General features: G+C 40.0%; 2 protein-coding genes across 4 annotated transcripts; both read left to right on the top strand.

Moving 5' to 3' along the window:
• Nucleotides 1–32,539: 32,539 nt before the first annotated feature.
• LOC147005283 (PRAME family member 8-like) lies at nucleotides 32,540–35,645 on the top strand. 2 transcript variants are annotated; one of them, XM_085836286.1, is made up of 3 exons: nucleotides 32,540–32,826; nucleotides 33,455–34,045; nucleotides 35,078–35,645. In XM_085836286.1, exons 1-3 carry the CDS (start codon nucleotides 32,540–32,542, stop codon nucleotides 35,643–35,645), a joined length of 1,446 nt encoding a protein of 481 aa, XP_085692412.1. The 2 variants fall into 2 exon arrangements, with proteins under 2 accessions (XP_085692412.1, XP_085692413.1); XM_085836287.1 differs by lacking the exon at nucleotides 33,455–34,045.
• A 28,656-nt stretch (nucleotides 35,646–64,301) lies between these two features.
• Nucleotides 64,302–67,193, top strand: LOC147005282 (PRAME family member 8-like). 2 transcript variants are annotated; one of them, XM_085836284.1, is made up of 3 exons: nucleotides 64,302–64,588; nucleotides 65,035–65,625; nucleotides 66,626–67,193. In XM_085836284.1, exons 1-3 carry the CDS (start codon nucleotides 64,302–64,304, stop codon nucleotides 67,191–67,193), a joined length of 1,446 nt encoding a protein of 481 aa, XP_085692410.1. The 2 variants fall into 2 exon arrangements, with proteins under 2 accessions (XP_085692410.1, XP_085692411.1); XM_085836285.1 differs by lacking the exon at nucleotides 65,035–65,625.
• The last annotated feature ends 4,896 nt before the right edge of the window (nucleotides 67,194–72,089 follow it).

The following is a 72,089-nucleotide window of genomic DNA, read 5'->3' as shown; positions in this document are numbered from 1 at the left end:
ATTTTCACAGGAGCCTAAACTTGAGTGACTTTGAACTTTGAAAGGAGATTTTGTATTGTAAAATGGAATGGATATTTTGTTTAGAATATTCTTCTGTAATATATAACGCATCTAAAGCACAGTTTCCTCTTCCTCTACTCAGCTCAACTCCCTATCAACATATACCTCCCTCCCTAGAACCAATCCCCCTTTGTTTTCTCTTTAGGAAAAAAGCAGGTTTCCAAGGGATGAAAGCCAGAGACAACAAAACAAGGCAAGACAAAGGCCCCCATATCAAGTCTGTACAAGGGAACCCAATAGGAGGAAAGAGAGACTGGATGATTTCCATTAATATATTAATTTATTTATTTCACATCCAGAATGCAGCTTCCCCTCCATGTCTACAGAGTCCCTCCCTCTTACCTCCCTTCCCTCCACTCCCTTTCATTTGTCCCCAGAGAAGTGGAGGCTTCCTGTGGATTTGCCTTGGTATATCAAGTTGCAGTGGACTAGTTGCATCCTTTTCTATTGAAGCAAGAAAAGGCAGCCAAGTTAGGGGAAAGGGATCCAAAGGCAGTTAGCCCTGCTCCTGCTAGTAGGGATCCCATGGAAAGAACAAGGTGTGTATCTGTTACATCTGTGTAGGGAGCCTATTTCTATGATATGGATGCACTCTGGTTGGTAATTCAGTCTCAGGGAGCCCCTATGGGGCAAGGTTGTTTGAATCTGTAGGTTTTCTTGTATCCTTGGCTTTTCTGATTCTTCAATCTTACCCCCCTTCCACAGATTCTTCAAGCTCTGCCTAATGATTTGCAGTGGGTTTCTGCATCTGTTTCCATGAGTTGCTGGATGAAGTCTCTCAGATGACATGTATGCTAGGCTCCTATCTGTCAATATCCACAATATTGTTAATATAACATCAGGGGTGGTGTTTCTCTCATGGCATGGTCTCTCATTGGGCCAGTCATTCGTTAGGCATTCCCTTAATTTCTGTTCCTTCTTTATCCATGCATATTTATAAGCAGGAAAATTTGTGCATCAAAAGTTTGTGGGTGAGTTGTTGGCTCCATCAGAAGACTTGCCTAATTACAAGAGGTGACTGGTTCATATTCCATAGGTCTTATTGCAAGAAGTCATAGCTAGGGTCACTCTCATAGATTCCAGAGAGTTTCCATTGTCCTAGTTATCTAGCTCATCTCAGAGATTCTCGGAAGACACAGATTGATTCCACTTCTCTCTCACTTCTTCTTCACCACATGTGACGACTCTGGTTACTGTCCAGAATTTCTCTTACACATAGTTCCCTCCATACATCTACTTCTGAAGTGTACTTTATTTATGTTCTTAGTAAGATTCAAATATACTCTGCCAGACCTTCCTTCTTGGTTTCTTTGGGTCTCTGGATAACAAGGTTATCCTGTACTTTATGGTTAATATTCACTCATGAGTACATGTCACATTTGTCTTTCTGAGTGTGGGTTTAGCCTGCAAATTTAATGATGTCATTGTTTAGAACAGCTGAGTTGTATTCTGTTGTGTATATGTACATATATTCATTTTCCATTCTTCAGTTGAGGGACATTTGGGTTGTTTCAAGTTTCTGGCTATTTCCAATAAAACTGTGAACATAGTTAAAACACTATTCTTGAGGTATGATGGAGCATCTTTTGAGTATATGACCAGGAGTGGTATAATCATTTCTGAGAGAATTATTTCCAATTATTTGAGAAAGCACTGAATTTATTTTCAGACTATTTCAAAGCTATTACCCATTTTCAGACTGGTTGTACAAGTTTGCACTCTTACCAGCAAAGGAAGAGAGTGTTCCCCATGCTTCACACCCTAGCTAGCATGAACTGTTGCCCTTCTAAAGGGTGTAAAATGAAATCCCAGAGTTATTTTGATTTGGATTTCCCTGATGACTAAGGATGTTGAACATTTCTGTAAGTGCTTCTAGGTCATTAAATATTCCTCTGTTGAAAATTCTATTTAGCTATGTACCCCATTTTAAAAATTTGGGCTATTTGGTTTGTTAGTGTCTACTTTTTTTTAGTTCTTTAGGTATTTTGGATATCAGACCTCTTTCAGATGTAAGGTTGGTGGAGATCTTTGCCCAATCTCTAGGCTGTTTTGTCCTTTTGACTACTGTCCTTGACAAAATCTCCTTTCCCATACAGGAGATTTTTTAGTTTCATGAGGTCCCATTTATTACATTTTGATCTTAGTGACTGAGATGTAGGACCTTTCAGGAAGATGTCTCCTTTACTAATGGATTCAAAGCTATTAACCACTTTTTAATTATATTTAATGTATCTAGGTTTAGGTTGAGTTTTTTGGTCCACTTGGACTGGAGTGTTCTGTAGGGTGATAGATATGGACCTATTTGAATTCTTCTACATGCAGACATCCAGTTAGACCAGCACCATTGGTTTTCTTTTTTATTGTATGGTTTTGCCTTCTTTGTCAAAAACCAATGTCCATAATTGTAGTGGTTTATTTCTGGGTCCTCAATTTGATTCAACCTCTGTTTTGATACCAATGATTCAAGTTTTTTTTTAATATTTTTTATTATGTTTTTCCTCAATTACATTTCCAATGCTATCCCAAAAGTCCCCCATACCCTCCCCAGAGCTGAGAATTTTACATTTTTATATAAAGGCTGCTAGTGGAAGAATAGCTTTTAGGATGGTAGGATGAGGGTCTTTAATCCCACAATGATACACCTACTCCAATAAGGCCATACCTACTCCATCAGGGCCACACCTTCTAATAGTGCATATACAACCCATCACATTTTTATAGGACTAGATCATTTACGTGATCTTGATTTAATTTTGTAAGTTTTTGTCTGTCTAGAAAATCATCCATTTCATTTAGATTTTCCAGTTTTGTGGAATACAGGATTTGAAGTAAACCATAATGATTCTTTAGATTTCCTAAGTATTAATTGTTATGTCTCCCTTTTCAGTTCTGATTTTATTAATTTGAGTACTGTCTCTCTGCCTTTTAATTTGGCTAAAGGGTTGTCTATATTGTTGAATTTAGCAATGAACAAGCTCTTGGTTTCATTGATTGTTTGTATTCTCTTTGATTCTAATTGCTTGATTTCAGCCCTGAGTTTGATTATTTCCTGCTATCTACTCTTAGTTGTGTTTGATTGTTTTTTTAATAGAACTTCCAGATGTATTTTAAATTGACAGCATGAGAACTCTCCAATTTTTTTTATGAAGGCACTTAGTGGAACAAAATTTCCTCTTAGCACTGTTTAGTACTGCTTTCATTGGGTCCTATAAGTTTGGGTATATCCTGCCTTCATATTCATTGAATTATAAAAAATCTTTAATCTCATTATTTCTTCCCTGACCCAGTGACAATTTAATGGGGTGTTGTTCAGTTTCCATGAGTTTGTAGGCTTTCCATGAGTTTGTAAGCTTTGTTATTTCTATCATTGTCCAGCTTTAATCCATTGTGGTCTGGATTCAAGGTGTTATTTCACCCTTATCTGTTGAAGCTTGTTCTATAACCCAATTTATGATCAGTTTTGGAATAGGAATTATGAGATGCTGAGAAGATATATTCTTTTTCATTTGGATGAAATGTTCTTCAGGTCTGTTAGGTCTGTTTGATTCATAAGATCAATTACATTACTTCTGTTTAGTTTCTATGTGACCTGTCCATTGGTAAGAGTGGGGTATTGAAGTCTCCATGAGCTTTGATGTGTGATTTAATCTTTAGTAATGTATGATTTATGAATGTGGATCCTTTTGCATGTGGACAAATGTTGAAAATTGAAACATCATCTTGGTAGATTTTTCCTTGAAGAGTATCAAATATTCTTCCTCATCTCTTTTGATTAATGTTGGTTAAAAGTCTTATTAGATATTACAAAACTATTCCAGCTTCTTTCTTGGGTAGGTTTGCTCAAAAATCTTTTTCCAGGCCTTTACTCTGAGGTTATATGTATCATTGTTGCTGGACTGTATTTCTTGTATTCCACAGAATAATGAATCCAGTTTATTCATCCACTAGGCTAAGCCCCACCTTTTAAAAAGTAAATTGAGTCCATTGATGTTGAGAGATATTAATCTCCAGTGAATATTAATTTCTGATATTTTGATGGTGGTGATTTTGAGTGTGTGTGTGTGTGTGTGTGTGTGTGTGTGTGTGTGTGTGTGTGTGTTGGTTTTTTGACATAGAATTATTTCTTGGGTGTAATTATCCTCCTCCACTTTCAGTTATTCTTTTAGTATCCTCTGTAGAGCTGGATTAGTAGACAATATTGTTTAAATTGGGTTTTGTCATCGCATATCTTTTCTTCTCTGTCCATGATGATTGAAAGTTTTGCTGGGTATAATAGTCTGGGATGGTACCTGTGATCTCTTAGAGACTGTAAGACATCTCCCCAGTCCATTGTGGCATTTAAAGTCTCCTCTAAGCATTCTCCTGTACTTCTACTGGTCTACATTTTTATGTTACTTGGCCTTCATCCCTATCACCTTTTACTGTCCTTTTCTTTGTTCTATACGCTTAGTGATTGATTATTATGTGGCAGAAGGAGTTTGGTTTTTTTTGTTTTTTGTTTTTTGTTTTGTTTTTTGTTTGTTTGTTTGTTTGTTTGCCAATCTACTACTTGTTCTGTAAGCTTCTTTTATGTTTATAGGCATCCTTTCCTTTAGGGGAAATAAATTTTCTTCTATAATTTTATTAGAGATATATTCTCGGCCTCTGAGTTGGGGCTTGAGGCCTATGAATATAGCCTGGTTGTGCCAGGCCTCCAAGAATGCAGGAGGAGCTAGCTGTGGACCAAGAAATAGACAGCAGAGGGTTCCGTGTCAGAAATCCCTAACACTGAGTTTTCTCAGAGGGGCCAGCAGGCAGGGAATTCTGATAGTGTTCAGTAATATTTTATACATCAAAGCCACTAGCAAAAACATCTTAAGCTAACTTATTAACAATCACCATTTCCAACTCTTTCTAAGGGTGGTTGACATTAATAAAAATCTACAGCTCTAAGTCCTTTCTGAGGGTGGTGATTAAACCATTAATCTGCTGTGAAGCCATGCTTGGAAAAGATCATTCACTATTATTGGAAGTGCCAATAATACTGCCCAGCAAGGGGCTGGAAGCTTACTTAGAGATTTCATAGAACTCATAGATTAGGAGGGGCATGAGAGCAAGAAGCAGAGCAAAACTCCATAAGAGCATGAAGTCACAGGACACATAGCCTTCAGGGCTCTGCCTCTCCAAGGCACACCCATTGTGGTTTTGCCAAATGTGACATTCCATGAATTCTAAAGTTTTTTCTTCATCCTCTAATTCAGCTATAACATTCATTGTTGTCCATATTTTATTTTCTTGTCATAGAATTTGACATTGGTAAGTTAGGACAAGTAGGAGGACATTGATCTGAGTCTGTCGTCTCACATCCCAGAAAGTGCAGTGGCTGCAGAGTATCTAGTATGTTCTCTAAAAGCTTGAAGAAGCGTCATATGTAAAGGGAATTGGACACAAATCATGTCCAGATGTCTTAGTTGACTGAGGCTCTGACTCTGGGAGAATTGATATAGGTATGCCCTATAAATCTGGTTACAAATGATAGAGACCCTTTACAATAATGAATCTAATTCAGCCAAGCTTTCCACAATGTCCAGCTTGGTTGCAGTTGGCAGTGTTAGTATTATTTTTGACCTCTGTAAAATGTTCATGTCAGTCTATGAACTCAGCAACTTGTATATCTTGAGAGGTTTGTAGTCCAAAGGTAATTTGGGGTAATAGTTGTCTGTTTAGTGACAACCCTGGCTAGGTAGAACACAGCAGTCAACTGAAATTGTTCATTGTTTGTGGAGAATCTCCTGGCATAGAGGCATCAGTCAGTTTGACCCAGTAGTTATTATTACCACAGAGACCTCAGATGTTACTATTAGGAGTGATAGAAAACTTAAACTTTTTTTTAGATTTATTTATTTATAATGTGTACAGCATTCTGCCTGCATGTATCCTGCAGGGCAGAAGAGGGCACCAGATCTCATTTTAGATGGTTGTAAGCCACCATATGGTTGTGGGGAATTGAACACAGGACCTCTAGTAGAGCAGACAATGCTCTTAACCTCCAAGTCATCTCTGTAGCCCAAACTTAAACATTTTAAATGTCATTATCTTAGGGTTTCCATTGCTTTGAAGAGATAGCATGACCAAGGCAAGTCTTGCAAAGGTAAACAATTAGGGCTGGCTTACACTTTTAGAGGTTCAGTCCATTATCATGGCCAGAAACATGACAGCATGCAGACAGACATGCTGTTGGAGTACCCAAGAATTCTACATCTTGACCTGAAAGCAACCAGGAAGAGACTGTCTCCCCAGTAGCAAGGAGGAGGGTCTCAAAGCCGACTCCCAAAGTGATACCTTTCCACCAATAAATCCACACCTCCTAACAGTACCACTCCCTATGGCCAAGCATATCCAGGCCACAACTGTTAGGAGCAACCCTGTTTGAATGTTAACTACCTTCTTAGCCATAAGTGCTTACTTACAAATCTTAGCCTTATTGGAAAAGTACTAGCTTAGTTGAGATTTCTGTGGGAAAAGTTGAGGCCTCTGTGGGAAAGCACTACCCCCACTTAAGAACAAATAGCTATAGATCTTGTGGACAGGTACCTAGCAACCTTCTCTGTTCTGTTCCTTCTGCTGAACTTTTTACCTAGCCAATATTCTGATTTTGGGAACAGGTATGTTCCCCCAGAAACAAAGTGAATCTGTGTAATCCCCCTCCCCATATCTGCTTCTATTGGGTATAAAACATGCCTAGGAAAAATAAAATTTGTTAGCTTGAGCAATCAGACTTGCTGTCCATTCTTTGTGTTTCTTGTTCCCCATTCTATCCACAGATGGTTCCTCAGACCCTGTTCAACTGTCCCATGGGTCAGGACACACATCACACATATTTAGCAGATCTCTAGGGTTTGAGGACCACAATCTACTGAGTACATCTGAGGTATACAAATTGTTCCTTGTTACCTGCTTCAGACTGAAACTGGAAAACATGTATAAACAGTTAAGTGAAGATTATTTCTAGAGTTAGTATTAGTGATGACTACTAGTATTACTACAGAAAGCTTACATATACATAAACTTGCAAGTCTTTATTATTCAAGCTTTAAGCACAATAACTGAATTCCTTACTCTCTATGTTGTTTAAGCTATTTCTCAGACACACACACTGAGGAACTTACATTTATTCTTGCCTTGGCTCACTCTACTGTACCTATCTGTCCTTAAGCAGACTCTTGGCAAATCCTCATAATGCTTGACCTCATGGTGACCTTGCTCTTCTTTATCTGTCTGTGGCCCTCTTCTCCCTCCTGCTCTCCTTCCTTACCCCTCACTGATAAAGCAGAACACAGTCCAACTCTCCTATCCAACTCTCCCAAGTCATTAGCTGGTCAGCTTTTCATTAACCAACCAGGGATAATTGGGGAGCATTTTTACACCACAAAGATACAGGAGATGGTTAAATACTTATGAAAATGCCTGTGCCTAGACTGTACCCAGTTCTCAGGATACAGAAATCATCTGAGTACACAATGCACAAGATCCTCCTCCAACATCTCCCACCTTTAGTCCAAAAAAGGCTTTATCCATATAACAAACTATACAATAAGAACAATGATGAAAAAGTTATGAAAACTTATCAGGTAAGAATTAGTCATAATATCCAGTCCATTTGTATTATCCAACTTTGGAGAATGTACTGTACTATCTATCCTCTCTTGTTGAGTTCAGAGTCCTGTACTTAAGTCATTTTCCATCATAGCTTGCAGTTGTCAACCTGAAAAAATCTACTTAGACCTAAACTTATCTCTTTAAAGCATTTTTCTAAATCTAAAATATCTTCAGCTTAATTGTGAGATTAAAAGCATCTAGTGCTCCACCTCATTAGAGATTTGATAAGGAACATGACTAGTGTGCTTGCACAGTAAGCAACTTCTAAAATTATTGAAAAAACAGACAGCAGTCTACATGGAGAACTACCCAAATTTTCTTTATAAAATTGGACTATCCAAATTAAGTCTTCTGGTCCAGTATGATACATTTTTTTTTGTGAAGCAGGAATTATGAAGAACTTGCCCACCTTGGACCTGGTAAAGTTCAGCAGTCAACTTTCTCTCTCTCTCTCTCTCTCTCTCTCTCTCTCTCTCTCTCTCTCTCTCTCTCTCTCTCTCTCTCTCTCTCTCTCTCTCGTGTGTTAGGGGTTGTGGTAGTGTTGTGCTTCACTTATTTTGGTTCTACTGTAATGGAATTATTTTCTGTGTTTATTTTTTTAATCTAGATGAAATAGATGCTTTTATTTTATTATTTTTTTAATGTATCAGTGCTCTGCTGCATATGCACCACCATGCCAGAAGAGGGCATAAGAGCCCCTTATAGATCATTGTGAACCACGAATTGATTGATGGAAAATGAACTCAGAACTTCTGGAAGAGCAGCCAGTCCTCTTAACCGGCTGAACCATCTCTCCAGTCCTCCTATAGTTTTTTAAAGTTGTAGTTAATCTGTTGGGCTGAAGTTTTTCATCTAAAATTTTCTGTAGGTCTAGATTTGTTGAATAGATACTTTTAAAATTTGCTTTTGACATGGAATATCTTTTCCATCTATGGTGATTAAGAGTTCTGCTAGGAATAGTAGTCTATATTGACATCTGTGGTCTCATAAAGATGCAAGACATCTGTTCAGGCCCTTCTATTTTTTAGAGTCTCTGTTGAAAAGTCAAATGTAGAGCTCTGCCTGACCAGTGGCACGAGTTCCTTCCAGTCTGGGCCAATGTCCTGAGCAGAGCTTGGGTGTGAACTCTGAAGCCAATACCACAACACCCAGAGAAGATCCACTCCCAGGTGTTATAACACTCATGGGATCATAGAGGAGGACACAAAATCTGCCCCAACACCTGAAGTAACTGAGACCAATGGGACCCGAGAACCCAGGAACTCCATCTGACCAGTAGCATGGATTTCTTCCAGTCTGGGCTAGTGCCCTGAGCAGACCTTGGGTGCGAACTCAGAAGCCAGTCCCACAATACCCAGAAAAAAAATCCACTCCCAGATGGTCTAACATGCCCAGGTCCTCAGGGTCCCAGGAGCTTGGTCACACCATTATCGCATTGTTCCAGAGAGAGCTTGACTTCCAGGAGCTCTGACATACCCAGGATCTGAGGACTTCAGGATCCTAGGACTTCAGGATCCCAGAATCACAGGATCACAGAGAAAGCTGAACTCTGAGGAGTTCTGACACAACCAGGACCACAAGAAGGACAAGCTCCAGTAAATAACAAGGGCAGGTAGCTCTAGAGATAATCAGATAGCTGGAGGCTATAAAAACATAAGCAAAACAAACCAAGGTTATTTGGCATCATTAGAACCTAATTCTCCCACCATAGCACGTCCTGGATACACCATCATATCTGATAGAGCAAGTTTCTGATCTAAAATCACTTCTCAAGGTGATGATAGAGGACTTTAAGAAGAACATAAATAACTCCCTTAAAGAAATACAGGTAAACAGCCAGAAGCCCCTAAAGAGGAAACATACATCCCTTAAAGAAATACAGGAAAACACAATCAAATAGGTGAAGAAAATGAACAAAACCATCCCAGCTCTAAAAATGGATATAGAAACGAAAAAGAAATCACAAAGGGAGACAACCCTGGAGTTTAAAAACCTAGGAAAGAGATCAGGCATCACCAACAGAATACAAGAGATAGAAGAGAGAATCTCAGGTGCAGAAGATACCATAGAAAACATTGACACAACAGTCAAAGAAAGTACAAAAAGCAGGTTGACAGATTCCAAGTCAAGTTGACAGACTGGGAGACTGGGTATGAGTGGAGGAAGATAAAAGGAGCTGAGATACATAGAGATTGTTTTTATGATTTTTCTTTACCACAGGCTGCCACAGACCACCCCAGCTGGGTATGAAGGTCCCTGGGATGTGGGTTTTCAAAGTCAGGTGGGTAAGGATTTGGTGGTGACAAACAGAAACAAACACAGAGGCAGTTTGAATCTGAGTGTATTTTTCAGCTCTCAATCAATAGAGAAACAGGTGTTACAGTTCTGAAAAGCTGTATTCAGTGAACCAGCAAAATAGAACAGGCATAATCATTTACAATAATCATAATCATGTACAATAATCATTTTGTACATCAAAATACAAAATCATCTAAGGATAATGGCAAATTCCCAAGAACAAGCTAATGAGTTTTTATGATCAGTTACTATTTAACCTCTAGTTCCTGTTCTTCTGTAACTCTTCAAACCATAAACTGTTTTAATTTTATTTAAGGCTTTCTTAAACAAGATTCCATAATCTTCCTCTGATGATACACATGTAGACATATACAATATTATTATTGGGTAAGTTTATATTTATCAATACTATCTTATACGTGATTTATAAAGTGAAGTCCTGGTTTTCCCAGAGATGAGGTTATATTTAGTGATTCCATTTCAAGAGATGGTTTTGTAGCCATAATACACACTTAAGATCTTGGCCTGGGCTATTAGGAACATCTTGTATATAGGAAAAAGAATAGAAAACATAAAACAGATAAGTAGCCAAGAGAATTACGGCTCATTAATTTTTCTCCTGTGAGGAATTTCACAACTGGTTCCAGGAGGCCTCCCACTTTTGAGGTCAAATGCCTCAGCCTGTGGAAATTGTCACACATATTCTTACTGGAGGTGATGTGACAAAAGGCCAACCTAGATATACATATGTGAAAGACCTTAGCTGATAACTTTATCCACCTACCCAAGATTTTGAATCCTGACATGTCTGGCATCCATGTGTTCATTTTAATTCATCCCAGAGGGCATTTGTTGCAGAATCCTTCAATTTAGATACTTTATTCTACTTAAACAACAGTAATGTCATCTAAACAAGGGAACCATGTTCTTTCTTTCTTTCTTTCTTTCTTTCTTTCTTTCTTTCTTTCTTTCTTTCTTTCTTTCTTTCTTTCTTTTTTTTTTTGGATATTTTCTTTATTTACATTTCAAATGTTACCCCTTTCCGGGTTTCCCCCTTCCTGAAAACCCCCTCTCCCATAGCTCATGCACCTACTTCTATGAGGATATTCACACATACTCCAGCCTCCCTGCCATTGAATTCCCCCTATACTGGGGCATAGAGCCTTCAGAAAACCAAGAGTCTCTTTTCCCATTGATGCCCAACAAGGCCATCTTCGGCTATATATGCTGGAGAGCCATGGGTCCCTCCATGTGTACTCTTGGTAGTTTGGTCCCTTGGAACTCTGGGAGTTCTAGTTGGCTGATATTGCTGTTCTTCCTATGGGATTGTAAACCCCTTCAGCTCCTTCAGTCCTTTCCCTAACTCCTCCACTGGGGAGCCTATGCTTAGTCCAATGGTTGGATGTGAGCATCTGGCTCTGTATTTTTCGGATTCTGGCAGAGCCTCTCAGGAGAACTATATCAGGTTCCTGTCAGCACACACTTTTTTGCATCCACAATAGTGTCTGGGTTTGGTGACTGTATATGGCATGGATCCCCAGGTGGGGCAGTTTCTAGATAGACTTTCTTTTAGTTTCTGCTCCATACTTTGTCTCCATATTTTCTCCTGGGAATATTTTGATTCCCTATCTAAGAAGGGACAAAGCACCCACACTTTGTTTTTTCTTCTTCTTGACCTTCGTGTACTCTGTGAATTTTATCTTGGTTATTCCTAGGTTTGGGGCTAATATCAACAAATCAGTGATTGCATACCATGTGTGTGCTTTTCTGATTGGGTTACCTCAATCAAGATAATTTCTCATTCCATCCCTTTTCCCAAGAATTTCATGAGGTCATTCTTTTTAATAGCTGGGTAGTACTCCATTATGTAAATGTACCACCGTTTCTGTATCCATTCCTCTGTTCTCCCTTTCCAATTTGTATCCCATTGACCTCCTTTTGTTGTCAAATTGCTCTGGCTGGGACTTCAAATACTATATTGAATATGTAGGCAGAAATTGAGCAGCCTTTTCTAGTCCCTGATTTTAGTGGGATTGCTTCCAGGTTCTCTCCATTTAGTTTGATATTGGCTACTGGTTTGCTGTAGATTGCATTTATTATGTTTAGGTATGGGCCTTGAATTCCTGATTTTTCCAAGACTTTTATCATGAAGGGGTGTTGGATTTTGTTAAATGGTTTATCAACATCTAATGAAATGATCATGTGGTTTTTGTCTTTGAGTTTGTTTATATAGTGGATTACATTGATGGATTTCCATTTATTAAACCATCTCTGCATCCCTGGGATGAAGCCTACTTGGTCATGATGGATGATTGTTTTGATATGTCCTCAGATTCAGTTAGTGAGAATTTTATTGAGTATTTTTGCATCAATATTCATAAGGGAAACTGGTCTGAGTTCCCTATCTTTGTTGGGTCTTTATGTGATTTAGGAATCAGAGTAATTGTGGCTACGTAGAATGAATTGTGTAGAGTACTTTCTGTTTCTATTTTGTGGAATAGTTTGAGGAGAGTTGGAATTAGGTCTTCTTTGAAGGTTTGATAGAACACTAAACCCATCTAGTCCTGGGCTTTTTTTGGTTGGGAGACTATTAATGACTGCTTCTATGTCTTTAGGGGATATAGGACTGTTTAGGTCATTAATCTGATCCTGATTTAATTTTGGTACCTGGTATCTGTCTAGAAATTTGTCCATTTCATCCAGGTTTTCCAGTTTTGTTGAGTATAAGCTTTTATAAAAGGATCTGATGGTGTTTTGGCTTTCCTCAGGATCTGTTGTTATGTCTCCCTTTTCATTTCTGATTTTGTTAATTAGGATGCTGTCCCTGTGCCCTCAATAAGAGTTTATCTATCTTGTTGATTTTCTCAAAGAATCAGCTAGTGGTTTGTTTGATTCTTTGAATAGTTCTTTTTGGTTCGACTTGGTTGATTTCGCTACTGAGTTTCATTATTTCCTGCCTTCTCCTCCTCTTGGGAGAATTTGCTTCCTTTTGTTCTAGAGCTTTTAGGTGTGCTGTCAAGCTGCTAATATATGCTCTCTCTAGTTTCTTTTGGGGGGCACTCAGGGCTATGAGTTTTCTTCTTAGGAATGCTTTCATTGTGTCTGATAAGTTTGAGTATGTTGTGGCTTCATTTTCATTAAACTCTGAAAAGTCTTTAATTTCTTTATTTCTTCCTTGACCAAGGTATCATTGAGGAGAGTGTTGTTCATTTTCCACGTGAATGTTGGATTTCCATTATTTATGTTGTTATTGAACATCATCCTTAGTCCATGGTGATCTGATAGGATGCATGGGACAATTTCAATATTTTTGTATCTGTTGAGGCCTGTCTTTTGACCAATTATATGGTCAATTTTGGAGACGGTATCATGAGCTGCTGAGAAGAAGGTAAATCCTTTTGTTTTAGGATAAAATTTTCTGTAAATGTCTGTTAAATCCATTTGTTTCATAACTTCTGTTAATGTCCATGTGTCTATGTCTAGATTCTGTTTCCAGGATCTGTCAGTTGATAATAGTGGGGTGTTGAAATCTCCCACTATTATTGTGTGAAGTGCAATGTGTGCTTTGAGCTTTATTAAAATTTCTTTAATGAATGAGGCTGCTCTTGCATTTGGAGCATAGATATTTAGAATTGAGAGTTCATCTTGGCAGATTTTACCTTTGAGTGTGAAGTGCCCCTCCTTGTCTTTTTTGATAACTTTGGGTTGGAAGTCAATTCAGTTCAATATTAGAATGGCTACTCCAGCTTGTTTCTTCAGACTGTTTGCTTGGAAAATTGTTTTCCAACCTTTCACTCTGAGGTAGTGTCTGTCTTTTTCCCTGGGATGGGTTTCCTGTAAGCATCAAATTGTTGGGTCCTATTTGTGTAGCCAGTCTATGTCTTTTTATTGCGGAATTCATTGATATTAAGAGATATTAAGGAAAAGTAATTGTTGCTTACAGTTATTTTCATTGTTAAGAGTTGGGGTTCTATTCTGTGGCTGTCTTCTTTTAGGCTTGTTGAAGGATTACTTTCTTGCTTTTTCTTGGGCATAGTTTCCGTCCTTGTATTGGTGTTTTCCATTATTATCCTTTGAAGGGCTGGATTCATGGAAAGATATTGTGTGAATTTGGTTTTATCATGGAATACTTGGGTTTCTCCATCTATGGTAATTAAGAGTTTTGCTGAATATAGTGGCCTGGGCTGCCATTTGTGTTCTCTTAGTGTCTGTATAACATCTGTCAAGGGGGGCTTGAGAGATGGCTTAGTGGTTAAGAGCACTGATTACTCTTCCAGAGGTCCTGAGTTCAATTCCCAGCAACCACATGGTGGCTCACAATCACCTGTAATGTGATCTGATACCCTCTTCTGGTGTGTCTGAATACAGCTACAGTGTACTCACATTAAATAAATAAATAAATAAATAAATAAATAAATAAATAAATAAATAAATAAACTTCTGTCCAGGATCTTCTGGCTTTCATAGTCTCTGGTGAGAAGTCTGGAGTAATTCTTTTAGGTGTGCCTTTATATGATACTTGACCTTTTTCCCTTACTGCTTTTAACATCTATCTTTATTTTGTGCATTTTTTATTCTGATTATCATGTGTCCGGAGGAATTTCATTTCTGGCCCAGTCTATTTGGAGTTCTGTAGGCTTCTTGTATGTTCATGGGCATCTCTTTCTTTAGGTATGACAAGTTTTCTTCTATAATTTTGTTGAAGATATTTCAGCTGAAAATCTACATTCTCATCTATGGCTATTATACATAGGTTTGGTCTTCTCATTGTGTCCTGGATTTCCCTGATGTTTTAAGTTAGGATATTTTTGCATTTTGCATTTTCTTTGTTTGTGTCCAACGATTCTGTGCCCAAGGTGACCTAGAGCTGGTGCCGACTGGAAGAGACTTTTCTAGCCTATGCCTTTTTATTGGGAAATTGAGTCCATTGATGTTAAGAGATACTAAAGAAGAGTGATTGTTTCTCCCTGTTATTTTTGGTGCTATTTTATTTTCCAAGACAGGGTTTCTCTGTATCACCTTGGCTGTCCTGGGAACTCACTTCGTAGACCAGGCTGGCCTCAAACTCAGAAATCTGCCTGCCTCTGCCTCCCAAATTCTGGAATTTAAGGCATGTGCCACCACCATCCGGCTTTAATGCTATTTTTATGTTTGTGTGGTTATCTTCTTTTGGATTTGTTGAAGGAAGAATACTTTCTTGTTTTTTCTCGGGTGGAGTTTCCCTCCTTGTGTTGGTGTTTTCCATGTATTATCCTTTGTATGGCTATATTTGTGGAAATATATTGTTTAAATTTAGTTTTGTCATGGAAAATCTTGGTTTATCCATCTATGGTGATTGAGAATTTTGTTGGATATAGTAGCTGGCATTTTTGTCCTTTTAGGGTCTGTATGAGATCTTCTTAGGATCTTCTAGCTTTTATAGTATCTGGTGAGATGTCTGGTGTAATTCTGACAGGTCTGCTTTATATGCTACATGACATTTTCCCCTTACTGCTTTTAATTATATCTTTATTTAGTGCATTTTTTGTTCTGATTATTATGTGTTGGGAGGAATTTCTTTTCTGGTCCAGTCTATTTGGAATTCTGTAGGCTTCATGTATGTTCATGGGCATCTCTTTTTTAGGTTAGGGAAGTTTTCTTCTATACTTTAGTTGAAAATACTGGCCTTTAAAGTTGGGAATCTTCAATCTCTTCTATACCTATTATACTTAGGTTTGGTCTTTCCATTGTATCCTGGGTTTGCTGGTTGTTCTGGGTTAGGAGCTTTTTGCATTTTGCTTTTTTTTTTTTTTGAGTGTTGTGTCAGTGTTTTCTATAGTACCTTCTGTTCCTAAGATTCTCTCTTCTCTCTCTTGTATTCTCTTGGTTACGCTTGCATGTATGACTCCTGATCTCTTTCCTAGGTTTCCTATTTCCAGTCTTGTCTCCTTCTGTGATTTCTTTATTGTTTCTACTTCCATATTTAGAATTTGGAGGGATTTGCTCAGTTCCTTCATTGTTTGGTTGTGTTTTCCTGTAACTCTTTAAGGAATTTTTGTGTTTCCTCTTTAAGATCTTCTACCTGTTTACATGTGTACTCTTGTATTTCTTTAAGGAAGTTATTTATGTCCTTCTTAAAGTCCTCTATCATCATCATGAGATGTGATTTTAAATAAAAGCTTGCTTTTCTCGTTTGTTAGGGTAACTAGGTCTTGCTGTGGTGGGAGAACTGAATTCTGATGATGCCAAGTAGCCTTAATTACTGTTGCTTATGTTCTTGCCCTTGCCTTTCACCATCTGGTTATCTCTGGTGTTAGATGCTCTATCTGTCTCTGACTGTGGCTTGTCCTTCCTATAAGCCACTGTGTGAGTACTTCTTGGAGACTAGTCCTCTCCAAGAGGAATTTAGGTATGGATTGCTGTGGTACAGGATCAGCTTTCAGGGGCAGACAGAGGTGAGAATAATGCTGTCCCCAGCTGATCATTTTTTCCTGTGTCCTGATGACTTTGTAGGGATCCCTCTTGAACCATAAATTTGAAGAGAAGTGATGGTCCTACCTGCACTCACAGGCCTCTTTGTGCTCCTGGGAGACTCATACTGTTCACCTCGCTATTTGGGTATGAATCCCTGTGGGCAGAGAATCTGAGATTTTAACTCTTAATATAAATAACAGAACTAACCTCTTGATCTCTGCCTAGGAACATGAATAATCCCTGTGAGACCTTATTCATCACTTCCACATTTATATAGCATAACTGGATCAATTGCCCAGTTTGAGGCTAAGGCAACTAAAATGACTGGACATGATTTGTGTCTGATTCCCTTTATATATTAAGTCTCTGCAATTGTCAATTGAGAATGTAGCAGACACTCTGCAGTCACTGGATTTTTCTGGGGTGTGAGAGGACAGATCAGTGTCTCCTCAGATCACTATCCTCCTACCTAACCTCAGACAATGCTCCCAACTCACTAAGGTCAATTTCTATGACAAGAAAATCTCCATGCATGTCCTGAGTGACATTACACACCACAGAGAGAACCTTAGTGAGAGATAATTTTGGAGCTGTACCCTGTTCTCCCTGTAGTGCTATGATTACAGGGACTATGTCTAGAGAGATTTATATAAATTTGTTCTGAGCTCATGGATGCACTCGCGCCTATATGGCAGACCAAAAGGATGGTCTTTGCTTAAACAAGCCTTTGAAATATGTAATAGATGCTGTGTATGACAAGAAGACCATACTTTGCTTCTGTTTGCAGAAAATTTGAACTTGTGTATCCTTCTTGTGTATCTTGTTCATGGGCTTATGCATACAGAATTATTCAGTGGTTTATGTGTACAGAAATGTTACACTGAAGTGAGCAAACTTATATGACAGAGTTTTAGGAATAACAAACTATTGATATCCAGGATATACAGGCCAAGAAGCACTGTGTATGTACCAAACATGGCCAAAGGAAAGTAGCAGAGAACAAAAAGAATGGGCTTGAAGCCATGAGATTCACTCTGCTTTATGTCCTTCTTTTTAAAATTGGCAGGTACCCCGGTGGTCTTGAACTGTTATGAAATTTTTCTTTTCATCGTTGAATTATGTGTGTATACATATTATTACAAGTTCTAGAAGCATAGGAGGCTAGAGGTATTGATTCTTTAGGTCTAGAGTTAGACAGTTGTGAGCTGTCTGGCATTGGGTGAGAAACAAAACTTGACTATTCTGAAGGAGGAGACAAGTGTTCTTCAGTGACACGCACCTGTCACCTGCTGGACTGGAAGTCTTGCTTCTATTACTGATTGTGTCTCAGCCTGCATGCCACATGGGTATGGGACCAAATTCTTCTGAGCTCCTAAATGCTGGGTTTCTAATGGTATATAAAGGTCTCCAACACAAAACAGAAGTCTTTAAAGTATCCTAAAACACTTAATGAATCAAACAATTGTATCTTAGCACTTGATTGTAGTCTGTATGTATTTTGTCTCTTTAACGGTCCTCAAATAATCAATAATACCCTGTTTTATGGAGTTACTGTTTTGATAATAAAAGATATGGCTCATACTTTATTTCTTTACTGTTTATTAAAATATAGACTGAAAATTTGGGATTTTATCATTGCATTTTTAAAGATTTATTTATTCAATTTATATAGGTACACTGGAGCTATCATCAGACACACCAGAAGAGAGAATTAGATCCCATTATTGATGGTTGTGAGCCACCATGTGTTTACTCAGGAATTTAAATCAGTACCTCTGGAAAAGCAGACAATGCTCTTAACCACTGAGCCATTTCTTCACCCTTATCATTGTTATTATCTAACATCTGAAACAATTATAAGATCTGGAAAGGATTAGAAACATGAACAGAAGTGATTTTCCAGAAAACAGAATTTGAGATGATTTGATATTCAGCTATTTTCAAAATGAGTGTCTCAGGCAGACATGCACAGAGAATACAAGACATTTCAGCCTCCATTGTTTTACATTTTACCTACAGTAGTCTTCACAGACCAACATTCTATCATGAAGGAGGTACTCAATCCATTCAATGAACATCTCCTGTTTTTCTGAGCTATTTCTATAGAAAGGAGAGGACACTGTAAGAAGGGTCTTCAGGCCAGGATGCCACATGGGACTCCCAATGTAAGGGAATGGAGTGACTTTCAACAGGGACAGTGTTAATTCTGCACAAACAGACCAGATCCTCCTGCATTTTCACTACATCCAGATTTGTGAGATGGCATGAACAGAGCATGGGGGCTCTAGGTCCCTAATTTACAGATGATGTGGCCAGATCTCCCTTCTATACATATTTCTTTATCTTTGAGTCAGTCTGCTGTAGACTAACCTAGCCTGCAGCCAGCTATATAGCTGAGGCAAACCTGAATCCTTATCCTGATTCTACCACCCAAGAATCCTGAGAGTGGAGGTATGGACCACCACAGCCAGCAGTGAAAAAAGTTCCTGTGGAACTGCATTCTTTTGTTCTCTGTTAAGGAGAAATTATAGAGTAAAAAGCATCTTTGGTACTGGAAGCTACTGATTGAAATGGGAGATATGATTTTAAAAGTCATTCAGTTCTAATGCTGGGCTTGTTGTATTACTCTTTCCTTCACAAGGAAAGAAGAGGCAGGAAGATTACAGCCAGTCTTACTACACAAGCAGTTCATACACAGCAGTCTGTGGAACAGCAACAAAAAGCCCCACAGGAGCCAGTATAAAGACTGACTCCATGGCTGAGGTCACCATCTGGCCTCTTGGACGCTGAGTGCTTTACTAAGCTGGTTCTGTGTGTCAACACAGTGACCAAATGGGCAAGCACCCTTCCCAGATGTTCGACCTGTCTCTAAGACTGGCATGTGACCAAGGGTAATGCAGAATATTCATGTTTACTCATATAAACACATTTGTGACATTGGCTTTAAACCATGTTTGCTGATATGAGAAGATGAGGCAGGAGATTTACAAATTGAAGAAACCTGATATGAAAACTAAGTGGCCACCTTAAAAAACAAAAGTGTTTGCCTGTACCTACCTCATAGGTAGATAAAATTAATTATCAGTTAGGGTAGGCTACAAAGTAAAACCCTCTGGAAATATACCAGCTTACACAAATGAAGAACTGAATGACTTGATTAAAGTAAACTGAAGATGTATGTCAGTGGTTGGATGCTTGCTTGGTATGTATGATGACCTGGAGCTCCATCCCCAGCCTCACTCATTGTGAAAGGACAGTGGAGTTTTCAATCCTGATTCAGGTCAGTAGCTGAGTACCAGCATGGCTTGATTCTGGCTCCTGGACTTTCTTTTACACCATGGGTAAATTAAGGATATGGGGAATTTCTATAGGTAAAGTACTTATATGTATAGGATCCCAACAAATGAGGTGTTTATTTCACATAATCAAAACATTTGGATCACCTTTTTTTTTTTTTTTAGAGAGAGAGATTGATTGATTGATTGTATATGAGTACACTGTCTCTATCTTCAGACACACCAGAAGAGGGCATCAGATCCCATTAAAGATGGTTGTGAGCCACCATGTAGTTGCTGGGAATTGAACTCGGGACCTCTGGAAGAGCAGTCAGTACTCTTAGCCACTGAGCCTCTCTCCAGCCCTGAAATTACCTTTAAAGTTTAATTCTCAAGTTTTTGTTTTGTTTTAATTGGTTTGGTGTGTGTGTGTGTGTGTGTGTGTGTGTGTGTGTGTGTGTGTTTTCCAGTTTCTTGAGAGAGAATCTCACTATATAGAAATATTAAGCAATACCCAGGGCCTCAACCTCCAGTATGAGGAGGACAGACAGAGATATACAGACAGACAGACAGATAGGACAGACATTGTACTAGGAAAAACACTACTGTTCTTTCATTTTTCCATGGTGCAAGACTCAATAATAGGACCCACAGAAAAATGAGAGAAACCTATCAGGTTCCAGTCCTCCCACCTCTACATGCATGCTCCCTTTCTGACACACCAATACACAAATGAACTAAGACAGTCATCACATACAGAACAGGACAAGAACCATCCAGTGTGGTGGTGCAAGCTTCAGGGGACTGATGAAGGATGGCTCCAAACTGAGTCTAGCCTAGATTACATAATGAAATTCCATCTCACCCAAACAAATATCAACAATGGGAACTGGTGTTAGCCAGTTAGCTCAGCCACCTTTTCTGAATTTTCATGAGTGAAAATAGCTGCAGTAAAGACTCCAAAGTCCTTGGGTCAAGAGAAAAAGGGTTTCTACAAAAAGTTATAGATGTCTTCTAGGAAAAGGGAAGACAAATCAGTAGTGGTAAGAAAGATTTTCAGGGTAAAATGTGATCCAGTCAAAGTAGACTTTGAGCTGGGTGGGGCTCATGGGCAGGAAATTAGGGAGGCTAGGGGCTAGCATTGACCTAGACAAGTTAATAGGCACCACAAATACCTCTGGCCAGATAAAGATGACTCACCTTTTAGCATGCATGAAAAATGTCAAGCCTCATAGGGCATGGAGGCTTTTGTCTACATACCCACTGGTTCCCACCTGAAGGACTTCCTTCAGGTTCAGGCTTTGTGCTCAGTGGGAGGGGATCCCTCCCTGATCTGGTTATATTTCTGCAAGCTGTTTTCAAGAGCTTTTCTGTGATTGAACTGTGTTCCTCTGAGGCACTTGTCCAGGGTGTCCTTAGGAAATTCCATGCAAAGGATGGAACACAGTAGATTCTGTAGTTTGGGGAGGAATGGTTTCAGCATGAAACTAGGAGCACTGCCCATGTGCCTTTCATCTTCTGTTCTATGCTCTTCATAATAGAAGGATGGAGAGCCTGGCAGGTTGTGTTGGGTTTTGTTTGTTTTTGTGACTCCTGTCTTTGGTTGAGGGTTTCCTCTGGACTTGGCTGAGGCTGAGATCCTGCTGCTAAGCCCTGTTCTCTGTCTGGCCTTGAAAATTCCAGCCCCCTTGCTAGTCTGTTTCTCAGAGCCTTTTTTTCTTTTTTTCTTTTGCTAAGAGATCCATTTCAGCTTTAACTGATTGCAAACGTTTTGCTTTTTGCATCCTGTGAGCTATGTGGCAAATACCAGGAATTATGGTGGTAAAGAACCATGAGATTATAAGCTCCATAGACTTAGACATAGTCCATAGACTGAAGACTTGGAATCCAAAGGAACTTCTGAGCTTGGCTTTTCCATTTTATTTTCTCCAGAACTGGGCTTTCATAGGACACTGGCCACCTCTAGGGTGGGTCCTCAACCATTGCAAATCTAGAAACACTCTGCCAGAAGTGCCTAGAGAGTAAAATCAGGGGTCACTTCAGTATCAATTCTTCCAGGGAGAAAGCATCAACCACACTGGATCCCTGTGACAGTACAGAACACAGATCAGTTGCCTTCCAGTTCAGGGCACATCATAGAAAGGCTTGTCAGCTACAAGTTTGGGAACAACTTGTACTTAAGACTGGAGCTCACCATAAGGAGCCACTGGCCTTCTCCATATTGCTTCCTCTCTCTTGCTCTAAGGTGCTACAACTCCCAACATCAGAGATTCTACAATTGTACTATCTCACTTATTATGTCAGGATATTGAGGTCCTTTCCTATATTGAACCCAGCACCAATTCTTCAAGGCTGGCTAGGTGAAACAGTTTCCATCTATAACCCAGGTTATACACAAACTAAAGAAGACCCTGTCTCTGCCTCCTTGTGTAGTATGAGTCTTTGCCATGTCTAGCTACTATCTTGGTGGCATCATCTGTAGACAATGTGCTAAGCTGACCCTTCTTTACATTTCCCAAATACAGGTTGAACAGATGGTTCCACAGTTAAGAGTACTGGGGGTACAGTACATAGGAGCTGCCAGGAGAATGTTGGGAAATGAACCTGAGTGGTCTCTTAACTGCTCACTCATTACCTCTAGCCCCTTTTCTTTGCTTTTCCTTTACTGAAAATATTTTTTTTTCATGCAGTGTTTTATGATTGTGGCTTCTCCTCCCCTAACTCCTCTGAGATCCCCCAACTTCTCTTCCATCTCAATCCACACCCTCTCTGTCTCTCCTAAGAAAAGAAACAGCCACATAATTGTCCTGAGAGTCGGGTGTGGTGGTGCATGCCTTTAATCCCAGCACTCAGGAGGCAGAGGCAGGCAGATTTCTGAGTTCAAGGCCAGCCCAGTCTACAGAGTAAGTTCCAGGATAGCCAGGGCTATACAGAGAAACCCTGCCTCAAAAAACAAAACAACAACAACAAAAAAAGAGTCCTGAGACAGAGCCAGGTGTGGTGCTACACAAGTGTAATCCCAGCACAGGAGAGGAAGAGGCAGGAAGACCTTTAGCCTGGTCTATCAAGTGAATTAGAGAACAGCCTGAGTTACAACGATACCTTGTCTTAAAAAGCAAACAACAAATTAAACAAATAAAAAAGCAAGCAAAAAGAAATCAAAAGAAAAGTAAAACACGCAAATTGTAACAGGAAAAAATAAACATAAATGAGCCACTCCCTCCCACCAAAAAAATTAAATTAAAAACTACAACAACAAAACCCAAAGAGAGACAGAAGACATTGAAAGACACAGGAATCCAATAAAAACCAGGAAATTCATAGCTGTAATATACAACCAAAGGACCTATAATCTAAAAGCAAAACAACATAAAAGCACCTGACATAACCTTCTGACACACAGAGCTGCCAGAATGCCTTTGAGTTTGTTCTGTGTTGGCACCTACTGATGGACATTCAGCATCCCTTTAAGAATGGTATTTGCATCCACAAGGAGACTCCATTTAACAGGCATACTATTCCATTCACAAGTCTTTATGGATTTCAGATAGCTTCTGGGTTTGGAATGGAAACGTGTCTACTTTTCTCATCACTGTCATGTGGTACAAACTATGCAGGCCCTTTGCACTCTGCTTTAGTCTCTCAGAGGTCATCTGATTCATTTCTGCTGTGTTCGACAAGTCTTCAGTTGAGGGACAGCTGCTATGAACATAGATGAGCAAGTGTCTGTGGTATTGTGGGTCCTCTTTGGGTATATGTCTAGGAGTGGTAAAGCTGGGTCTAGAAAGTAGAATGAGTCTCAAGTTTCTGAGAAACTTCCAGATTGATTTTTTTCTAAGTGGTCATCCAAATTTGCATTCTCACCAGCAATGGAGAAGTGTTCCCCTTGGTCCATCACCTCCCCAACATGATCTGCCACTTGAGGTTGTGATCTTAGACATTCTCATGTATGTAAGATGGAATCTCACAGTCACTGGGATTTGCATTTGTCAGATGATTTGCAATGTTGAACATTTAGGTGCTTCTCAGCATGTAGAGAATCCTTGGTTGAAATACGGTATGTAATTCAGTACCCCATTTTTAAATTTTATTATTTGGTTTGTGTATTGCTAATAGTTTGTTGTATTTATAGTGTTATAATCATTTACAGTGATGACATCCCTCTGACAGATGGAGGGTTAGTACGGATGTTCTTCAAATCTTTTTTTTTTTTTTTTTTTTTTTGAGACAGGGTTTCTCTGTGTTGCCTGAGCTGTCCTGGAACTTACTCTGTAGACCAGGCTGGCCTTGAACTTAGAAATCCCCCTGCCTCTGCCTCCCTCATGCTGGGATTAAAGGCGAGCACCACCACACCCAGCAGTTCTTCCAAACGTTAGGCCTGCTGATACACTCCTTTAATCTATAGAAGGTTTTCAGTTTCATCAAGTGCCATTAATTGTTGATCTTATTGCCTGAGCTATGGTTTCTGTTCAGAAAGTTATCTCCTCTACCAATGTGTTCAAGGCTAATCCCCCACTGTAGTGGATATTCCTGGTTTTCAACTTGACTAAAACTGGAATGAACTGCAATCCAGAATTGGAAGGCTCAGCTGTGATCCTGATCTTGAGGCTGGGAGATACAAGATTCTGCCCAGGATCTTGGAATGGAGATCTTGAGGCATAGTGGCTATGAATCTCAGGAGACTAAAGCAAGGAGATCTATAAATTCCAGGTCATCTGGGGCAATGTAAGTTCCAGATTTAGGTGTGGTGGTACACACCTTTAATCTGGGCCACACCTTCTACTGGAGACTTACACAAAAGTGGTAGAAGAAAGACTCTCTCTTCTGTCTGCCTGTGGGACTGAGCAACTGCTAGATCCTTGCTTGGACTTCCATTCTCATCTGCTGCTGACCATTGTTGGGGAGTTGGACTACAGACAGTGAGTCGTCATCAGTTCCCTTACTATACAGTGATCACCAGTAAGTTCTCTAACTCTAGAAAACCTGGACAAGTACACCCACTTTTTCTTGTATTAGATGTTGTGAATCCATTTTTACGTTGAGGTTTTGATCAGTAGGACTTGAGTGTATTGGAGGATGATAAATACAGAGCAGCTTGCTCTCTTATCCATGCAGATATCCAGTTAGACAGGCACAATTGAATAGGGATGATTTCTTTTTTACAATGTCTCTTTAGCATTCTCTGTTAAAAGCCTAGTGTCCATGCTTGATAGCTGTGTGGGTTTATTTCTGGGTCTTCAGTTATATTCCATTGATCAATATATCTGTTTTACTGCCAATACCAACAGTTTTCATTATATTTGGGTATGTAATACAACTTCAGATCAGAGATGGTGATACTTTTAGGAATTCATGTGTTGTAGAGGATTGTGGTCCTTGGTCTCAGTCCAATGGTTGCCAGTGAGTTGTCTTAGGTGCTAGTAGAACCTCTCAGAGGACAGCCACACCAGGCTCCTTTATGTAAGTACATCTTGTCATCAATAATACTGTAGGTTTTGGATGTCTGCTGATGGGATGGATTTAAAGATCCCTGTCTTAGATGGCCCTTTCTTCAGTCTCTACTCCAGGTTTTGTCCCTGTTCTTCCATTAGACAGGAACAATTCTAGGTTAAAAATTTTGAGATGGGTGAGTGGCACCTTCCCCCAACTAGAAGCCATGCCTAGGCACTGGAGGTGGACTCTTCAGGTTCTTTCTCCCCTGTGTGGCATATTTCATCTTGAATTTTATTCTTTGATTGCTTGGTTATTTATTGTTTGATTGATTTATTCTCCTCTTTGCTCTTGACCTTCTTGGTTAGGATCGTATTCTGAGTCAGCATGGTTGTTCTATTGCTGGAATGATTTAGAATTGCAACTCAAGAGGGATCCTCTTGCCTTATCCTTCCTGATGGAAGGATTATTATGTGAGCCAAGTCACCTGGTTGTGTTTTCCTCATTTGTGACCAGCATGGTTCAGAGGGAAATTCACCTGGGAGCCATAGTCTGTCCTTGAAAATACATGCATGAAACCATAAAATACCATTGTAAGAGGACCTGACAAATACCTTTGTGCAGAACTTTTGGAGCATCCTTGTAGGAGTTTGGCAGGAATTTGATATTGGCCTAGAACAGTGAAGTAGGCTCAGATAAGAATATTAACTTTTGCCAGTCATGGTGGCACATGGCTTTAATCCCAGCACTCAGGAGGCAAAGGCAGGAAGATTTCTGAGTTTGAGGCCAGCCTGGTCTAAAAAGTGAGTTCCAGAACATCCAGGGCTATACAGAGAAATCCTGTCTGGAGCCCTCTACCCCCCCCCCCCAGGAAAAAAAAGAATATTTACTTTTGGGGTAATACAAAGCTCAAGGGAAACTCAGCAGAGGAATGTGTGGCATTTCGGTTTTCCGTGGTCATCTTGATAAGCCCAGAGAACCAGGCAACATGGGACTTTCATTTGTTTGTTTGGATCTTTGGTTCTTTGGTTTTTGTCAATAAAATTTTTATTGGATATTTTATTTATTTGCATTTCAAATGTTCTCCACTTTCCCATCGCAATTTGCCCTCTGAAAAACCTCTATCCCATCTCCTCCACTCTCCCATTTCTATAAATATGCTCCCATACCCACCCACTACTGACTACCCACCCTGGAATTCCCCTACCCTGGAGCATCTAGCCTTCACAGGACCAAGGGCCTCTCCCCCAACTGATGCCCAACAAAGCCATCAACTGACACATGTGCAGCTAGAGCAATGGGTCCCTACATGTGGATACTTTGGTTGGTGGTTCAGTCTCTGGGAGCTCTTGGGTTCTGGTTGGATGATATTGTTGTTCTTCCTATGGAGCTGCAAACCCTTTCAGCACCTCCAGTCCTTTTACTAACATCTCCATTGGGGTCCCCTTACTCTGAACTTTGTTTATTGCCTTGTTTGTTCCTTGACCAAAAACTGACTTTATCCTTTGCATGTATTTAGACTGGTATAAAACCAGACTAGAGAAAAGTGAATCTACTTCAGCCTTAGCACCGGCTGGAGTCCTGTTTTTTGTCTAATGGTCATTGCCTTTTTAATCGTCATTCCTAACCTTGAGACCCAGTTGCCTGACTGAGCTGGCTTTGTCATACTTTATTCCAGAATGGAAAAATAATTGTGTAAAGAGGTTAGCTTCATGCTTTGCCAATCTTCAACTGTAGTAGCACTCAGAAAGCTGAGGCAGGAGGATGACTTCATCCATTTTTCAGGGAATTTATTCCAGTAGTAAAGTCCTTGTTTGGCATTCACACTTTAGGTTATAAATCACTGCACGATCTAGACAAATGGGGCATGCCTGTGTTCCCAGTCTGAATAGAGGCTCTGAAATCCAATGGCATCTTTCCTTTAATAGATAGTGTGAGGCAAGCCTAATCTGAACTAAAATGATTTCAAAAAAAGCTAAAAGGTATGTCAGGGAGGGACATGCCATCAATGATTCTAAAAAGTTGGAGCAGGTTTGAGAAAAGAAGAATCACTGGACATGGAGAGATGATCAGGGTTTACTGGGCAGAGAGAAAATCTCTAGGATTAGGAGATTTTCAGAATACCTGATATTTTCAGAGCACATAAATTCAATGCCCAATATGTGTCGTTGTGTCTTGGAACTACCTTTAGCTTCAGTGTTTCTGGGATCCTCTTCCCTTTCCTAGGCTTAATAAGCAGTATGCTACCATGCAGACAGACAGACAGACAGACAGACAAACACAGAGAGAGAGAGAGAGAGACCTTAAAACATTCAGACCTAAAGGGGAATCTTCATCAAGTCCTCCTCTCAAGGCTCAGGGAATCCTGTAGAAGAGAACAAAGAAAGAGGGATAGAGTCAAAGGGAATGGTGGACTTGAAGGAAGCCAGGCCTTCTTAAACACAGGAGAACTAACACACATATAAATACAGAGAGACTAAAGTAGAATTCTCAGGGCCTGTGTGGATCTACACCACATAGGCTATCCATGTTGAGAAAGGAATTAGACACAAGCTCCCATCCCAAACCCAGAAAGTATTGAAAACCATTTACAAATGAAAAATTAGTTTTCTCAAATGGACTCTCCTTGAGGGTACAAATCTCATTCATATGGGCAGATCTATAGGCCAACACAAAGTGAACTCAGAGGCCTCTTTGGAGGTCCTAGGTCTCATAATGTTCTGTCAAGCCTCTTGTCTTTTGGGGTTTTTTGGTTTTGCTTTTCAATTTAATTCTTTTTTTTTTTAAATCTTACAACCCACTAAGTGTTCTCAAGGTCACACCCTACTACACTCCTAGGTACCTTCTTATCATGTCCTCTGAGTGGGTGGAGGCACCCTGGGTATCCCCACACCCTGGTACTTTAAGTATTTTCAAGGTGGGACATATCCTCTCCCTCTGAAGCCAGGCAAAGCAGCTGAGTCAGAAGAACATACCCCACAAACAGGCAATAGCTTCTGAAGTGGCCTGCACTCCAGTTGTTAGGGGACCAATATGAAGACCAAACTATACATCTCCTACATCTGTGTGGTGAGGCCTACTCCCATCCCATGTATGTCCTTTGGTTGGGGCTTCATTCTCTGAGAGCACCAGGGGTCCCAGATAATTGACTCTATTGGACTTCCTACAGAGTCCTAATAACCTTTTCTGCTCCTTTGCTCATGTATTATGGCTACCAATTTTGTGTTTTTATTGGATTCTTATGTGTGTGAATCTGTCCTGTATCTATATGCATTCCTTGTGATTTTTTTCATGGGCTCTTTTTCCTCTGTTTCTTTATTTTGTCATAGTCCAATATGTAACATTTACCTAGGTCTTATATTCCATCTATGTCTTCATATTTTTCCTGGATACCAAAAATGTGTTGGTGGTCTAGAAACCACTAGACCCTAAAGTGGTTTCTTTCCTTATACCTGTGGGTCCCATTGCTGAATTCGGGCTTGGTAACAAGTACCATTGATCACTGAGCCATCTCACAGTTTACTAAGCTCCCTTATAGTTTTTTCTTAGAGCCGGGTGTGGTGGTACATGCCTTTAATTCCAGCACTCAGGAGGCAGAGGCAGGTGGATATCTGAGTTCAAGGCCAACCTGATCTACAAAGTGAGTTCCAGGACAGCCAGGGCTACACAGAGAAATACTGTATCAAAAAACAAACAAACAAAAAAAGGTTTTTTAGAAAATACATTTCATTTTTTGTCTTTAGTTTTTTTCAGACAGGTTTTCTGTTTAACAGACATGGCAGACAGAACTCAATGTGTAGACCAGGCTAGCTCAAACTCCAAGGACCACCTACATCTGCCTCCTTAATTCTGGGATTAAAGGCCTATAGTAACATCTCACACCTACCTAGATTTTGTTTTTATTTGTTTGGTTCGGTTTGGTTTGGATTTTGAGAGAGTGTTTCTCTATTTTGGAGCCCTCCCTGTCCCACACTTTAATCTGTAGATCAGTCTGGGTTCTAAAGATCCATCTCCTTCCCTTGCCTCCAGGGTGCTGGGATTAAAATCAGGTGCTACCCAACCCAGCTCTGCCTCAGTTGTAAAACACACCCTTAGTCAATAGGCTTCACTGGTTAAGAATTACCTACTTAGATAAAGCTAGCCTTGAACTCACTGTGCCTGCTTTAGCTTTGCCTCCAGAATGCAGGGATTAAAGGTGTTTGCCACCATTCCTTTTACAAATTTAATTCTCTTAAAGATTTAGCCTGGCAGTAGTGGCACACGCCTTTAATAGGAACCCAACACTTAAAAGGCAAAGGCAGGCAGATTTCTGAATTCAAGGCCATCCTGGTATACACAGTTAGTTCCAGGACAGCCAGACCTACACAAAGAAACCCTGTCTCAGAAAAAAAAAAAAAAAGGAAAGTTTTCTTCCCTGTGTTTTGGTGTGTTCCCTGCGTGTATGAATGTTCAGCACATGAATGCCTGGTGTCCAAGGTCAGAGGGAGTTTTCAGGTTTTCAGAAACTAGAGTTACAGATCATTTCAAGCCACCATGTAAGTGTTCAGAATAGAATGTTAATAGGTGCTCATTATTAGGGAGCAAAATCTTCAGCACATATCCCACTCCTGATTTCATCTTGGGCAAGCATTCTGGTCAGATCCTACCTGACACATCTGTTTTCTGGCAGCCAAAGGCAACATCTGCCTCAGACCCTCCAATTTCTGTTTCTCTTTAGGTCTATTTAGAAGTAGACTCAAATGTAAGCTCGGGCTGTCCTTCTATTTACAATAAGGCTGAAGATGGCTTTGAATGGATTCCCCTGCTTCCAACTCTTGAACTGTGAGTTTCCAGGCATAGCCATTATGTCTGCTGCATACAGTGCTGGAGAGAGGAATGGCTGTATGCTGGGTAGCTCCCTACAAACTGAGTGCACACCCAGCACACTTGGACACTGTTAATGGAATCAGACCATGCTCCTTCCTCTAACTTTTGTGTAGGTGCTACTGCAGTTTATTGAGAAAGCATCCAATTCAGGCCTTGAGCTCCAGAACATACTCCTGTCTATTAAAAGCTCTTTGTCCCAAATCCAGTGACAATAATATCGATGAATTATTTTCTGTCTATTATCAGCAATAGATTAAACCCTGATCTGAGGCAAATTAGACTGACTGTGCACAGGAATAAAATTGGCCCAGGTGTGGTGTTTCTCAACATTAATTCTAGCAACAAGAAGAATGCCTGAGGCAGGAGGATTGCTAGAACTTAGAGTTTGGAAACAACCCTGACTTCACAGCAAGACCCAGTCCTTTACCAAACTCAAATCTATGTAATTATGAAGTAAATGAAGGGGAAAATCTACAAATTCAGTGATATGTTATTAAGTAACAAGTGAAATGTTTGAGGGGTGTTGTGCTATGGAGGTATTCTCACTGAGAGCTCTAGTGCAATCAATGAAATGGTTGGATGTTACATATAGAATTAAAAGGGCAGAGTTTAACCGTCTAATCCAAGTCTAGTTTGGGGTTGAATTATATGGCTGCAATAGGAAGGGTTATTCAGAGAGGCTTCAGTGGAGACAGAAAATATTCAGAGATCTGGAGATTGGATAACTGCCTGGGTTGTCTAGGCCTTCAGTGACCTATCTGCAGTACTCAGAACTGGTATGTAATTGGTTTCCCAAGGGTTAAGCAGTTTGATTTGAAACCCTTTAGATTCTAGGATAGAACAGGGAATTTCATTTTCTGTCTCTTTAGTAAAACACATTGAAGAGCTTGGGTTGCATTCCCAATGAAGTTTTAGCCTCATCTTCACTATATCTGTAAGATAACTTGTATACTTCATTAGTGTGCTTGGTATATTTTTTGACACAAGAATTTTCTAAGCTGTTGGGCATGTTGCTCTGGGTTAGATGAAAACCAGGTCATTCTGACTAATGTGAACTTTCATATTTCCTTTCACTGAAATGATGATCGTTTTTGGTGTTGTTTTTGTGAGACCCTAGCTCATGTAACTTTGATCATCTTTAACTCCTGGTAGCTGGAATTACAGTTGTAAGTTACTCAAATGTCTTACCTTAGTCTTTGCTTTAGATCATTTTCACATAGCTGTGGTTTTTGGATAAGGTCTGCTTTTGGAACCAAGGTGAGCCTGACAGTCATAGTAGGAACCCACAGATGTTATCCTCCTTACTGGGAATTCAATATTGATCTACAACACATGAACTTTTTGGTGGTATTATTGTTTCTTTTCTTGTTTATTTTTTGTTGTTGTTGTTTTATGTTGTTTGTCCTTTTTATTTATTTTTTATTACTACATTTAATTTCGCTTCAACTAATTTTTACAGTCCAGTCATTATTCACTTCCTGGTCTGCCATTTGTTTCTCATTACATTCTTCCTTCTCATCAACCCCACCCCTTTGATAATTTTACTTATTTACATTTCAAATGTTATCTCTCTTCCAGGTTTCACCTCCACAAACCCCCTCCCATGATGCATTCCCTTTACTTCTAAGACATTACTCCCCCACCTACCCACACACTCCTGCCTCACCCTTCACTATGACAATAAGCCTCCAAAGGACAAGGGGCCTCCTCTCTAAAATAAGCCATTTGCTACATATGTTATGAGGAACCATAGACCCACTCATGTATGCTCTTTGTTTGTAGACTTAGTCCCTGGGAAATATGAGAGGTCCAGTTAGTTGATGTTGTTTTTCTTCCTATGAGGTTGTAATCCCCTATATCTCCTTAAATCCTTCCCTATCTCTTCCATTGGGGTCCACATGCTCAATGCAATAGTTGCCTGTGAGTATCTGCAGTTGTCTTAGACAGGAGGTGGCACAGCCTCACAGAGGACAGTCATATGTTGACAAAAGGAATAGTTTTTAGGTTCGGTGTCTGCTGATTTTATAGATCCCAAGATCCCAGTCTCTCAAGAGCCTAATCTTCAGTCTCTGAACCATTTACTTTCCCTGTTTTTCCTTTGGACAGGAACAATTCTAGGTTAAAATTTTTGAGATGGGTGAGTGGCCCCTTTGCTATCTACTCTATATTCCATATTTCAGCTAGGATCATCTACTGGGTCCTGGGAATATCTCCCATTTTGGTTCCTTTCATTCTTTCCTTTTAAAAGAAAGGGTAACACATAAAAATAGTTTGACCCAAAACTTATGTGTCCATTAGAGTTCTAGAGAGGCTCCCATGATGCCAGTTTGGGAGTTTGTCTTTACACCACCAGTTTAGGATGCAGAGATAAATTGATGTCTCTAGCACTGTAACTCTAGAGCAGTAATTCAGAAACTAAATGGTTAATGTGGTGGTGAGGAAGTATTATAAAGTTGTCTTGAATATGTATTCTTTTCTAACTGCTTTCCCAGGAGCCTTCTTCCTGAAGATCTGAGAAGATGAGTGGTCAGATCCCACCCACACTCCAGAAGCTAGCAAGGGAGACACTGCTGAGAAATGAGGCTTTGGCCATATCCTCTCTGGAGGAGCTGCCAGCTGTGGTCTTCCCACCACTGTTCCAAGAGGCCTTTGCTGGCAGACTCAACAAGCTCATAAAGGCAATGGTGGCAGCCTGGCCTTTCCACTATCTCCCTGTGGGGCCATTGATACAGACACATAACCTGGAAACCTTGCAAGCTCTGCTAGATGGAGTAGATATGATATTGACAAGAAAATTTCACCCCAGGTAAGCAATATCCAAGTATTGTATATGGGAGTATAAAGAGAACACAGTAGACATTGCCAGGGAGAATGGCTTTGTCCTAAGTCTATTAGATGCTTCTGATTGCATAAACAAGCAGAGATACAAGGTTCTTGAAATCTACTGTTTACTTGTAGAGAGCACAGATGAATATGGATTAGACTTGAATATGGACTAGAGTAGACTTAGCCTCACAGTAGAATAAGCCTATCCCTGGCCTTCCCAATAATAATAATAATAATAATAATAATAATAATAATAATAGAAATAATGTATACCTTAGTGAAAGAAAAATATTCAAGGGTACAGAAGCGCAGGAAAGCTTCTGTAGCTTGCCTGAGTCCACCTTGGATATCAAAGTGCTTAAAAACAAAAACTGTAGCACGGTCAGGCATGGTGGCACACGCCTTTAATCCCAGCACTTGGGAAGCAGAGGCAGTCAGATTTATGAGTTCGGGGCCAGCCTTGTCTACAGAGTGAATTCCAGGACAGCCAGGGCTAAACAGATAAACCCTGCCTCAAAAAAAAAAAAAAAAAGCTTTAGCAGGGAGGAGAGCTGAGTTTAGATACATGTAGCAAGATGACTGCTGATATTCATATGTTTCACCCACAGGAGGCCAAAACTTCAGGTTCTCAACATGAGAAATGTGGACCATGTCTTCTGGGAAAAATGGGGCGATGCAAATGACAGTGATTCTGATGCAGAGACCTTGGATGAAAAGCAAGTAGTGAAGGTCCCTGGCAGATATGCACTGAGGCAGCGTCTGAAGATCATAGTTGATCTGACAATCTGTTCCCGATTCAATGAACAAAAAGCATATTTCTTGAATTGGGCCAAGCAGAGAAAGGGGTCCATAAATTTCTGCTGTACAAAGATGAAGATCTGGGATGCACCAGAGGAAGTTATCAGAGAAATCATGAATGTTTTTCATCCAGAGCACATTACAGAATTAGAACTGTATACCGACTGGACTCTGTTAAGGCTGGCACATTTTGCTCCCTACTTTGGGCAGATGAAAAATCTTGAAAAAGTCTTCCTGGCACCACTCCACAAGAATACCTCCCCTATTATGAATATAACAAGGGCCACAAAAGTCAAGTGTATCAAAAAGATTATTTCTCAGTTTTCCAAATACAACTGTCTCCAACATGTCTTCATGAAATATGTCCATTTTCTCAGAGACCACCTGCATCAGATCCTAGGGTAAGAAAGTATGGAGACCTGGGTCAGCCACCAAAGCAAATCTGTCTCTCTTCTCTTAAGGATCAGTGATACATAATGCCTGCCACTCACTAGGAACAAAATTTAGATACTCATAAGACTCTGAAAGTTATGTCTTGTTTCCATGTATACTGAGATACACAAGGGAAATTTTACAAGATAATTCAGTGTCTCAAATAAGCACTCATGGGGTACAGAAGTGATTTGGTGTAAAGAGGAGGTCAGTTCTAGTAAGCATGAGTTGTAATTCATCCTCAATCATGTCCACCCAATCAAATGAAAAGGGACCAGCAAGGGGAGTGTGTAATAAGGTGTCAGGGTACACATCAGCACAGTGTGAACATGAGCTATATGCTCAGATCTGTGGGAACAGCCTTCTATCTTTGCCCAGTTTCCTTGGATGAAATATTTTGAGCCCAAGTAGCACTGAGTGCATGGGTCAAGGAGTATAACTTGGGCTGAAAATTAGAGCCAGCATGACTGTAGAGGGAATGATAGAATGCAGATTCAACGAGTTCACACCAAATATCAAAATCCTCTCGGGTTTCTTGGGTTGGAAGCTCATTCTTCTGTGTGCTTGCTTGTTTGCTTGCTGGCTTGCTTGCTTGCTTGCATGATTTCTTTGTTTTTGGTCTTTTGGAGACAGGGTTTCTCTGTAGCCCTGGCTGTCTTGGAACTCACTTTGTAGACCAGGCTGGCCTCAAACTCAGAAATCCACCTGCCTCTTCCTCCTGAGTGCTGGCATTAAAGGTGTGTGCCACCACGCCCAGCTTCTGTGTGCCTTCTTAGCTTAAGTGATGAACTGATTTTCGGCTTGAGGGTGAGGCCCAATGGTGAATTGTGGGATTGGCATGACTGAGCAGATTCCAACAGGAAGCATCAAAGATGATGTCCTTGGTCATTTACTTAAACTGACCTTGGGGCACTTGATTCATTCTACATCTGTGTACATCCCAGCCAAACCTTTACAACACCACATGCCAGAACTAACCCTCTGATATCCTCTATCCCTAGGTGCCTGAGGACGCCCTTGAAGACCCTCTCCATCACTCACTGCCTAATTTCACAGACAGACTTGGATTCCTTTTCCTGCTGTCACAACCTTTTTAAGTTAAAAAATCTGGAAATCAAAGGAGTGACATTATTTGCTTTTGATCTTATGCCTCTGAGAGGTCTCCTAGGAAAACTGGCAGGTACTCTTGAGTCTCTGGATTTTCAGTGGTGTAGCATGAAGGACTCCCAGCTCATTGTCCTCTTACCTGCACTCAGTCAATGCTCTCAGCTCAACCAGATCAACTTCTACAGCAATGACTTCTCCATGGCCATCTTGAAGGACCTTTTACAGCACACAGCCAACTGGAGCAAGATGAATGTGGAACAATACCCTGTCCCTCTGGAGTGCTATGATGCATTGGGTATTGTCTCCAGAGAAAGATTTGTCCAACTTTGTCAGGAGCTCATGGATACCCTGAGGGCCAAAAGAGAGCCTAAGAGCATATCTTTTGCAACAAATGTCTGCCTTAATTGTGGCAGGACCTGTGTCTATGGCCAGGGGGCGAGACTTTGTTCCTGTTTGCAGTAAACATGGATACAGGACTTCTGTATATGAATAAATGACATGCTTGGGACACATCTATCATCCAGGGTTCTCAGAGACTATGACTTCAGACACTTCCCATATGGTTAGAAGTAAAGAGATATACAGTGACTGGGACCCTGACTGCTTAGATTGAAATGTGGACTATTCTGATAGACTGTTGGACCAGGGGCATGATGGACTCAGAAAAACAGTTTGGCATTTATATGTGGCTTCTGCCCAGACAGTATACAGAGATGCTTTTTGTGTACCTATAAACCTGGATGATGTCTCCCTGGGGTCTTGGACTTTTACCAACCTTACTACCAGGTTCAGTGTCAGGAAGGTAGAATGGGTCCAGGATTGGAAAGACACTGTTATTTTATGAAGGAAGCAAAGTTCCAGGTGAACATGGCATGTATAAAATTAAAGTTTTCTTGACACATCTTTTCCCTGGTCTCTTGCCTGGGCTACATGTATAACACTTTTGTGTGGCTGATCAGTTTTGTGCACAAAACATTTTACGTTAATGTGAGGAAGATAAACACAAACCTTGTGAAGGGGGATTAAGAGGATCACAGATGGTTAATATCCAGTATGTTGAGACCACAAGGCACCTTGGACCCATCAAAGATGCCTAAAGGTAGGAAGACAACATAGAGCAAAGTAAACAGGCTTTCCATTCTGGCTTTGAACTCCTGATCTTTTTGCCATGCCTTAATGAGCTTACTAACAAGAACCTATATACAGTCTTTATGCCACATGTCTCTAGAGCCCTATTCCTATGGAGTCCCAAACTCTATGAAGTACCCATAGTATATAAAAAGGTGCCGACTCTCATGCAGGTACCTTTGCTACATAAAGTATTTACTTTAAAAAAAGACTTGTATTTTAATTCTTCAGTTGTAATAAAAATAAAAGAAAGAAAAATCTCCCTCTGCCTAGTCATTATACCTCTTTCTGTTTGGTAAAGTTTTACTGTCTGAATTGAATAGCATATCTAAACTTAAGGCCTCAGGAACAGATGCCCTCTGGAGAGAAGTCAAAATGTACTCATTGATGCCAGGCCTGTCACAATTCAATCTTCGGGAGGTGGGGAAAGTTATCAGCTATGGTGGTACACATGGACATCTAGGCCGGCTTAAGGGATAGAAGAAGACTAAAAATCAAACAACACACCTCTCTCAGGTTCCTTCTTTCTGTCTTTCCCCACAACCTGTCTCCCTGTCTGAATGTCCAGTTCTCTGGCCTTGTTCCTTGGGACCAGTGAAATTACCTGAGATTTGCTCATAATAATGCATTCAAGTTCTTTAAACAAGCAAGCCATATATGGAGAGAGATTGCTCACAGTTTAAGGGTATATGCTGATTTTGCATAGGAGCAAAGTTTGATTTCAATGGAAATAATCACGTTGCTCTTGACAGGTACTCAGTCTTCAGGTGATAGGACCCTCTTTTCTGGGTTATGTGGATCCTGGCTTTCACAAGCACAGATATACATGTACTACATGTATATAAAATACATGTAGCTACACATGTAGCTACACACCTATCCAAAGAAGTCTTTAAATAAAAAAAAATAATGACTCAATTTCATGAAGAAATTAAAAATAGCTCAATTATTTAAAATGGGGATGTTGATTGCATGGCTCAGAAGAGAGTACTTGGAGTTTCAGGTGTGTCCATTGACCTCAGTTGGTGAGCTGTATAGTGTGCTCTGGACGCAAGTTTGAACTACTGTTCCAAGAGTGAGGGAGAGGAAATTAGGAGTTTGTCAATGTTCACCATTTTTTCTCTCTGTATTTTCATGTATATTACTGTTCTATTCCAAGTATGCTTACATATCATATAAGGCACCAGGACCCAGGTAACAAATTCTTGGCTCTTAGTTAATTGCTAGGTTATTTTCAATATATTTTTTTTTTAGAAATAGCTGAGATTAGTTAATGGACAACAGTCCAGATTACTTTACATAGTTTTTAAAGACATCAGAAATCTATAGCATGTGACATTTAGTAATATTTATTCATTTGTTGTTGAGACACATCTGTTCCTGACATCACCCATTTCTGGATTCAAGGAAGAATGTGAGTAGCCAGCCAGTGCTCTTAACTGCTCAGCCATATCTTCCTCCCCTTTCCTTTGCATTCATTTTACTGAAATAAAAAAGCCAAAGCAAAAGAAAAACGCAAGTTGGACCAGGACAAAATAAATAAACCAACAGAAAAAAGTCAAGCCAGGCATGGTGGCACACTCCTTTAATCCCAGCACTTGGGAGGCAGAGGCAGGTGGGTTTCTGAGTTTTAGGCCAGCCTGGTCTACAGAGTGAGCTCCAGGTCAGCCAGGACTACACAGAAACTCTCTCAAAAATAACAAACAAACAGAAAGAAAAAAGTTAAAAAAAATAAAAACAAATGCCCTTAGAGATACAGAGCACATTCAACGACAGAGAAATCTAATAAAAATAGGAAACTTTTAGCTATCATATACAACCAAAGGACCTATTATATAAAAGGAAAACTAAATAAATAAAAGGGCCTGATGCATGCTATTTCAACACAGAGCTGCCTAAATGCACTTGAGTTTGCTTTGTGTTGGCATCTACTGCTTGTCACTCAGCCTCTCCTTAATGTGGAGTCTCCTTCCACATGGAGACTACATTTGACTGAAGTAATGTTTCATTTGCAAGTCTTTATGGATTGGAGATAGCTTCTGTGTTAAGAATGGAAATTATGTGTCTACTTCTCTCAACATAGTCATGTCATGTGATATAAACTCATACATGCCCTGTGCATTCTACTTCAGATTGAGTTTATATATGCATCAGTTCTGCTGTGTTTTAGAAAGCATAGTGTCTTCAGTTGATGGACTGCTGCTATGAACATAGTTGAGCAAGTGTCTTTTTGGTATTAAAAGTCCTCTTTGGGAAAATGTCTGGGAGTGGTAAAGCTGGATCTAGAAGCTAGAAGCATTCTCAAATTTCTGAAATACTGCAAGATTGATTTCAAAGGTGGTTGTCCAAGTTTTCACTCTCAGAAGCAATTGAGGAGTATCCCCTTGTTGTATAACCTCCCCAAACATGAGCTGTCACTTGAGGTTATGATCTTAGCCATTCTGAAGTGTGTAAGATGGAATCTCAAGAGTCATTGAGATTTGCATTTCTTAGATGGTTTGGAATGTTGAACATTTATTTAGGTGCTTCTCAGCCTGTAGAGATTCCTCTGTTGAAATATTCTGTGTAATTCAGTACCTGGTTTTTAAATTGGAGTATTTGGCTTGTGGATAACTAATATTTTGTTGTATTTATAGTGTTTGGATATCATCCTTCTGTCAGATGTAGTGTTAGTGAGGATCTTCTTCCAATCATTTTGGCATGCTGATGCTCTCCTTTGCTGTATAGAAGATTTTCAGTTTCACCAAGTCCTATTATTAATTGTCGATCTCATGGTCTTATCTATGGGTTTCTCTTCAGGAAGTTATCTCCTGGGGCAATGTGTTCCAGGCTAATCCCCTACTTTCTCTTGTAATCCCCTACTTTCTCTTGTATTAGATGTTGTGCATCCATTTATACGTTGAGGTCTTTGATCAGTTGGACTTGAAAGTACTGGAGGATAAAAAATATAGAGCAACTAGCTTTCTTCTACATGCAGATATCCAGTTAGACAGCCACCCATTGATGAAGATGCTTCCTTTTTTCCAATGTCTCTTTTGCCTTCTCTGTTAAAAATGAAGTGTTGTTGGTTGATAGTTGTATTGGTTTATTTGTGCACATTCAGGGGTATTCCATTGATCAACCTTCTGCTTTTCAGTCAATAATATGCAGTTTTCATTTTTCTATGGTTATGTAGTACAACATGAGTTCAGGGACGATGATACTTTTAGAAGTTCTTTTATTGGAGGGGATTGTTTTAGCTATCCTGGTTTTTTTTTAATTTTATTTTTAATTTTCTATATGAAGTAAAGAATTGAGCCTTCAAGGTCTGTAAGAATTGTGTTGGAATTTAATGGGAATTTGTGTGAATCAGTAAATTACTGTTGGTATGATGGCATTTCATACTACACTAATCACCTGATTGCAGGATCATGAGAGACCTTTGCATCTTCTAATGGCTTCTTCTGTTTAATTCTTCAGAAACTTGGATTTCTCTTCATACATGTATTTTGCTTGCTCATACAGAGTTATACCAATAAATCTTGTATTATTTTTCTCTTTTGTAGGGTGTTGTTGCCCTAATTTCTTTCTCATCCTGGTTATCTTGACTTAACTTTCTATCTACCACTTTGAAAAAGGCATTTTTCTTCTCTAGCATTGCTCTGGAAGCATATGACTGTCTTTCATATATACTATAAATGCATCTGTGAATACAGATACTGTGACTTCTTCCTTTCCAACCTGTTCCCTTCAATTGCCATTAGTTGTCTTATAGCTCTAGCTAGGCCACCAAATTCTATATTGCATATATAGGCAGTTAGTTGACTGCATTGTGTTAACCATGTCATTGATTCATTAATGGAACTGCTCCACCTTTCTCTCCCTTAATCTGAGGTTGGTTATCAGCTTGCTGTATATTGCTTTTATTGTGTTTATGTGTATGCCTTTTATCGCTGGTCTCTACAGCACTTTTATCATGAAAGGGTGCTGGATTTTGTCAAAGGATTTTCAGCATCTGATGAGATGACCATGTATCCTTTTACTTTCCACTTGTTTATATGGTGGAAATATGCTGCTGTGTTTTCCTAAGATGAACCATTCCTGCATCCCTGGAATAAAGCCTACAGGATCATGATTGATGATTTTTATCATGTCTTCTTCAATTTTGATTCCACTTGTGTTATTTAGTGTTTGGTATCAATATTCATATGGCAAACTATGTCTAAATTCTATCAAATTTATTTGTAGAGTCATTGTTGTGTGGTCTGTGTATCAACATGGCTGTGGCCTCATAGAATAGATAGATAGATAGATAGATAGATAGATAGATAGATAGATAGATAGATAGATAGATAGATAGATAGATAGATAGATGGTTGGATGGATAGATGGATGCATAGATACCTAGGTAGATGGACAGACAAACAGATAGTGTGACAAACAGTGTCCTACTACAAACCCCTTGTATACATTTACTCATCCATGTTGCAGGCCTCAAACTGGACGCCAAAGCAATCAAGGCTCAATGGACACACCTGATACTCCACATCCTCTCTTCATTGTGTGGCATTAGGGAACAACACTGGAGCCACACAAAAGTCAGGCAAGCTCGCTGCTGCTTAACATCTCCATTTCAATAAATTAGATCATTTTATGTAGATTTTTATTACATATTTACTTTATTTACATTTCAAACCCTTTTCAGGTTTCCCCTACAAAAACCCACTATCCCCTCCCTCCTCCCCATGATCACCAACCCACCCACATATGTGTCCTGGCCCTGGAATTCTCCTACACTTGAGCATACAGCATTTACAGGACCAAGAGCCTCTTCTCCCATTCATGACTGACTAGGCTATCTTCTGCTACATATGCAGCTTGAGTCATGAGTCCCACCATATGTGCTCTTTGGTTGGTTATTTAGTCCCAGGGAGCTCTGGGGTTAATGGTTAGTTCATATTGTTATTCCTCCTATGTGGTTGCCACCCCCTTCAATTCCTTGGGTCCTTTCTCTAGCTCCTTCATTGGGGATCCTCTGCTCAGTCCAATGGTAGGTTGCGAGGATCCATGTCTGTATTTGTCAGGCACTGGTGGAGCCTCTCTGGAGACAGCTATAACAGCCTCTGTCAGGAAGCACTTCTTGGCAACCGCAAAACTATCTGGGTTTGGTGATAGAATATGGGATGGATCCCCAGGTGGGGGAGTCTCTGGATAGGCATTCCTTCAGTTTCTGCTCCACACTTTGTCTCTGTTACTCCATTCATGGGTATTTTGTTCCCCCTTCTAATAAGAATTGAAGTATCCACACTTTGGTCTTCCTTCTTCTTGGTGGTTTGTGAATTATATTTTGGGTATTCCAAGCTTCTGGGTTAATATCCACTTATCAGTAAGTACATACCATATGTACTCTTTTGTGATTGTGTTATCTCACTCAGGATAGTATTTTCTAGATCCATCTATTTGCCTATATCATAAATTCCTATTCCATAAATTTGTTGGTTTTAATAGCTGAGTAGTACTCCATTGTATAAATATACAACATTTTCTGTATCCATTACACTGTTCAGGGACATCAATGTTCTTTCCAGCTCCTGGCTATTTTAAATAAGGCTGCCATGAACATAGTGGAGCATATGTCCTAATTACTTGTTGGAACATCTTCTGGGTATATGCCCAAAGTGGTATTACTAGGTCCTCAAGTAGTATTATGTCCAATTTTGGGAGGAACCACCAAACTGATTTTCAGATAAGTTGTACTAGTTTGCAATCCCACCAGCAATGGAGGAGTGTTCTTCTTTCTCCACATCCTTGCCAGCATCTTCTGTCACCTGAGTTTGTGATCTAAGCCATTCTGATTGGTGAGAGGTGGAATCTCAGAGTTGTTTTAATTTGCACTTACCTGATAACTAAGGATGTTGAACATTTTTTTAGGTGCTTCTCAGCCATTTGGTATTCCTCAGTTGAGAATTCTTTGTTTAGCTCTGTATCCCAATATTTGGTTCTCAGGAGTCTAGCTTTTTGAGTTCTTTGTATATATTGGATATTAGCCCTCTATCAGATGTAGGATTGGTAAAGATCTTTTCCCAATCTGTTCGTTGCCTTTTTGGCTTATTGACAGTGTCCTTGGCTCTACAGGAGCTTTGTAGTTTTATGAGGTCCCATTTGTAGATTCTTTTTTGGTTTGTTTGTTTTTGTTTGTTTTTTGTTTTGTTTGTTTGTTTGTTTGTTTCCTTACAGGATTCCTCTGTGGAGCCCTGGCTGTCCTGGAACTCACTCTGTAGACCAGGCTGGCCTCGAACTCAGAAATTCACCTGCCTCTGCCTCTCAAGTGCTGGGATTAAAGGTATGCATCACCTTGCCCAGCCTCCCATTTGTAGATTCTTGATATTACAGCACAAGCCATTGATGTTTGTTCAGGAATTTTTACCTGTGCCCATATGTTCAAGGCTGTTCCATACTTTCTCCTCCATAAATTTCAGTGTATTTTGGAATTGAGCTTTGTACAAGGAGATAAGAATGGATCAATTTGCATTCTTGTCCATTCTAACCTCCAATTGAGCCAGAACCACTTGTTGAAAATGCTATCATTTTTCCACTGGATGATTTTAGATCCTTTGTGAAAGATCAAGTGACCATAGGAATGTGGGAGTATTTCTGACTCTTTTCTATTTATCTACCTGCCTGTCAGTGTACCAATACCATCAAGTCGTTTTGTTTTGTTTTGTTTTGTTTTGTTTTTATCACAATTGCTATTAGTACAGATTGAGGTCAGAAATAGTGATTCCACCACAAGTTCATTTATTGTTCAGAATAGTTTTTGCTATCCTAGGTTTTTTGTTATTCCAGATGAATGTGCAAATTGCTCTTTCTAACTCTGTGAAGAATTGAGTTGGAATTTTGATGGGGATTGTACTGAATCTGTAGATTGCTTTCAGCCAGATGGCCATTTTTACTATATTAATCCTGCCAATCCATGAGCATGGGAGATCTTACCATCTTCTGAGATCTTCTTCCATTTCTTTCTTCAGAGACTTGAAGTTCATATCATAAAGATCTTTCACTTGCTTATTAGTGTCACACCAAGAAGTGACTAATGTGAAGGGGGTTGTTTCCCTAATTTCTTTTTCAGCCTGCTTATCCTTTGTGTAGAGGAAGGCCTCTGATTTCTTTGAATTAATTTTCTTTATATGAAAATATTGAAGATGTCTTCAGACACACCAGAAGAGGACTTCAGAGCCTATTACAGATTTGAGTTAATTTTATATCCATCTACTTTGCTGAAGTTGTTTATCAGGTTTAGGAGTTCTCTGATGGAATTTTGGGGGTCTCTTAATTATACTATCAAATCATCTGCAAATAGTTTTACTTTGACTTCTTCCTTTCTAATTTGTATCACTTTGATTTCTTTTGTTGTCTAATTGCTCTGACTAGGGGCTTGGAGTACTATCTTGAATAGGTAGGGAGAGAGTGGGCAGCCTTGTCTAGTCCTTGATTTTAGTGGGATTGCTTCAAGTTTCTCTCCATTTAGCTTGATGTTGCCTACAGGTTTACTGTATATTGCTTTTACTATTTTTAGGTAGGGGTCGTGAATTCCAAGACTTTTATCTTGAAAGTGTGTTGGATTTTGTCAAATGCTTTCTCAGCATCTGATAAGATGATTGTACTTTTTTTTTCCTTTGAGTTTGTTTATATAGTGAATTACAATGATGGATTTACATATATTAAACCATCCCTACATTTCTGGGATGAAGCCTACTTAATCATGATGTGTTCTTGGATTTGGTTTGCAAGAATTTTATGGAGTATTTTTGTATTGATATTCATAAGGGAAGTTGATCTGAAGTTCTCTTTCTTTGTTGAGTATTTTTGTGGTTCAGGTATCAGAGTAATTGTGGCTTCATAGAATGAATTGTGTAGAGTACTTTCTGTTTCTATTTTGTGGAATAGTTTGAGGAGTATTGATAATAGGTCTTCTTTGGATGCCTGATAGAATTCTGCACTGGTAGAATACCTGGTCCTGGTCTTTTTTTTTTTTTTGGTTGGGAGACTATTAATGACTGTTTGTAATTCTTTAGGAGACATGGGAATGTTTAGATCATTTATTTGATCCTCAATTAACTTTGTATCTTGTAGGTATCTAGGAATTTGTCCATTTCATACACATTTTCCAATTTTGTTGACTATAGGCTTTTGTAATAGGATCTGATGATTTTTTTGGATTTCCTCAGTTTCTGTTGTTAGCTCTCCCTTTTCATTTCTGATTTTGTTAATTAGGATACTGTATCTGCGCCCTCTAGTCAGTCTGGCTAACTGTTATCTATTTTGCTGAATTTCTCAAAGAACCAGCACCTCATTTGGTTGATTCTTTGAATCATTCTTTGTGTTTCAACTTGGTTGATTTCAGCCCTGAGTTTGATTATTTCCTGCTGTCTATTCCTATTGGGTGTATTTGCTTCTTTTTGTTCTAGAGTTTTCAGTTGTTGTATCAAGCTTCTAGTGTATACTCTCTCCAGTTTCTTTTTGTAGACACTCAGAACTATGAGTTTTCCTCCTAGTACTGCTTTCATTGTGTCCCATAACTTTGGGTATGTTGTGCCTTCATTTTCATTAAATACTAAAAAGTCTTTAATTTCTTTCTTTATTTCTTCCTTGACCAAGTTATCATTGAGTAAAGTGTTGTTCAGCTTACAAGTATATGTGGGCTTTCTATTGTTTATGTTGTTAATGAAGACCAGCCTTAGACCATGGTGATATGATACGATGCATGGGATTATTTCACTCTTCTTATATCTGCTGAGGCCTATTTTCTGACCACTTACATGGTCAGTTTTGGAGAAGGTACCATGAGGTGCTTCTGACCACTTACATGGTCAGTTTTGGAGAAGGTACCATGAGAAGCATGTACATTCTTTTGTTTTAGGATAAAATGTTCCCTAGCTATCTGTTAAAAACCATTTGGTTTATAACTTCTCTTACTTTCACTGCATCTTTGTTTAGTTTCTGTTTCCATGATCTGTCCATTACTGAGAGTGGGGTGTTGAAGTCTCTCATTAATATTGGGTACAGTGCAATGTGTGCTTTGTGCTTTAGTTAAGTTTCTTTTATGAATGTGGGTGCCCTTGCATTACTAGCATAGATCATTCAGAACAGAGAGTTCTTCTTGGTAGATTTTTCATTTGATGTATATGAAGAGTCTTTCCTTATCTTTTTTGATAACTTGAGGTTGGAAGTTGACTTTATTTAATATAAGAATTGTTACTGCAGCTTGTTTTTGGGACCATTTGCTTGGAAAATTGTTTTTCAGTCTTTTATTCTGAGGAAGTGTCTGTCTCTGTCACTGAGATGGGCTTCCTGTATAGAGAAAAATGGTGGGTCCTGCTTATGTATTCAGTCTGTTAGTCTATGTCTTTTTATTGGGGAATTGAGTCCATTGATATTAAGAGATATTAAGGAAAAAAGATTGTTGCTTCCTGATATTTTTTTTTTTTTTTTTGGTAAGGGATGGCATTATGTTTCTTGGTGGTTACCTTCTTTTTGGTTTGTTAAAAGAATATTATTTTCTTGCTTTTTCTAGGGTGTATTTACCCACCTTGTTTAGGACTTTTCCATTAATTATCCTTTGAAGGGCTGGATTTGTTTACAGATATTTTGTAAAAAAATTTTTGTCATAGAATATCTTGGTTTCCGCATCTGTGGTTATTGAGAGTTTAGCTGGGTATAGTATTCTGGACTGGCATTAGTGTCCTCTTAGTGTCTGTATGATGTCTGCTCAGGATCTTCTGCATTTCATAGTCTCTGGAGAGAAGTCTGGTGTAATTCAAATAGGTCTGCCTGGACTTGACCATTTTCCCATACTGCTTTTAATAGTCTACCTTTATTTAGTGCATTTGTTGTTCTGATTATTAGGTGCCGGGAGGAATTACTTTTCTGGTCCAGTCTATTTGGAGTTCTGAGGGTTCATGTATGTTCATGGGCATCTCTTTCTTTAGGTTAGGGAAGTTTTCTTCTATAATTTTGTTGAAGATATTTACTGGCCCTTTAAGTTGAATATCTTCATTCTCATCTATACTATATCTATATCTATAATCCTTAGATTTGGTCTTCTCATTGGGTCCTGGATTTCCTGGATGTTTTGAATTAGGATCTTTTTGCATTTTGCATTTTCTTTGATTGTTGTGTCCATGTTATCTATGGAATCTTCTGCATCTGAGATTCTCTCTTCCATCTCTTGTATTCTGTTGCTGATACTTGCATCTATGTTCCTGATTTCTTTCCTAGGACTTCTTTCTCCAGAGTTGCCTCCCATTGGGTTTTCTTTATTGTTTCTACTTCCATTTTTAGATCTTGGATGAATTTGTTCAATTCCATCACCTTTTTGGTTGTGTTTTCCTGTATTTCTTTAAGGGATTTTTGTGTTTCCTCTCTAAGGACTTCTACCTGTATAGCAGTGGTCTCCTGTATTTCTTTTGTTGTTGTTGTTGTTGTTGTTGGTTTGGTTTGGTTTTTCGAGACAGGGTTTTTCAGTATGGCCCAGGCTGTCCTGGAACTCACTTTGTAGACCAGGCTTCCCTGGTCAGAACTCAGAAATGTGCCTGCCTCTGCCTCCCAAGTGCTATATTTCTTTAAGTGAGTTATTTTTTTAAAGATTTATTTATTTATTATATGTGAGTAAACTTTTTCTGTCTTTGGACACTCCAGAAGGGAGTTAGATCTTGTTACGGATGGTTGTGAGCCACCATGTGGTTGCTGGGATTTGAACTCAGGACCTTTGGAAGAGCAGTCGGTGCTCTTAACCACTGAGCCAGATGGTTTAACACAACCAAACGGGTGATGGAATTGAACAAAATCATCCAAGATCTAAAAATGGAAGTAAAAACAATAAAAAAAAAACACAATGGAAGCCAGCCCTTTACGTGAGTTATTAATACCCCTCTTAAAATCCTCTACCAGCGTTCAGTGATTTTTGGTGCAATCTCAGCAGAGGGCCCTAAGGTCCCCAGAGGACTCTCCATGCTGCAGGCACCCTAGCACAACCAGGTCCTTGAGATCACTGATAAGTGGAATGCAACCTCAGTTCCAAAAAACCCAGAGGGTCTTATGCTAGCAGCAACAGGGTCAAAGGACAAAGGCAGGCCCTAGCACACCCAGAATCTTGGTATCACTGACACCAGACTATGCAGGAGAGCCTGTGTACAGCAGAAGCAACAGAGCTTCTTGGACAAGGTTCCTTCAGGCCTTCATCCTTACACAGGAGACAGAGATGAGACCCAGACTCCTGAATACCTTTCCTGACAGAGGCGAGTCAGCCTCCAGGTAGGGCTCTGACCCCAGGATTTAGGAGGGGGATATAAGCTCGACACTTCTGTGTACCTTTCCTGCAAGAGGAGCGTTTTCCCACAGAGAGTGTTCTGACCACTGGGACGCAAGAAAGAGTTGGACTCCCAGCAGTGCTGACAGAGGCTAGAGAATTACAGGAGGAACAAGCTCCATCCAGAGACACCTAGAACATCTAACACCAGAGATTACTAGGTGGCAAGAGGCAAACAAATCTTAGTAACAAAAACCAGGACACTGGGCATTATCAGAAACTAGTAAGCCCACCACAGCGAGTCCTGGATACCCCTACACACACAAAAAGCAAGATTCGTATTTAAAATCATATCTCATGATGCTGGTAGAGGCATTTAAGAAGGAAATCAATAACTAACTTAAAGAAATACCGGAGACCACTGCTAAACAGGTAGAAACCCTTAAAGAGGAAGCACAAAAATCCCTGAAGGAAATACAGGAAAACACTGCTAAACAGGTTAAAGACCTTAAAGAAGAAATACAAAAAACCCTTAAAGAATTACAGGAAAACACAACCAAACAGGTGATGGAATTGAACAAAACCATCCAATATCTAAAAATGGAAGAAGAAATAATGAAGAAAACCCAAAGAGAGACAGCTCTGGAGAGAGAAACACTAGGAAATAAATCAGGAACCATAGATGCGAGCATCAGCAAAGGAATACAAGTGATGGAATAGAGAATCTCAGATGCAGAAGATTCCATAGAAAACAGGGACACAACAATCAAAGAAAATGCAAAATGCAAAAAGATCCTAACTCAAAACATCCAGGAAATCCAGGACACAATGAGAAGACCAAACCAATGGATAAGAGGTATAAATAAGAATTTCTATATAAATTGAAGTTTTTTAAATTAAAGGGTCGGTAAATATCTTCACCAAAATTATAGAAGAAAACTCCCCTAACCTAAAGAAAGAGATGCCCATGACCATACAAGAAGCCTACAGAAGCCGGGCGTGGTGGCGCACACCTTTAATCCCAGCACTCGGGAGGCAGAGGCAGGCAGATTTCTGAGTTCGAGGCCAGCCTGGTCTACAAAGTGAGCTCCAGGACAGCCAGAGCTATAAAGAGAAACCCTGTCTCGAAAAACCAAAAAAAAAAAAAAAAAAAAAAAAAGAAGCCTACAGAACTCCAAATAGACTGGACCAGAAAAGAAATTCCTCCCAACACATAGTAATCAAAACAACAAATGCACTAAATAAAGATAGAATATTAAAAGCAGTAAGGAAAAAAGGTCAAGTACCATATAAAAGCAGACCTATTAGAATTACGCCAGACTTCTCACCAGAAACTACGGAAGCCAGACGATCCAGACAGACCCTAAGACAACACAAATGCCAGCCCAGGTTACTACACTCAGCAAAACTCTCAATTACCATAGATGGAGAAACCAAAGTATTCCATGCCAAAACCAGATTCACATAATATCTTTCCACAAATTCAGCTCTTCAGAGGATAATATTGGAAAACACTAACACAAGGATGGAAACTACACCCTAGAAAAAGCAAGAAAGAAATCCTTCAACAAACCTAAAAGAAGACAGCAGCAAGAACAGAATCCCAACTCTAACAACAAAAATAACAGGAAGCAAAAATTACTTTTCCTTAATATCTCTTAATAACAATGGACTCAATTCCCCAACAAAAACATAGACTAACAGAATGGCTACAAAAACAGGACCAAAATTTTTGCTGCTTACAGGAAACTCACCTCAGGGAAAAAGACAGATACTACCTCAGAGTAAAAGGGTGGAAGACAATTTTTCAAACAAATAATCTGAAGAAACGAGCTGGAGTAGCCATTCTAATATCAAATAAAATTGGCTTCCAACCCAAAGTTATCAAAAAAGACAAGGAGGGACACTTCATACTCATCAAAGGTAAAATCTTCCAAGATGAACTCTCAATTCCAAATATCTAGCTCCAAATGCAAGAGCATGTACATTCATTAAAGAAACTATAGTAAAGCTCAAAGCACATATTGCACCTCACACAATAGTAGTGGGAGACTTCAACACCACGCTATCATCAATGGACAGATCCTGGAAACTCAGGGTGGAAATCAACCAAGTGGAACCAAAAAGAACCCAAAGAATCCACCAAACCACTAGCTGGTTCTTTGAGAAAATCAACAAGATAGATAAACCCTTAGCCAGGCTCACTACAGGCCTCTGGGACAGTATCCTAATTATCAAAATCAGAAATGAAAAGGGAGACATAACAAGAGAACATGAGGAAATTCAAGACACCATCAGATCCTACTACGAGAAGCTATACTTAACACAACTGGAAAACCTGGATGAAAGGGACAAATTTCTAGGGAGATACCAGGTACCAAAGTTAAATCAGGATTAGGTTAATGACCTACACAGTCCCATATCCCCTAAAGAAATAGAAGCATGCATTGATAGTCTCCCAACCAAAAAAATGCCCAGGACCAGATGGGCTGTTTGGTGCAGAATTCTATCAGATCTTCTAAGAAAACCTAATTCTGACTCTCCTCAAACTATTACACAATATAGAAACAGAAAGTACTCTACCCAATTCATCCTACAAAGCCACAATTACTCTGATACCTAAACCGCATAAAGACCCAACAAAGACAGAATTTCAGACCAATTTCCCTTATGAATATCGCTTCAAAAATACTCAATAAAATCCTCACTAACTGAATTCAAGAACACATCAAAACAATCATCCATTGTGATCAAGTAGGTTTCATCCCTGGGATGCAAGGATGGTTTAATATATGGAACTCCACAAAGGTAATCAACTATATAAACAAACTCAAAGACAAAAACCACATGATCATCTCGTTAGATGCTGAGAAAGCATTTGACAAAATCCTACACCCCTTCAGGATAAAAGTCTTGGAAAGATCAGGAATTCAAGGCCCATACCTAAACATAATAAACACAATCTACAGGAAACTAGTAGCCATCATCAAACTAAATGGAACAATCCCACTAAAATCAGGGATTAGACAAAGATGCCCACTTTCTCCCTACCTATTCAGTATAGAACTCAAAGTCCTAGCCAGAGCAATTAGACAACAAAAGTAGGTCAAGGAGATACCAATTGGAAAGGAAGAAGTAAAAATACCACTATTTGCAGATGATATGATAGTGTGTGTGTGTGTGTGTGTGTGTGTGTGTGTGTGTGTGTGTGATCCGAAAGATTCCACCAGAGAACTCTTAAACCTGATAAACAGCTTCAGTGCGATGGCTGGATATAAAATTAAACAAATCAATGGCCTTTTTCTACACAAAGGATAAACAGGATGATAAAGAAATTAGGGAAAAACACCCTTCACAATAGTCACAAGTAATATAAAATACCTTGGTGTGACTCTAAATAAGGAAGTAAGAGATCTGTATGATAAGAACTTCAAGTCTCTGAAGAAACAAAATGAGGAAGATCTCAGAAGATGGAAAGATCTCCCATGTTCATGGACTGACAGGATCAATACAGTAAAAATGGCTATCTTGCCAAAAGCAATCTAAAGATTCAATGCAATCTCCATCAAATTTCAACTCAATTCTTCATCAAATTAGAAAGGGCAATTTGCAAATTCATCTGGAATAACAAAAATCTAGGATAGCAAAAACTCTTCTCAATGATAAAATAACCTCTGGTGGAATCACCATGCTGTACTAAAGCTGTACACTAAATCACTAAAGCTGTACTACAGAGCAATTGTGATAAAAATTGCATGGTACTGGTCCAATGACAGACAGGTAGATCAATGGAATGGAATTGAAGACCCAGAAATGAACCCACACACCTATGGTCACTTGATCTTTGACAAGGGAGCTAAAGCCATCCAGTGGAAAAAAGACAGCATTTTCAACAAATGGTGCTGGCACAACTGGTGGTATCCTGTAGAAGAATGCGAATTGATCCATTCTTATCTCCTTGTACAAAGCTCAAGTCTAAGTGGATCTAAAGACCTCCACATAAGACCAGAGACACTGAAACTAATAGAGGAGAAAGTGGGGAAAAGCCTCGAAGATATGGGCACAGGGGAAAAATTCCTAAACAGAATAGCAATGACTTGTGCTGTAAGATCAAGAATTGACAAATGGGACCTCATAAAATTGCAAAGCTTCTGTAAGGCCAAGACATTGTCAATAAGAAAAAAAAGGCCACCAACAGATTGGGAAAGATTTTTAATAATGCTAAATCTGATAGGTGACAAATAACCAATATATACAAAGAGCTCAAGAACCTGGACTCCAGAAAATCAAATAACCCAATTTTAAAATGGGGTTCAGAACTGAACAAAGAACTCTCAACTGAGGAATACGGAATGGCTGAGAAGTGCCTGAAAAAATGTTCAACATCCTTAATCATCAGGGACATGTAAATCAAAACAACCCTGAGATTTCCACCTCACACCAGTCAGAATGGCTAAAATAAAAAATTCAGGTGACAGCAGATGCTGGCAAGGGTGTGGAGAAAGAGGAACACTAGCCAGGCATGGTGGCACATGCCTTTAATCCCAGCGCTTAGGAGGAAGAGGCAGGAAGTTTTCTGAGTAAGAGGCCAGCCTGTTCTACAAAGTGAGTTCCAGGACAGCCAGGGCTACACAGAAAATCCCTGTCTTGAAAAACCAAAACCAAACAAAACAGCAACAACAAAAAACACCAGGCGTGGTGGCACACGCCTTTAATCACAGTACTCAGCAGGCAGAGGCAGGCAGATTTCTGAGTTTGAGGCCAGCCTGTTCTACAGAGTGAGTTCCAGGACAGCCAGGGCTACACAGAAAAACCCTGTCTCAAAAAACAAAAAACAAAAAACAAAAAAAAAAAAAAAAGGAACACTCCTCCACTGCTGGTGGAATTACAATCTTGTACAACCACTCTGGAGTCAGTCTGGAGGTTCCTCAGAAAATTGGACATTCTACCGGAAGATCCAGCAATACCTCTCCTGGGCATATACCCAGAAGTTCAAACTGGTAATAACAACACATGTTCCACTATGTTCAGAGGAGCTTTATTTATAATAGCCAGAAGCTGGAAAGAGCCCAGATGTCCCTAAACAGAGGAATGGATACAGAAATTGTGGTACATTTACACAATGGAGTACTACTCAGCTATTAAAAACAATGGATTTATGAAATTCTTGGACAAATGGGTGTATCTGGAGGATATCATCCTGAGTGACGTCACCCAATCACAAAAGAAGTCATTAGATATGCTCTCACTGATAAGTGGATATTAGCCCAGAAACATAGAACACCCAAGATACAATTTGCAAAACACAAGGAAATCAAGAAGAGGGAAGACCAATGGGTGGATACTTCATTCCTTCTTAGAATAGGGAACAAAATACCCATGAAAGGAGTTACAGAGACAAATTTTGGAGCTAAGTTGAAAGGATGGACTATCCAGAGACTATCCCACCTGGGAAACCATACCATAATCAGCCACCAAACACAGACACTATTTCATATGCCAGAAAGGTTTTGCTGAAGGGACTCTGTTATAGCTGTCTCGTATGAGGCTATGCCAGTGCCTGGCAAACACAGAAGTGGAGGCTCACAGTCATCTATAAGATGGAACACAGAGCCCCCAATGGAGGAGCTAGAGAAAGCACCCAAGGAGCTGAAAGGGTTTGCAACCCTATAGATGGAACAACAATATGAACTAACCAGTACTCCCAGAGCTCATATCTCTAGATGTATATGCAGCAGAAGATGGCCTAGTCGGCCATCACTGGGAAGAGAGGCCCCTTGGTATTGCAAACTTTTTCTTTTCTTTTCTTTTCTTTTTTTTTTTTTTTTTTTTTTTTTTTTTTTTTTTGATTTTTCAAGACAGGGTTTCTCTGTGTAGCCCTGGCTGTCCTGGAACTCACTCTGTAGACCAGGCTGGCCTCGGACTCAGAAATCTTCCTGCCTCTGCCTCCCAAGTGCTAGGATTAAAGGCGTGCACTATCACACCCAGCTGGTATTGCAAACTTTATATACCCCAGTACAGGGGAATGCCAGGGCCAAGAAGTGGGAGTGGGTGGGTAGGGGAGCAGAATGGAGGGAGGGTGTAGTGACCTTTCAGGATAGCATTTGAAATGTATATAAAGAAAATATCTAAGAACAAAAGAAAACAACCTGTTCTTAAGACTAAAGCTCACTTTAAGGAGACAATGGCCTTCTCCATGTTTCTGGTTCTCTCATAATTCAGGGAACTACAGCTCCCAACTTCCAAGCTTCTAGAATTGTATTCTCTCTCTTATCAAGTCTAGATATTGAGAACCTTTTCTGTATTGAACCCTAGCACCCATTCTTTATAGTTGTCTCTGTGAAACTGTTTCCATCTATAACCCAGGCTACACTCAAACAAATGAAGAAGATCCTGTCTCTCCCTCCATGTGTAGTATGATCCTTCAGCTTGACTAGCTCTGGTGACATCATGTGTACACAATGTCCAAAGTAGCCCCTTCTTCAGGTTTCCCTAGTACGGGCTGAAGAAATGGTTCAGGAGTTAAGAGCACTAGGGATACAGCACACACAACCTGCCATGTGAATGTTGGGAAATAAACCAGAGCTGTATGTCAGAGCAGCCAGTGCTGCTAAGTGCTCAGAGATAGCTCCAGACCCCTTTCTTTGCTTTTCCTTTACTCAAAATATTTTTTCCATACAATGTGTTATTATTAAGGCTTCTCCTCCCACAACTCCTCTGAGATCTTCTCTACCTTCACTCCATCTCAATCCACACCTTTATGCCTCTCCTAAGAAAAGAAATAGCCACTTACAGAATCCTGAGACAAAGCCAGGTGCAGTAGAATACAAGTGTAATCCCAGCACTTGGGAGGAGGCAGGAAGACTTCCAGCCTGGTCTACTATGTGAGTTACAGAACTGTCTGACTTACAACGAGACCATGTCTTAGAAAGAAAACAAAAAATAAGCAAATAAACAAAACAGAAATCAAAAAGAAAAGAAAGACATACTAGTTGGGAGAGACCCAAAAAGAAGAAGAAAAAAACAAACAAACAAATAATTAAAAACAACTAAAACTATCCCTTACAGATAAAGAGCACAAAGACAGGAAAAACAGTAAAAACAGGAAATTTGCAGCCTCGCTATAAAAACAAAGGAACTGTAATTTAAAAGCAAAACAAAATAAATAAACAAAGGGGCCTGATACATTCTTCTCAGACAAAAGCTTTAAAATGCCTTTGAGTTTCTTTGTTTGGCACCAACTGCTGGACATTCAGCCTCTCCTTAATAGTGGGATTTGCTTCCACGTGGAGAGTCCAATTGACTGGAGTAGTGTTTCATCTGTAAGTTTTCATGGATTGGAGATAGCTTCTGTGTTGGGAATGGGAACATGTATCTACTTCTTCTCTCAACGCTGTCATGTGATGTGGTACAAGCTTGTGCAAGCCATATGTGTGCTGCTTCAGCCTCTCTGAGTTCATATGAGCATCAGTTCTGCTGTGTTTTAGAAGGCCTGGTGTCTTCAGATGAGGGAGAGTTGCTATGAACAGAGTTGAGCAAGTGTCTTTTTGGTATTGTGGGTCCTCTTTGGTTATATGTCTAGGAGTGGTAAAACTGGTCTAGAAGGTAGAGAGTTTCTCATGTTTCTGAGAAACTGTCAGATTTATTTCACTAGTGGTTGTCCAAGTTTGTACTCTCACCAGCAATGGGAAAGTGTTCCCCTTTTTCCATAACCTCTCCAACATGAACTGTCAGTTGTGGTTGTGATCCCAGCCATAATGATATATGCATAATGGAATCTCACAGTCATTGGGATTTGCATTTGTCAGATGATTTGGAATGTTGAACATTTATTTAGGTGCTTCTCAGCATGTAGAGAATCCTCTGTTGAAATATTCTGTATAATTCTATAGTACCCCATTTTTAAATTGAGGTATTTGGTTGGTGGATATCTAATGCTTTGTTGTATTTATAGTGTTTTCACCATTTATAGTGATATCACCCCTCTGTCAGATGTGGGTTGGTGAGGATGTTCTTCCAATCTTTAGGCTGCAATTTTGGCCTGCTGATAATCTCCTTTGCCCTATAGAAGCTTTTCAGTTTCATCAAGTGCCATTATTCATTGCTGATCTTATTGCCTGAGCTATGGGTTTCTGTTCAGAAAGATATCTCCTGTGTCAGTGTGTTCAAGACTAATCCCCCACTGTAGTGGATATTTCTGGTTTTCAACTTGACTATATCTGGAATGAACTGCAATCCAGAATTGGAAGGCTCACCTGTGATCCTGATCTTGAAGCTGGGAGATATAAGATTCTGCCCTGGATCTTGGCATGGAGATCTTGAGGCATAGTGGCTATGAATCTCAGGAGACTAAAGCAAGGAGATCTATAAATTCAAGGACATCTGGGGCAAAGTAAGTTCCAGATTTAGGTGTGGTGGTACACACCTTTAATCTGGGCCACACCTTCTACTGGAGACTTACACAAAAGTGGAAGAAGAAAGATTCTCTCTTCTGTCTGCCTGTGGGACTGAGCAACTGCTAGATCCTTGCTTGGACTTCCATTCTCATCTGCTGCTGACCATAGTTGGGGAGTTGGACTACAGACAGTGAGTCGTCATCAGTTCCCTTACTATACAGTGATCACTAGTAAGTTCTCTAACTCTAGAAAACCTGGACAAGTACATCCACTTTCGCTTGTGTTAGATGCTGTGTATCCATTTTTATGTTGAGGTCTTTGATTAGTTGGATTTGAGTGTATTGGAGGATGATAAATACAGAGCAGCTTGCTTTCTTATACATGCAGATATCTAGTTAGACAGGCACAATTGAATAGGGATGATTTCTTTTTTACAATGTCTCTAGCATTTTCTGTTAAAAGTCTAGTGTCCATGCTTGATAGCTGTCTGTGTTGATTTATTTCAGGTCTTCAGTTGTATTCCATTGATCAATCTATCTGTTTTACTGCCAATACCACACAGTTTTCCTTATACTATGGGCATGTAATACAACTTCAGATCAGAGATGGTGATACTTCTAGGAATTCATTTATTGTAGAAAATTGAGGTCCTTGGTCTCAGTCCAATGGTTGCCTGTGAATGGCTGCAATTGTCTCAGGTTCTAGTAGAACCTCTCAGAGGACAGCCATACCAGGCTCCTTTATATAAGCACATCTTGTCATCAAAAATACTACAGGTTTTTGATGTCTGCTGATGGGATGGATCTAAGGATCCCTGTTCCTGGATAGCCCTTTCTTCAGGCTCTGCTCCAGTTTTTGTCCCTGTTCTTCCTTTAGACAGGAACAATTTTAGGTTAAAATTTTTGAGATCGGTAGCTGGGTGGTGGTGGTGCAAACCTTTAATCTCAGGTCTTTGGATGTAGAGGCAATCGGATTTCTGAGTTCAAGGCCAGCCTGGTCTACAAAGTGGGTTCCAGAAGAGCCAGGGTTACACAGAGCAACCCTGTCTCGAAAAAAAAAAATTTTTTTTAGATGGGTGTGTGGCACCTTCCCTCAACTGGAAGCCATGCCTAGCCACTGGAGGTGGTCTCTTAAGGTTCTGTCTACCCTCTGTTGCATATTTCATATTGAATTTTATTGTTTGCTTGCTTGGTTCTTTGATTGATTTCTTTATTCTCCTTTTTGCTCTTGATCTTCTTGGTATGGATAATATTCTGAGACAACATGGTTGTTCTTTAGCTAGGGATAATTTAGAATTTCAATTCCCAGGGATCTTCTTGCTTTGGTCTTCCTGATGGAAGGATTACTATGTGAGCCACGACACCTGGTTATGTTTTCTTCATTTGTGACCAGCATGCTTCACAGAGAAATTCACCTGGGAGCCGTAATATGTCCTTGAAATTACTTGCACAAAACCATAAAATACCATTGTAAGAGGACATGACAAATACATGCAGAACCTTTGGGGCCTCCTTGTAGGAATTTGGCAAGAATTTGACATTGGGCTAGGACAGTGAAGTAGGCTCACATAAGAATATTTATCTTGGGACTTTGTTTGTCTGTTTTTGTCAATAGATTTTTTTTTTTTTTTTTTTGGTTTTTCGAGACAGGGATTCTCTGTATAGCCCTGGCTGTCCTGGAACTCACTTTGTAGACCAGGTAGGCCTCGAACTCAGAAATCCGCCTGCCTCTGCCTCTGCCTCCCAAGTGCTGGGATTACAGGCGTGCGCCACCAGGCCCAGCTGTCAATAGAATTTTTATTGGTTATTTTACTTATTTGCATTTCAATGTTCTCCCCTTCCCCAGTTTGTCCTCTGGAAACACTCATCCAAACCCCTTTCTCTTTGTTTCGATAAACGTGATCCCATAATCACCCACTACTGACTCTCCACCCTGGCATCCCCTACACTGGAGCATCAAGCCTTCACAGGACTGAGGGCCTCTCCTCCTATTGATGCCCAACAAGGCCATCCACTGACATACATGCAGCTAGAGCCATGGGTCCCTATATGTGGATACTTTGGTTGGTGTTTCAGTCGCTGGGAGTTCTTGGGTTGTGGTTGGATGATATTGTTGCTCTTCCTATGGGGCTGTAAACCCTTTCAGCTCCTCCAGTTCTTTTACTAACATCTCCATTGGGGACCCCTTACTCTGTACGTTGTTTATTGCCTTGTTTGTTCCTTGACCTAAAACTGACTGTATACTTTGCATGTATTTAGATTGGTATAAAAGCAGACTAGAGAAAAGTGAATCTACTTCAGCCTTAGCACTGTTTGGAGTCATGTTATATGTTGTCTAATGGTCATTGTCTTTTCAATCATCATTCCCAACCTTGAGACCCTATTGCCTGACAGAGCTGCCTTGATCACATTTTACAGTTATTATCAGTTCTGGAATAAAGAGGTGAGCTTCATGCTTTGCCAATCTTCTACTATGGTAACACTCAGAAAGCAGAGGCAGGAGGATGCCTTCATCGACCTTGGAGGGAATTCTGTGGTGTAACTCCAGTAGTACAGTCCTTGCTTGGCTTTCACATTTTAGGTTATAAATCACTGCACGATCTAGACAAATGGGGCATGCCTGTGTTCCCAGAACATGTGAGTCTGAATAGAGGCTCATAAATCCAATGGTATCTTTGCTGTAATAGATAATGTGAGGCAAGCCTGTTCTATATTAAAATATTTCCAAAACAAGTTAAAAAGTGTGTCAGGGAGAGACATGACATCAATGATTCTAAAAAGTTGGAGCAGGTTTTAGAAAGGAAGTATCACTGGACATGGAGAGATGATCAGGGTTTAATGGGCAAAGAGAAAATCTCTAGGATTAGGAGATTTTCAGTATACCTGATATTTGCAGAACACAAGTGTGATTGTGGCTTGGAACTACCTTTAGCTTCAGTGTTTCTGGAATCCTCTTCCCTTTCCTAGACTTAATAAGCACTAGGACAACATGCAGACACACACACTCACACAGAGACCTTGGATGACTCATACCTAAAGGGGAAAGGCTCAGGAAATCCTGTAGAAGAGAACAAAGAAAGAGGGATAGAGTCAGAGGGAATGGTGAACATCAAGGAAGCCAGAGCATCTTAAAAGGAGGAGAACTAATACAGAGAGAGAGACTAAAGTAGACTAAAGTAGAATTCTCAGGGCTTATGTGGGTCTATTCCACATGGGGTATCAGTGTTGAGACAAAAGTAGACACAAGCTCCCATCCCAAACCCAGAAATTATTGAAAACCATTTACAAATGAAAAATTAGTTTTCTCAAATGGACTCTCCTTGAGGGTACAAATCTCATTCACATGGGCAGATCTACAGGCCAACACAAAGTGAACTCAGAGGCCTCTTTGGGGGTCCTAGGTCTCATAATGTTTTCTCAGACCTCTTTTGGATTTTTTTGGATTTGCTTTTTAATTTAATTCTTTTTTTTTTTTTTAATTTACCTTACATCCCCCACTAACTGTTCTTTTCGAGGTCAGACCCTAGTACACTACTTCTAGGTACCTTCTTACCATGTTCTCTGAGTACATGGAAGTTCCCTGGGTATCCCCACACCCTGGTACTTTTAGTATTTTTAAGGCAGGGCATATCCTCTCCCACTGAGGCCAGGCAAAGCAGCTCTGCTAGAAGAACACATCCCATAAACAGGCAATGGCTTCTGAAGTGGCCTTCATACCAGTTGTTAGGGGACCAATGTGAAGACCAAGCTACAAATCTCCTACATTTGTGTGGGGAGGCCTACGCCCAGCCCATGTTCTCTTTGGTTGGGGTTTCAGTCTCTGAGAGCCCAAAAGGTCCCGGTTAATTACGCTGTTGGACTTCTATAGAGTTTTTATCCCCTTTGGGTCCTTTGCTCATATATTAGGGCTACCAATTTTGTGTTTTTATTGGATTCTTGTATGTGTGATCCTGTCCTGTATCTATATGTATTCCTTGTGGTTTTTCATTGGCTCTTTATCCTCCATTTCTTTGTTTTGTCATATTCCAATATGTAACAGTTACCTAGGTCTTTTACTTCATCAACGTCCTCATATTTTTCCCAGATCCCAAAAATGTGTTGGTGGTCTAGAAACCACTAGAGCTGAAGTGGTTTCTCTCCTTAAACCTGTGGGTCCCATTGCTGAATTCAGGCTTGGTAACAAGTGCCATTGATCACTGAGGATCTCACAGCCTACTAAGTAAGCTCCCTTAAAGTTTTTTCTTAGAAAACACTTTTTTGTTCCATTTTTTTGTTTTTAGTTTTTTTCAGACAGTTTCTGTTTAACAGACATGGCTGATCCAGAACTCAATGTGTAGACCAGACTAGCTCAAACTCCAAGGTCCACCTACATCTCCTTCCTCAATTCTGAGATTAAAGGCCTATTGTAGCATCACTCACCTAACTAGATTTTGTTTTTATTTGGTTTGGTTTGGGTTTTGAGAGTGTTTCTCTATTCTAGAGCCCTCCCTGTCCCACACTTTAATCTGTAGATCAGTCTGGGGTCTAAAGATCCAGCTCCTTCCTTGCCTCCAGGGTGCTGGAATTAAAATCAGGTGCTACCCCACCCAGCTCTGCCTTAATTGTAAAACACACCCTTAGTCAATAGGCTTCACTGGTTAAGAATTAGCTACTTAGATAAAACTAGCCTTGAATTTACTGTGCCCAGTTTACCTTTGCCTCCAGAATGCAGGGATTAAAGGTGTTTGCCACCATTCCTTTTACAAACTTAATTCTCTTAAAGATTTAGCCTTGAGTGGTGGCACACGCCTTTAATCCCAACCCAACACTTGAAAGGCAAAGGCAGGCACATTTCTGAGTTCAAGGCTAGCCTGGTATACACAGTGAGTTCCAGGACATCCATCCATCTTGGAAAACAACAACAAAAAAAAACCCCAAAAAACAACAAAACAAAACAAAAAAGGTTTTGTTCTCCATGTTTTGGTGTTTTTCCTGCATGTGTGAATGTTCGGCACATGAATGCCTGGGGTCCAAGAAGGTCAGAGGGAGTTTTCAGGTTTCCAGAAACAAGTTGCAGATCAGTTCAAGACACCATGTAGGTGCTCAGGATAGAATATAGAAGTGCTCATTATTGGGGAGCAAAATCTTCAGCACATGTCCCACTCCTGATTTCATCTTGGGCAAGCATTCTGGTCAGATCCTACCTGACACATCTGTTTTCTGGCAGCCAAAGGCAACATCTGCCTCAGACCCTCCAATTTCTGTTTCTCTTTAGGTCTATTTAGAAGTAGACTCAAATGTAAGCTCAGGCTGTCCTTCTATTTACAATAAGGCTGAGGACGGCTTTGAATTGATTCCCCTGCTTCCAGCTCTTGAACTGTGAGTTTCCAGGCAGAGCCATTATGTCTGCTGCATACAGTGCTGGAGAGAGGAATGGCTGCATACTGGGTAGCTCCCTACAAACTGAGTGCACACCCAGCACACTTGGACACTGTTAATGGAATCAGACCATGCTCCTTCCTCTAACTTTTGTGTAGGTGCTACTGCAGTTTATTGAAAAAGCACCCAATTCAGGCCTTGAGCTCCAGAACATACTCCTGTCTATTAAAAACCCTTTGTCCAAAATCCAGTGACAATAATATCGATGAATTATTTTCTGTCTATTATCAGCAATAGATTAAACCCTGATCTGAGGCAAATCAGATTGACTTTGTGCACAGGAATAAAATTGGCCCAGGTGTGGTGTTTCTCAACATTAATTCTAGCAACAAGAAGAATGCCTGACACAGGAGGATTGCTAGAACTTAGAGTTTGGAAACATCCCTGGCTTCACAGCAAGACCCAGTCCTGTACCAAACTCAAAACTATGTAATAATGAAGCAAATGAAAGGAAAAAATCCACAAATTCAGTGATGTGTTATTAAGTAATAAATGAAATGTTTGAGGGATGTTTTGGTATGGAGGTATTCTCACAGAAAGCTCTAATGCAATGAATGAAATGGTTGGATGTTACATATAGAATTAAACGGGTGGAGTTTAACCATCTAATCCAATTCGAGTTTGAGGTTGAATTATATGGCTGCAATAGGAAGGGTTATTGAGAGAGGCTTCAGTGGGGACAGTAAACATTCAGAGATCTGAAGATTGGATAACTGCCTGGGTTGTCTAGGCCTCAGCGACCTATCTTCAGTACTCAGAACTTGTATGTAATTGGTTTCCCTAGGGTTAAGCAGTTTGATGTAGAACATTTTAAATTCCAAGATAGTAGAGGAAATTTCATTTTCTGTTTCTTTAGTAAAACATATTGAAGATCTTGGATTTCATTCCCAATAAAGTTTTAGCCTCATCTCCAAATTTTTTTTTTTTTTTGGTTGTTTTCAAGACAGGGTTTCTCTGTGTAGCCCTGGCTGTCCTGGAACTCAGTCTGTAGACCAGGATGGCCTCAACTCAGAAATCAGCCTGCCTCTGCCTCCCCAAGTGCTGGGATTAAAGGCCTGTGCCACCAGGCCTGGCTCCAGTCTATTTCTATGATAGGTTATATACTTCATTAGTGTGCATGTTGCTCTGGGTTAGCTGAAAATCAGACCATTCTGACTAATTCCTTCATATTTCCTTTCACTGAAATGAAGGTCTTTATGTTTTTGTGAGACCCTGGCTCATTTTGTAGCCCTGTAGACCATGTAACATTTATCATCTTTAACGCCCAGTAGCTGGAATTACAATTGCAAGTTACACAAATATCTTACCTTGGTCTTTGCTTTAGATCATTTTCACACAGCTGTGTTTTTTGGATAGGGTCTGCATTTGGAAAAAAGGAGAGCCAGAAAGTCCATAGTAGGAGCCCACAGATGTTATCTTCCTTACTTGGAATTCAGTATGGATCGGCAACACAAGAACTTTTTGTATTATTGTTTATTTACTTGTTTGTTTTGTTTTTTGTTTGCTGGTCTGGTTTTTTTATTTGTTTTTTCTGTTTCTTTTTTCTTTTTATTTTTTAAGATTTATTTATTACATGTAAGTACACTGTAGCTGTCTTCAGACACTCCAGAAGAGGGCGCCAGATCTCGTTACGGATGGTTGTAAGCCACCATGTGGTTGCTGGGATTAGAACTCTGGACCTTCGGAAGAACAGTCGGGTGCTCTTACCCACTGAGCCATCTCACCAGACCCTTTTTTCTTTTTATTATTAAAGTTAATTTCTCTTCAACTAATTTTTACAATCCAGTCATTATTCCCTTCCTGGTCTGCTGTTTAATTGTTCCTCATCCCATTCTTTCTCCTCATTCCCTCCCCCTTTTGATAATTTTACTTATTTACATTTCAAATGTTATCTCTCTTCCAGGTTTCACCTCCACAAACCCCCTCCCATGATGCGTTCCCTTTATTTCTAAGACATTACTCCCCTACCTACCCACACACTCCTGCCTCACCCTTCACTATGACAATAAGCCTCCAAAGGACAAGGGGCCTCCTCTCTGAAATAAGCCATTTGCTACATACGTTATGAGGAACCAGAGACCCACTCATGTATGCTCTTTGTTTGGAGACTTAGTCCCTGGGAAATATGAGAGGTCCAGTTAGTTGATGTTGTTTTTCTTCCTATGAGGTTGTAATTCCCTATATCTCCTTAAATCCTTCCCTATCTCTTTCTTTGGGGTCCACATGCTCAATGCAATAGTTGCCTGTGAGTATCTGCAGTTGTCCTAGAAAGGTGGTGGCACAGCCTCTCAGAGGACAGTCATATGTTGACAAAAGGAATAGTTTTTAGGTTTGGTGTCTACTTATTTTATAGATCCCAAGATCCCAGTCTCTCAAGAGCCTAATCTTCAGTCTCTGAACCATTTATTTTCCATGTTTTTCCTTTAGACAGGAACAATTCTAGGTTAAAATTTTTGAGATGGGTGAGTGGCCCCTTCCCTCATTACGAGCCATGCATATCCACTGGGGTGTCCTCTTCAAGTTCTATCTCCTCTATGTTCCATATTTCAGCTAGGGTCATCTGTACTGGGTCCTGGGAATCTCTCCCATTTTGCTTCCTTTCATTCTTTCCTTTTTAAAGAAAGGGTAACACATAAAAATATTTTGACCAAAAATTATGTGTCCATTAGAGTACTAGAGAGGCTCCCATGATGCCAGTTTGGGAATCTGTCTTTAAACCACCAGTTTAGGATACAGAGATAAATTGATGTCTCTAGCACTGTAACTCTAGAGCAGTAATTCAGAAACTAAATGGTTAATGTGGTGGTGAGGAAGTATTATAAAGTTGTCTTGAATATGTATTCTTTTCTAACTGCTTTCACAGAAGCCTTCTTCCTGAAGATCTGAGAAGATGAGTGGTCAGACCCCACCCACACTCCAGAAGCTAGCAAGGGAGACACTGCTGAGAAATGAGGCTTTGGCCATATCCTCTCTGGAGGAGCTACCAGCTGTGGTCTTCCCGCCACTGTTCCAAGAGGCCTTTGCTGGCAGACTCAACAAGCTCATAAAGGCAATGGTGGCAGCCTGGCCTTTCCACTATCTCCCTGTGGGGCCATTGATACAGACACATAACCTGGAAACCTTGCAAGCTCTGCTAGATGGAGTAGATATGATATTGACAAGAAAATTTCACCCCAGGTAAGCGATATCCAAGTATTGTATATGGGAGTATAAAGAGAACACAGTAGACATTGCCAGGGAGAATGGCTTTGTCCTAAGTCTTAGATGCTTCTGATTGCATAAACAAGCAGAGATACAAGTTTCTTGAAATCTACTGTTTACTTGTAGAGAGCACAGATGGATATGGATTAGACTTGAATATGGACTAGAGTAGACTTAGCCTCACAGTAGAATGAGCCTATCCCTGGCCTTCCTAATAATAATAATAATACTAAGGAGAAATACTGTTTATCTTAGTGAAAGAAAAGTATTCAACTGTACAGAGGCCCAGGAAACTTCTGTAGCATGCCTGAGTCCACCTTGAATATCAGGTGATTAAAAAGCAAACACCTTAGCAGGGAGGAGAGCTGAGTTTAGATACATGTAGCAAGATGACTGCTGATATTCATATGTTTCACCCACAGGAGGCCAAAACTTCAGGTTCTCAACATGAGAAATGTGGACCATGTCTTCTGGGAAAAATGGGACGATGCAAATGACAGTGACTCTGATGCAGAGACCTTGGATGAAAAGCAAGTAGTGAAGGTCCCTCGCAGATATGCACTGAGGCAGCGTCTGAAGATCATAGTTGATCTGACAATCTGTTCCCGATTCAATGAACAAAAAACATATTTCTTGAATTGGGCCAAGCAGAGAAAGGGGTCCATAAATTTCTGCTGTACAAAGATGAAGATCTGGGATGCACCAGACGAAGTTATCAGAGAAATCATGAATGTTTTTCATCTAGAGCACATTACAGAATTAGAACTGTATACCGACTGGACTCTGTTAAGGCTGGCACATTTTCCTCCCTACTTTGGGCAGATGAAAAATCTTGAAAAAGTCTTGCTGGCACCACTCCACAAGAATACCTCCCCTATTATGAATATAACAAGGGCCACAAAAGTCAAGTGTATCAAAAAGATTATTTCTCAGTTTTCCAAATTCAACTGTCTCCAACATGTCTTCATGAAGCGTGTCCATTTTCTCAAAGACCACCTGAATCAGATTCTAGGGTAAGCAAGTATGGAGACCTGGGTCAGTCACCAAAGCAAATCTGTCTCTCTTCTCTTAAGGATCAGTGATACATAATGCCTGCCACTCACTAGGAACAAAATTTAGATACTCATAAGACTCTGAAAGTTATGTCTTGTTTCCATGTATACTGAGATATACAAGGGAAAATTTACAAGTTAATTCAGTGTCTCAATAAACACTCATGGAATACAGAAGTGAGTTAGTGTAAAGAGGAGGTCAGCTCTAGTAAGCATGGGTTGTAATTCTTCATCAATCATGCCCAACCAATCAAATGCAAAGGGACCAGCAAGGGGAGTGTGTAGTAAGGTTTCAGGGTACACATCAGCACAGTGTGAACATGAGCTATATGCTCAGATCTGGGGGAACAGCCTTCTATCTTTGCCCAGTTCCCTCGGATACAATGTTTTGAGCCCAAGTAGCACTGAGTGTATGGGACAAGGAGTATTAACATGGCCTGAAAATTAGAGGCAGCATGACTGCAGAGGGAATGATAGAATGCAGATTCAGAGTTCACAGAAAATATCAAAATACCGTCGGGGGTTTCTTGGGTTGGAAGTTCTTCTGTGTGCTTTCTTCTTCTTCTTCTTCTTTTTTTTTTTTTTTGGAGACAGGGTTTCTCTTTATAGCCATGACTGTCCTGATATTCACTTTGTAGACCAGGCTGGCCTTGAAATCAGAAATTAACCTCCCTCTTCCTCTGGAGTGCTGGGATTAAAGGCATACACCATGCCCAGCTTCTGTGTGCTTTCTTAGCTTAAGTGATGAATTGGTTTTCAGCTTGAGGGTGAGGCCCAAGGGTGAACTGTGGGATTGACATGGCTGAGCAGTTTCCAACAGGAAGCATCATAGATGTTGTCCTTGATCGTTTATTTAAAATAACCTTGGGGCACTTGGTTCATTCTACCACTGTGTACATCCCAGCCAAACCTTTACAATACCATTTGCCAGATATAACCCTCTGGTCTCCTCTATCCCTAGGTGCCTGAGGACGCCCTTGAAGATCCTCTCCATCACTCACTGCGTAATTTCACAGACAGACTTGGATTCCTTTTCCTGCTGTCACAACCTTTTTAAGTTAAAAAATCTGGAAATCAGAGGAGTGACATTATTTGATTTTGAACTTATGCCTCTGAGAGGTCTCCTAGGAAAACTGGCAGTTACTCTTGAGTCTCTGGATTTTCAGTGGTGTAGCATGAAGGACTCCCAGCTCATTGTCCTCTTACCTGCACTCAGTCAATGCTCTCAGCTCAACCAGATCAACTTCTACAGCAATGACTTCTCCATGGCCATCTTGAAGGACCTTTTACAGCACACAGCCAACTGGAGCAAGATGAATGTGGAACAATACCCTGTCCCTCTGGAGTGCTATGATGCATTGGGTATTGTCTCCAGAGAAAGATTTGTCCAACTTTGTCAGGAGCTCATGGATACCCTGAGGGCCATAAGAGAGCCTAAGAGCATATCTTTTGCAACAAATGTCTGCCTTAATTGTGGCAGGACCTGTGTCTATGGCCAGGGGGCAAGACTTTGTTCTTGTTTGCAATAAACATGGATACAGGACTTCTAAATAGGAATAAATGACATGCTTGGGACACATCTCTCATCCAGGGTGCTCAGAGACTGTGACTTCAGACTTCCCATATGGTTAGAAGTAAAGAGATATACAGTGACTGGGACCCTGAATGCTTAGATAGAAATGTGGACTATTCCAATAGATTGTTGGACCAGGGGCGTGATGGAGTCAGAAAAACAGTTTGGCATTTATATGTGGCTTCTGCCCAGACAGTATACAGAGATGCTTTTTGTGTACCTATAAACCTGGATGATGTCTCCCTGGGGTCTTGGACTTTTTCCAACCTTACTACCAGGTCCAGTGTCAGGAAGATAGAATGGGTCCAGGATTGGAAAGACACTGTTTTTTTATGAACGAAGCAAAATTCCAGGTCAATATGTATAAAATAAAAGTTTTCTTGGCACATCTTTCCCTGGTTTCTTGCCTGGGCTACATGTATAACACTTTTGTGTGGCTGATCAGTTATGTGCACAAAACATTTACATTAATGTGAGGAAGATAAACACAAATCTTGTGAAGGGGGATTAAGAGGATCACAGATGGTTAATATCCAGTATGTTGAGACCACAAGGCACCTTGGACCCATGAAAGATGCCTAAAGGTAGGAAGACAACATAGAGCAAAGTAAACAGGCTTTCCATTCTGGCTTTGAAATTCTGATCTTTTTGTCATGCCTTATTGAGCTTACTAACAAGAACCTCTATATACAGTCTTTATGCCACTTGTCTCTAGAGCCCTATTCCTATGGAGTCCCAAACTCTATGAAGTACCCATAGTGTATAAAAAGGTGCCCACTCTTATGCAGGTACCTTTGCTACATAAAGTATTTACTTTAAAAAAGACTTGTATTTTAAGTCTTCAGTTGTAATAAAAGTAAAAGAAAAATCTCATTCTGCCTAGTCATTATACCCCTTTCTGTATGGTAAACTATCAATAAGATAATTTATTGTTACTCTGTATTTACTGATCACTTAGAACATGAGTTCTCTTTAAATATCATTGTTACTTTCTGCATTGAATAGCATAGCTAAACTTAAGACCTCGGCAACAGATGCCCTCTAGAGATAAGTCAAAATGTACACATTGATGCCAGGCCTGTCACAATTCGATCTTTGGAAGGTGGATAAAGGTATCAGCTATTGCTGGACACATGGACATCTAAGCTGGCTTAAGGGATTGAAGAAAACAAACAACAAACCTCTCTCAGGCTCCTTCTTTCTGTCTTTCCCCACAACCTGACTCCCTGTCTGAATGTTCAGTTCTCTGGCCTTGTTCCTTTGGACCAGTGAACTCACCTGAGATTTGCTAATAATAAACATGCATTCAAGTTCTTTAAATAAGAAAGCCATATGTTGAGGGAGATTGCTCACAGCTTAAGAGTATGTGCTGCTTTTGCAGAGGACCAAAGTTTGATTTCAGTGGAAATAATCAGGTTGTTCTTTACAGGTACTCAGTCTTCAGGTGATAGGACCCTCTTTTCTGGGTTATGTGGATCCTGGCTTTCACAAGCACAACTCCTCATAATACACATTTAGCTACATGCCTAGCCAAAGAAGTCTTTAAATAAAAATAATAATAATGACTCAATTTCACAAAGAAATAAAAAATGGCTCAATTAATTAAAATCGTGATGTTGATCAGTAGCAGTTTGTTGAGGCTGGCCAGCGGCTCACCTGTCTGGGTTCTAGTCTAGAAAGGCATCTTGGAATCTGCAAGAGAAGTGTGTGGGGGGGTGGGGGGAGGGGGGCATGCTACGCGGTATGATGAAGATGGAACCAAGACAACAAGACAATCAGTCTGATCAAGGTTTGATTTTACTATTCTGGACACTTGGTTATGAAGCAGGGGAACGGGCCCTTTCCCGCCAAATCATCCTGGAGTAAAGTTGCAAGTGACCACGTGTTTGACTCCAGAACAGTAAGGTGGCAGTGGGAGTGGCAGAGCTCTGCCCCATGCTCTCTTTCTAGCTAACACTGAAACCTGAGCAAACAGGTTTCAGGCTGCGGAGGTTACAGCAGTTGTGTGTCTCAGTGAAGAGACCATGTGGAGTTTCAGGTGTGTCCTTTGACCTCTGTTGGTGAGCAATAGTATAGGGTGCTCTTGGCTCCAGAGTTTGACATCCTGCACCATGGCTGAGTGACAAGAAATTAGGAGGTTGTCAATGTTCAATATTTATTTCTGTATGTTCCTGTTCTAGCTGCATGTATGCTTACATGTCAGGAAAAGGCATCAGAACCCTATATAGATGGTTGTAAACTAGCCAGGTGGTTGTGTAGAATTGAAAACTCTTGTTGTCTGGAAGAGAAGCCAGGACTCTTACTACTGAGCCATCTTCTCTCCGGGCCCATGTTTGACAATGCAAAAAGTACTTGTGCATACACAATCACATGGAATGAGCTGTCTATTTTACATAAAACCTTACCAGTTTGGCATTATCCTTAATTCATTACATTTCAAATGTGTTTTTTTCTTTTTCCAATTTTATTAGGTATTTTCTTCATTTACATTTCAAATGCTATCCTGAAAGTACCCTATACCCTCCCCTCCACCCTGCTTCCCTACCTACCCACTCCCACTTCTTGGCCCTGGCATTCCCCTCTACTGGGGCATATAAAGTTTGCAAGACCAAGGGGCCTCTCTTCCCAATGATGGCCGACTAGGCCATCTTCTGCTACATATGTGTAAGACTTTAAGACTCCCAAAGGGGAGACACTCCCTCAAGCCCCGGGTCAGCCGTGCACCCAAGAAGACACTGAGACTGAACTCAGGATGTAGAGAGTAAGATTTTATAAAGCAGCAACAAGCAAGCACATGGACCAGAGGCTCTGGGGTCGAAACTCATACACCAAGTAAGGTGCAGAGGAGATTCGACAACTGGCCCAAATTTTTACAGGCTTTTATAGGAGAAAGGCAAGGGGGGAGCAGGGCAGGGAAAGTACAAATGTGCGTCACTAAGGGGTTCTGCCAAAGGTTATTCCCAGGGACTTTCCAAGGGGCTTTTCGTAACCAAGGGGTCATGTCCTATATTTTGGCAATGTACTTGATTTATTGGAACATTTTGAGGTTTGTTCTTGAAAATGTTCCTGGCACAGTCCTAAGTTGGGAGGGTTTGGACTGGGTTTGTTCCAGGAGACCCTTATCTAAAAAATGTTCTTGGAACAGTTTCCATTTGGGAGGGGGACTTTTGGGGTGAGAAGTTCAGGAGTGTTCCGAGAACAGTCTCTGGATGGGAGGGGTAAGAGGACTAGAGGACTTGAGTTCAGGAAGAGTTCAGTTTTTTCCTCTTTCATATGCAGCTAGAGAAATGAGCTGTGGGGGTACTGGTTAGTTCATATTGTTGTTCCACCTATAGGGTTGCAGACCCCTTCCTTCAGCTCCCTGGGTACTTTCTCTAGCTCCTCCATTGGGGCCCTGTGTTCCATCCAATAGGTGACTGTGAGCATCCACTTCTGTGTTTGCCAGGCACTGGCATAGCCTCAAAAGAGACAGCTATATCAGGGGCCTTTCAGCAAAATCTTTCTGGTATATGCAATAGTGTCTATCAAATGTTTTTTGTACATGTGTGTTGCAGGTTTGCTTGTTGGTTTCTTACATAATCACTATGTATGTCTGCCAAAGCAATTGCAATATCTGGCCGGGGTCAGTCCAAGAAAGGTCTCGATGTAGTTCACTCCCTAGAGTGTTTATCTATCCATTCACTGGATCTGTGAACCCGATTAAACCGGATGTTCATAACTGTTTTCTCAGCACCATACAGGTTGAGACTTCAGAGCAGAAACTCAGTATCATTCTATATACTTTTATAAATACCTACTGTGAAAATTCAAGAAATTTCTTTTTGACATGGAGCTAGTGTCCCTCTTGCCTTTATCTTATTCCTGCTCAGGAATGGAATAAAAGCTGTGAAAAATAAGTAAATAAAAATCAAAATAATAAAAAACCTTAGCTGGGCGGTGGTGGCGCACACCTTTAATCCCGGCACTTGGGAGGCAGAGGCAGGTGGATTTCTGAGTTTGAGGCCAGCCTGGTCTACAGAGTGAGTTTCAGGACAGCCAGGACTGCACAGAGAAACCTTGTCTCAAAAAACCAAAAAAAAAAAAAAAAAAAAAAAAAAACCTTAATGATTTTTATAGTATAGATCTTAAGCACATATTGACAAGAGAGGAGAAAGGAAAAAAGAAAAGAGGGAGGGAGATACAAAACTAAGAATAAATATAACTTCACCTATTTATGTCTGGAGGGAAAGGGCTGACTGAAACAAGATTCTTTGTATAATTGACATATGCTAATTATCAGTTAAAAGTACATACTAATGACAGCCATCAAGCTTCACAACAATCTTTAGAACTTTATCTTATACCAAAATACTTGCATTTTTCATGAGTTTTTTTTAGTGTAAATAAAAGTGGCCCATGAAAACATATGTTGCTAACATGTTTCAAGGAAAACTTGTTTCATTTCTGTTTGCAGTGGACAAAGTTTAATTGTTTAAAATATCTACCTCCTTATTTATCATTTCTTTAGGTTTTCTATACTCATTTATTCTCTTTACCAGGTGATCACATCATGCCGTTCTTTTCCTTCCAGTCCTACCTACCCTCTGTTTTTTCTCCTCATTTCCTTCTCCCATTCTCCCCAGAAAAGGAGAATTACCATGTAATATCCAAAATGAATTCAAGACCACCCAGTCCCTTCCCCCTTCAAAAAGGACTTTCCAAACTGTACTAGCAGGCCAAGTGCAGAGCCAGATAAGAAAGCTGGCTGACTAAACAAATGTAAAAACTTAGTTTTGGTGGACAAAATGATTAAGCCTACAAGCTGCCAAAACAATATTACTATTCTCAGAGAAATCACCCTAACAGGATAGCA

The sequence above is a fragment of the Mus caroli genome, unplaced genomic scaffold (assembly GCF_978045245.1).
Source record: "Mus caroli unplaced genomic scaffold, Mus_caroli_1 scaffold_4, whole genome shotgun sequence".
Taxonomy (NCBI): Eukaryota; Metazoa; Chordata; class Mammalia; order Rodentia; family Muridae; genus Mus; species Mus caroli.
Note: the sequence above shows the minus strand (reverse complement) of the source record. Positions and strands in the feature narration are given on the sequence as shown.

Excerpts from the sequence above, each read along its gene's own strand:
- LOC147005283 (XM_085836286.1), top strand. The coding sequence starts at position 32,540 with ATGAGTGGTCAGATCCCACCCACACTCCAGAAGCTAGCAAGGGAGACA. Across the intron at positions 32,827-33,454 it reads ACAAGAAAATTTCACCCCAG|GAGGCCAAAACTTCAGGTTC; the intron begins GTAAGCAATATC and ends TTTCACCCACAG. Across the intron at positions 34,046-35,077 it reads CACCTGCATCAGATCCTAGG|GTGCCTGAGGACGCCCTTGA; the intron begins GTAAGAAAGTAT and ends CTCTATCCCTAG.
- LOC147005282 (XM_085836284.1), top strand. The coding sequence starts at position 64,302 with ATGAGTGGTCAGACCCCACCCACACTCCAGAAGCTAGCAAGGGAGACA. Across the intron at positions 64,589-65,034 it reads ACAAGAAAATTTCACCCCAG|GAGGCCAAAACTTCAGGTTC; the intron begins GTAAGCGATATC and ends TTTCACCCACAG. Across the intron at positions 65,626-66,625 it reads CACCTGAATCAGATTCTAGG|GTGCCTGAGGACGCCCTTGA; the intron begins GTAAGCAAGTAT and ends CTCTATCCCTAG.